General features: G+C 45.2%; 2 protein-coding genes and 1 long non-coding RNA gene across 5 annotated transcripts in view; 1 reads left to right on the top strand and 2 right to left on the bottom strand.

Annotated features, from left to right (window-relative positions):
• GRP (gastrin releasing peptide) overlaps positions 1-10,320 on the bottom strand; it is an 11,045-nt gene extending 725 nt beyond the window's left edge. The window contains 3 exon segments of the mRNA XM_060310705.1: positions 3,908-3,979; positions 3,982-4,149; positions 10,066-10,320. Of these exon segments, the coding sequence (XP_060166688.1) occupies positions 3,908-3,979; positions 3,982-4,149; positions 10,066-10,204 (379 nt within the window). The 5' untranslated portion in view covers positions 10,205-10,320.
• A 22,457-nt stretch (positions 10,321-32,777) lies between these two features.
• Positions 32,778-59,088, bottom strand: SEC11C (SEC11 homolog C, signal peptidase complex subunit). 3 transcript variants are annotated; one of them, XR_009566378.2, is made up of 7 exons: positions 58,605-59,088; positions 51,378-51,487; positions 49,210-49,359; positions 46,919-47,038; positions 44,896-44,953; positions 38,958-39,082; positions 32,778-32,794 (listed from the first exon to the last, which is right to left on the bottom strand). XR_009566378.2 is itself a non-coding variant. In XM_060310378.2 (6 exons), exons 1-6 carry the CDS (start codon positions 58,689-58,691, stop codon positions 39,065-39,067), a joined length of 543 nt encoding a protein of 180 aa, XP_060166361.1. In that variant the 5' UTR covers positions 58,692-59,088; the 3' UTR covers positions 38,939-39,064. The 3 variants fall into 3 exon arrangements, 2 of the variants coding, with proteins under 2 accessions (XP_060166361.1, XP_030723935.1); XM_060310378.2 differs by lacking the exon at positions 32,778-32,794 and having other exon boundaries at positions 38,939-39,082; XM_030868075.3 differs by lacking the exons at positions 32,778-32,794; positions 38,958-39,082 and adding an exon at positions 43,853-44,053 and having other exon boundaries at positions 58,605-58,929.
• LOC132598337 (uncharacterized) lies at positions 59,008-68,849 on the top strand. Its single transcript, XR_009566379.1, has 3 exons — positions 59,008-59,107; positions 60,290-60,442; positions 67,665-68,849. It is a non-coding gene; the product is annotated as an uncharacterized lncRNA (long non-coding RNA).
• The last annotated feature ends 2,532 nt before the right edge of the window (positions 68,850-71,381 follow it).

The raw sequence follows: 71,381 nt of genomic DNA, 5'->3' as shown, positions 1-71,381 counted from the left end.
GAAAACCTTATTTTTTTAAATTTCTTTTATTGAAGCATAGTTGATTTACAATGTTGTGTTAATTTCTGCTGTATAGCAAAGCGATTCAATTATACATGTACATACATTCTTTTTCATATTCTTTTCCTCTATAGTTTATCACAGGTTATTGAATATAGTTCCCTGTGCTGTACAGTAGGACCTATTCTATGTATAATAGTTTGCATCTGCTAATCCCAAACTCCCAATTCATCCCTCCCCCACCCCCTCCCCACCTTGGCAACCACAAGTCTGCTCTCTATGTCTGTGAGTCTGTTTCTGTTTCGTAAGTTCATTTACACAGGTGTAGTTTGACCAAAGTTGGAAATTACATGTATTATCCCCAGGAATTTGTTACTAAAGTAGCAGCCGGGTAGGGAGACTGCTAAGGAATGTGGGATCTTAATTGTTACTTTGCTTCTTTGGCAATGCCTCATTCCCCAAATCAAAGCTAGTTTATGAACTACACAATTCAGTATTATAAACCCATGACTGTAAATGGTAGTCGTGTGGGCAACTTGGGAGGAGGAGGCAATCGGGGTTTCTGCCAGTTCTAAATGCATTGTGGTCGGCTTGTTGTGGCTTCTGTTCAAATTAACTAAGACTGAAGGAAGAATGAGTAGCTCTACTTTTTTTTTTTTTGCGGTACGTGGGCCTCTCACTGTTGTGGCCTCTCCCGTTGCGGAGCACAGGCTCGGGACGCGCAGGCTCGGCGGCCATGGCTCACGGGCCCAGCCGCTCCGCGGCATGTGGGATCTTCCCGGACCGGGTCACGAACCCGTGTCCCCTGCATCGGCAGGCGGACTCTCAACCACTGCGCCACCAGGGAAGCCCCATGACTCTTTCTGAATTATGGTTTTCTCAGGTTATATGCCCAGCAGTGGAACTGCTGGGTCATATGGTAGTTCTATTTTTAGTTTTTTCAGGAACCTCCATACTGTTCTCCATAGTGGCTGTATCAAGTTACATTCCCACCGACAGTGCAAGAGGGTTCCCTTTTCTCCACACCCTCTCCAGCATTTATTGTGTGTAGATTGAAGCTGGCCATTGTGACTGGGAGGCACTGTTTCTGAGGTGGGAGCCAGCAGAGTGAAGCTGGCCCCCGCCTTCATAGAAGCAGGGTAATCAGAAGCTTTTTAGTTACTCTTGACCATATGTTGCTTTCCTTATATTTGGAGCTTCCGTTGGAGCATTTCACATATTAATAAATAGAACCTTTCTATTCTCTGTACTGATCTGATGGGACAGTGGGATCTCTCCCTTAAAAGTGAGAGCAAATTTGTACATTTACTTTCTTTCCGTAACACCCCCAGCAATGCATTCCCCAGTTCCCATTCCTCATGCTCGCCAAATAAGAGAAAAAATCCTCGGCTTCAAAAAACAATGAACTGGGTCCCAACTACAAAAGGAACCCAAAGGCTCACCTCAACCTTCATTGAAACTCAGGACAGTCCACAGCCGCATCCAGGATTATGGATCAGGGCCTGGAGCTGAGCTGAGCACTGCTTCATGTTATAGAAACCACAGGGTAAAAGTTCCATTAGCTTTTGTGAGAAGGGTAAAGTTAAAAGATTTAGGTTCACCTTGAAAATGGTTGGCCATAACTGTTGCTAAAAACTTCCTGTTTGTTGTGATATAGTAGTTTAGATTCAGTGCGCACTTACATGAATCTTTTCTGAATGAAGTAAATATCTTTGTCATCAAAATGTACGAAGATGCTCAGTTTCTAACTACAGCTCTGGGAGATTTGGCCACAGGACTTGATGTTTTGTTACTAAAACGGGAGAGGGGAGTATATGTGGATAGTTTTTTAAGTTTAAGAAAAGTCCTCAGCCTCTGAAAATCCCTGCTGCTAGTTCTTTTTTTTTTTTGCAGTACGCGGGCCTCTCACTGTTGTGGCCTCTCCCGTTGCGGATCACAGGCTCTGGACGTGCAGGCTCAGCGGCCATGGCTCACGGGCCCAGCCGCTCCGCGGCATGTGGGATCTTCCCAGACCGGGGCACGAACCCGTGTCCCCTGCATCGGCAGGCGGATTCTCAACTGCTGCGCCACCAGGGGAGCCCCATTTCAGTGTTTGGCCAAGAATAGGCCGGGCCAGCCGGGGCCCAAGAAGTCAATCACAAGTTCTGAGAGCCTTTAGAACCACGTGATCTATTCACAGACAAGGGTGTGGACAAGAGAATTAGTCATTCAGGGCTCTGTACAAAGTTGATACTTATTTCTGTATTGCTTGATTGAATCCTGATTTTCTCTCTGAATAAAGGCTACCAGAGACTTTCTCTCTAGGTGCTTAATGCAACAAAGAACTTTTTTTTGCTCTGCATTTAGCACAGAGAATCCACAGTAGACCGAAGAGTGGTGACACATAAAGCCTCCCTCTGGAGAAACCATCCGAGGCTTGGCCACGCCAGCCCTGAGCCTCTGTTAAGGGGTCATCAATCAGAGTTACCCACCATGAAAGAGGGACATGGTGAACTCTCCAAGGTCTGTGAGTGAAACACAGTATTATTTATTGGCAGAAACATCGAGAGGGAAAGCTGCACTGTATCCTGCATCCTTCATATTTAAGATCAATGAGAACCATTCCCAGAAGATGCCTCACATGGCAGTGGACTGGCCAAGGCAGACAGCACGGGCTTTTCCCTTGAAAAGCTGCATGACTGGTCTCAGTTTCCTCACCTCTAAAATGGAGAGAATAATAGAATCTTCCTGAATCTTTCTCTTAAGACTGCTGTGAGTATTATCCGAGGAAATGGATGAAGGTAAGGTGTTTCACCCAGTACTTGGATTATAAAAAAATACTCACTAAAACTAGCAGTTGTTATTATTAGGGGTATTGTAATGATTATTTTTGCCTTTTATCATAAATTTCATGGAAACTTCTTAAAAGTTAATGAGAATCACATCATTTTCAGTTGCCTTGCTTTCTTCCTATAAATTTTATTCTCTTCTATCTCATTTACTGTCTTTGTATCTAAACAATGCCAATTTGTTATAATTCTTTTCCCCTATCCTCTATAAAATCATATACTGAACAGATCAGTTGACCTGAGATATTTTCACCAAGTTTTGAAATATTAGGATGAGACCCGAACTAGGTAATCTTGGAACAAATATGAAGGAGTACTATTTTGCATCAAAAGTAGCAAACAGGAATGCTCTCTTCCAAAAGCTTCTGTGAATAGGCCCTTCCACTAGTGTTCATCAAAAATAAACATATCTGGCTTCCTTGGTGGCGCAGTGGTTGAGAATCTGCCTGCCAATGCAGGGCACACGGGTTCGAGCCCTGGTCTGGGAAAATCCCACATGCCGCGGAGCAACTAAGCCCGTGCACCACAGCTACTGAGCCTGCGCGTCTGGAGCCTGTGCTCCGCAACAAGAGAGGCCGCAACAGTGAGAGGCCCGCGCACCGCGATGAAGAGTGGCCCCCCTTCACCGCAACTAGAGAAAGCCCTCGCACAGAAACGAAGACCCAACACAGCCAAAAATAAATAAATGAATAAATAAATTTTAAAAAACCATATCTATAGATCCACAGGGATCAACTCAAATAATCTATGGCCTCACTATCAAAATATTTTGGAAGGGTCTGGTAGGCTAAAAAATCCTATCAATGCACAAGTGCTAACAAAACTCCTAAATTGGAGTTTGATGTGTTAAGAGGAAAAATAATTTATGATGTTGAAAAGAAAAGCTAGCATGAGGATTGGCCACTCATTTTCTGAGTGTGTACTGACGTCAGCCTGATGTAGTTGCTGTGAAGTCTTACCTCCGAACGGTTTTATTCTTCCCTGCTCAAACCTCCCCTCCTTCCAACTCTCCCCAAACACCTCCTACCTCCCCGACCCCTCCTCACCCCACTCCCACTTCCCCAGTATGTTCATTATACCTTTGAGCCTCGATCCCACGTCTTTAAAGTTGCTGCTGCCCTCTGAATCCCAGGTGGACTGGCGAATGCCCAGGGCTCCCGTTGAGGTGGCTGATGGCTTCTGGTTCCCTTTGCTTCTAGGAGGCTCAGCAAATTCCTTGTAGCTTCCTGCCACCGAATGTACTCCCTCAGCTGCTCCTTCAGGCTCCCTCCCTCATAAACATGCAGGGACTCTCCTGTGCTCTTTTTTCCCATTAAATGTCCTGTTCAAAAACAAAAACAATATATAGCCAATATTTTATAATAACTGTAAATGGAGTATAACCTTTTAAAATTATGAATCACCATGTTGTACACCTGTAACTTATATAATTTTGTATGTCAATTATACTTCAATTTAAAAAAAATTCAATGCCACATTCATAAAGAAATAAAACAAGGCATATACTCTGGTTCAAAAAAACCCCAACAAAAACAGAATGCCACAAATTTAACCCAGGGGAATGAATGAACAAGAAATTAAAAGGGGCACCAATTGTGTTTGTGCTGCTTTCTCCTAAATGTGGGATAAATAGCATTTTATTGATATTATTAGGAGATAGTTCATAAACAACTGACAGATTTTGATCTGTGCTCAAAACGCCTAATGAATAGACAGAATTCAGAACTGCAACTCAGAAGCCCTGGGTCTGGTCCCAGCCCCTCTGCTAACTAGCCAGGTGACCTCTCTCAAGTCATTTAGCATCCCGAACCTTCAATTTTATCAACAATAAAATGAACATGTTGGACCAGATGACATCGAAAGAACCTTCCATATCTAAAATTCTATCACCATTTCTGTGTGCACCGAATTCTATTCCCAGCTGAATGATGGTGTTCGAACAACTACCCCAGTCAATCTTGAATTGTTCCTGAAAAGAAAAGTCTCTGTGCTTTTCTTTGTGTGATTAAAAAGGTGTTGCTCAGACTTCCCTGGTAGAGCAGTGGTTAAGAATCCGCCTGCCAATGCAGGGGACACGGGTTCGAGCCCTGGTCCAGGAAGATCCCACATGCCACGGAGCAACTAAGCCTGTGCACCACAACTGCTCTAGAGCCCACGAGCCACAACTACTGAGCCCACATGCCACAACTACTGAAGCCTGAGCGCCTAGAGCCTGTGCTCCACAGCAAGAGAAGCCACCGCAGTGAGAAGCCCGAGCAACACAACGAAGAGTAGCCCCCGCTCGCGGCAGCCAGAGAAAGCCCGTGCGCAGCAACAAAGACCCAACGCAGCCAAAAATAAATTAATTAATTAAAATAAATAAATTAAAAGGTGTTGCTTTCCTCTTACCTGTAATACAAACGTAGCAAAGGAATTTTTCATTTAAACTTTCTTAGAATTTTAGCTGAGACTGAACCTAGAAATTGCACCTAGAAATTGTACCTAGAAATTACAGTTTGTAATGAAATACAGGTTGAAGACAAGTTTTGGCCAACACTTTTCAGCCATATAAATGCAGAATTTTCTCTTGGAGGTCTAAAATGGTCACCAAAGTTTATCATTAGCTCCAGAGATGAGCTTTTGCCATATAAACAAATAAAAGTTGCTGTGCAGGAGGCCAAACCACTAAAAACATGGAAATTCATGTATGCAAATGGGGATAGCCTTAGGGTCAGAAGGGTATGGTATTGAAGGTCTGTATTCTTTACATTTTAGCCCATTGCTTGAATATACTCACATTATCTTATTTACTTTCTTCAGTTGATTTTCTCCATTTCTCTGTAATTGGGTTTTATAGCACTTTCAAATTTCTAACACTAGTAAAACTATGGTGCTTTTGATTTAAAGCTCACAAGGAAAGAGCTCTCTGTGGCTCCAGTGTTGACTGGCATTAGAAGTATGTAAGGCAAGCATCATGAAAATAGTACGTGGCAGACCTCAGTCACTGCAAATGGAAGGAGGCCCCTTACCAGCTGTTCTGTCCACCAAGAGAGAAGCCCTCACAGTAACTCTATTGCTTGTGTGTGTATTTACAGTTCACAGGATGTTTAAATGCAGATTATTTCATTTGATCCACACTGTACTAACTTCGATGAAAATGAGACTGGCCAAAAGTCACATACATGCAAGTGAAGATTCTGGGATTAAAATCAGCTCACAGTCCAGACTCTACGATATTATACTGCTTTGAAGTGTCTTTGAACTTCCCAAGGATATAAGGCAGTTAGAAATCATTCTGGGGTCTGGAAATAAGGATAAGGTCTGCCAAAGCTTTCTAATATTATCAAAAGGAATGGAGATCATATATCACTAGGTCATGACTCAGTTATGCAACTCAGGAAAATTAATTCTGTGTGTACTGGGGAGCCTGAAAATGAGGTTTTCCTGCATTGCAGTGTGAGCTTTGCCAAGTCACTTAGGACCTGACACTGCACACAATTTTAAGAGTCTATTAAGGACACTGTCCCAACTGAAGCATTGGAATCTTGAAAAACTGGCTCCTCACTTATCTACTTGGTAAACTTGGTACCCAGATATCTACTAAATAACTCTGCATTTAGCCATCACAATGATTATGTTCCACAACCTCCCAGGAAGTAGCAAATCATTTGGCTTAGAAATATGGAGGAAATCAAATCATGATAATGGGAAAGTGGGATTAGAATCTGATGCTCCCAGTAATAACCTCAGTTGCTCTTGTCCTCGGTCATTGTCTATCATCTGGTTAGGATGCTGGAAATGAGAAAGGCGTTATTGGCAATGAAGCAGAGGGATGATGGAGATGTTTTTACAAATAACTTCATTTTTGTCATGCTTGAAGAATTCTGTGACTTTTCTACAATGGAAGGCTAAAATGGGCCTCCATTCTGTGGGTGATTTAACATAGATCTTTGGGACCTTGTACTGAATTTCAGTATTTGCATATTTGGTGGATGGGTGTTCAGACTCCCTCCCCTAGACCACAGATGTTTTTCTTTTTTCTAAGGAAAGTGCGCCATCTAGAACGTCCCAGGGAAGCACACGTTCCCTGGGTCCTAATGCACTTCTTAGCTAGCTAACGTCAACCAAATAATCGTCTCCATGGCAACGTGGACGCTATGCCCACTTCCATCTCTTCTCCCATCATCATTTGTTATGTATCCATATAATAATAATGGAGATCAAAAGATAAGCACTTGAAAAAATAAAACCTTGCCAGGCGTAGGGGGGAAGCTTTTGTCCTCTTTAATCACGTAAAAATACCACTAAAATGGCAGGTTTGCAACAGAAAAGAATTTTCTTGAGCTCCATACTTGAAGATTATCCTAACTTCAGAAAATATCCATTAAGACAGAAAGCGTTGAGTATTAAGAGCTAGTTTTTCTGGAGTGATACTTCAGCTGTATTTCACAGTAGCTCGGATAGCACAATCATGTAACACCATTCTGCAGCTGAACACTGGTGCTCAGCATTCAACCCTCCACGGCACGCTCCACATCAGAGTTAGAACCACGAGCAGAAACATTTCATGGGTGCACAGGGGATAGTTACCAGTGTTAGTGTTGACCTATATTTTCACGGCACACAAAACATCTCCATGAACATCGAGACAGATAAGAATTGGTTACGTTTTCAGTCTAACTTGTTTTTCCATGGCCACATCACGTTTCTCTCAGCTGGAAGAAGCAATTCACTTAACAAACCTGCAAGTTTGGGCTAACAGCTTCTTCACAGACAGCAATATGTAGCTTTCGTTTGCATTAATTAAAACTAACCTTAATTAAAACTAACCTCCATGTCTTCAGTGACTGAGGAGGACAGGAATTTACTTAGGGCAGAAACCTCAATTTAAAATCTAACATGGCATTCATGCTTATGAATGCTCGCATTCCAACAGAGGGCATGTCCACCCAAAGCAAACTTGTGCCACTGCAATGTCATCTTAAATCTAAATGCAATTTTCTATGTCACCTCCCTCTTTCCCTTGTTCTTCATCAAATCTGCACAGTCAAGGGAGAAAAAGGAAAAAGAGTGTGTTCGAGAACAAATAAGAGAATAAGACAATTTGGGGGTGTCACTGGTCAGTACACTTTGGGGCTGGGAATGCCCAAGTACCACCATGAAGGGTGATGAAATGGCCGACACCCGAAAGACCTGGGGACTGATATGCTCTGGAATCACGTTGGCTTGCATCAGAAATACCATGATTATAGCTTCCCAGCTAACTCTCTTGTCCTGCGTTTAGCCTGCAAGGGTTACATTAACAATAAGTCTTTTTAGGGCTTCCCTGGTGGCGCAGTGGTTGAGAGTCCGCCGGCCGATGCAGGGGACACGGGTTCGTGCCCCGGTTCCGGAGGATCCCACGTGCCGCGGAGCGGCTGGGCCCGTGAGCCATGGCCGCTGAGCCTGTGCGTCCGGAGCCTGTGCTCCGCAAGGGAAGAGGCCACAGCAGTGAGAGGCCCGCGTACCGCAAATAAATAAATAAATAATTTAAATATATATATATATATATATATATATATTTAGTACAAAAACATGGATGAGCAAAAGAAGCTGGAAATCTGGAAGTTTCTTTCCACCTTCCCAGCCCACTGGCCGCTGGCCGCAGTGAACAATGGCCACTTGATCTAAACTCCCAGGAGCCCTTTTTAAGCATCGATTCGATTCTAGGTTTGGCTTCTTTAACATCTTCTAAGTATCCTTCTCTCTGGAAGTGCAAGGGTTTTCACCCATCCCAACCCTTCCTCTCTATACCAGGCTCCTGGGTTCCGGGTGTCCCTCAAAGATGACAAATACTTTCATCCCTGGGGTTGCCAAGACTTGGCAAATGATTCTTTCAGTAATAATGAAAACTACTCTGTCGCAACCCAGAGCGCTCCATTTCTCTGAGGGAAACCTACACAGCGCACAGGAGCTGAGGACGCGCAGTTCTAGCTTCACCCCATCTTCTAAATTCATCCTAGTCTTCACCCCGAGAGCCTGTAAATCCTCTGAGAGTTGAATTAGCAAGTATCTTTCCAACACACCCTCCCCTACTTCTAAGTAGATGACTAAGGAAATCGTGAAACGCACACGTACACACACACACACACACACACACACACACACACACACACACACACACACACACACACACACACACACCGCCTTAAATCTCTCTAGGGACCGACCGGCTTCCCGGGAAAGGCTAGGGCTGCTGTAGATGGCTGTGTGGGGAGCTGTCTGAGGAAGTCGAACGCTTGGCAACATTTGCTAGAGGCTCTGCTCGGCGCGGCCGAGAGCCCCGGGGTGACGCTGGAGCAGCGAGAAGCAGCGGGGCCGCTACCTGCCTCCCAGCTGCGGGGAAGCAAGCGGGTGCGCGCTCCGCGGCCCGAGACCCGGTCCAAGCCGCTGCGGTTCCGGGGGGCCGGGACGAGAGAACCTCCAAGCCCGTGCCTGGAAAGCAGGACTTGTAGGCAGGGGAAAGAGGGAAGGAGCTAGGGGAGAGCGTGAGGTTTCGGGTCAAGAGAGGCGGAGAAAAGCGAGGACTTCGGGGACAGAGACCCGGGATCAGCGTGGAGACCACGTGTGATTCCCGGAGCACCGAGCCTGCCGGATGGAAGGAGGGAGGGTTGGGCAAAAGGGCAGGGAAAAGAAAATCGCTGCAAGGCAAAGAAGGACTGAGGAAATTCAGGCGAGCCCCAAATAGAGGTGGGATTCAGGCGCTGATTGCCAAACAGATTTGAAACCCAGGGTGGGCGCTGCGCCCTATGTCCCACACCTGTGGCTTTGTCGGGGGTAAAGGCGCAGCCGCCAGGCTGGACCAGGGCTCCGAGACGCGCTCGGGGACCCAGCTCCCCAAAATTGTTCAGGGAGAGAACCGTGCCAGACAGGGTTGTGATTAGACGGATAAAAGGAGGTGCTGGGAGATGCGGAGGGAGGGTGATCTCCGCGTACGGCTGGGATTTTGGAGAGCTGCGCGCTGGCTCGGTTGTCCTGCGGGGGAGGGAAGAGAGCGGGAAAGGACCGAGGGACCAGCCGGAGGCTGCCGAGGGACCGACGGCTTCCCGGGATACTGAAGGGCAGGGTGGAGTTTTGGGAGAACGGGGTTGGCGTCTGAGTGGAAAGGTCGGAGCAAAACCCAGCCCCCAACGCAGAGCCGCAGAAAAGCTGAGAGATGGGGAGACTGGCCCCCTCGGCTGGCTGGTCCCGCCAGGACTAGAGCGCGCCGGACACTCACCCACCGCCCAGTGGTTGCCGCGCGGGTACATCTTGGCCAGCAGGGTCCCTCCGCCCGCCGACACCGGGGCGGCCGGTCCCCGGGGCGCCTGGCAGAGGACCAGAGCCAGCAGGACGAGCGGGAAGTCGCGGCCGCGCATGGTCCCGGCGGGAAGCCCTCGGAGCGCCGCGGCGAGACTGGGCGGAGAGTGCGTTTCCACTGCAGAGGAGAGACGGGAGGACCGGGACCTCAGAGGAGCGCCGCCGCCGCCGCCGCCAGCGCCGCTGCTGCAGCCTCCACGACGCCCCGACTTTATATGCAAGCCCGGGCGGGGGCGCAGGGGGATCCTCCACCGCCGACCCCAGCGCTCTGACGTCTCCCTGGAGCGAGCCGGAGCGCGGGGACAACGGTCTCCGAAAATCATCCATCTTCCTGCCGAGCGATGAACAGGCTGAGCGTACATTGTCCCCTCTCTCTCTCCCTCGTAGCCCCGTCCGCCTTCCCCAGCCTGGGTCAGTTCTTCCTATCCTCGACGCCTTCGCTCCAGCACAATTTAGGGAACTCTTCCCTCCCCAGCCTCACCGGGGCGCCTCCCGCGTTAGCTGCCTTCGGATCCTTCGAGGAGGAGCAGTGACCCCGCGGCCTGACCCCAGGGGCGAGGGGCGCAGCTGGGGTGGGGGAGATAGAGAGGGATGTGCGCCAAGGATGGATGTTTTTAGGCTGGGCTTTGCTAGAGGGGACCGGAGCCCGGAATGCAAAGCACCTCTGATTCTCAGACTTTCCCCCTTTGTGGATCACCTCCCTCCTCGCGGTCCCTGCCCATGAACCTCGCGACCTTTGCTCCCTCCCACAGAGCGCCGCCGCTTCACCGCCGCAAGACCCTCACCCCACCTGGGGTTTCGGAGGCGTCCCTGCCCGCTTGTAGGGTGCGATGGAGGCTGGAGCAGGAAAGACATGTAACGTGATCGGAGCTACAATACTAACAATAGTTTTACTATACTCCTGGTTCCCTGCACCAGCATACGGCATCCACGTAACAGAAGAAGCTTCTGCGGCGATTTCCCTAGGCCGCCTCTACCAGAAAGCTCAAACTGTCCCTAAGCTGCCATTTACACACTTCTCTAGAGCTGCCCAACCTTCCCCTTCTCCTTCTGTTCTCAGATACGAGGAATGGTCACCGGCCCAACTCCCGAGGCTGTCAATGCCATGGATACAAAGGGGGTGGGCACCATAGCAATGCAACAGTGAATAGAAGCGGGTAGGATGCGGTTGCCCACGATTCGGCTGTCAGAGCCGGGGGTGTGTTGGTGTGTTCCCGCATGCCAATTCCTCACCGAGTGCTGGTGAATTGCCTTGCTGGTTGGTTCCCGCTGGTGTTCCATGTCAATACTGGGCGTTGATACCAATTAGGTTGAAATCATACGTCTTTTGGGATATCTGGTGATTCAATACATCTGTGCCGTTCTTAGAGGATATGTGCCTATTGCATGACTGAGCATCCTTGGGCTTGGAAGAGTATTTCCATGCATGTGTCTGGCTAGAAGGTTAAATGCTAATTTCAAGATCACTATTATTAGCCAAGCAATAGAGTAATACTATCCTGAGGGAATACCCCAAGTGAAAATCAAGGGGGAAAAAAGCCTACAATGGGCTTGGACTCCATCCTTCTGGGTTCCCAGGCTCTGCTCATTAGTAAGCACATGTTCCACAGTCAGGTGATCATACGTAGGCTTCCCACTTCCCACTTGGCCATGAGCTTGCAGGAGCACAGGGACTCGGTCTTGTTCCCCTGTGTGTCTTCAAAGAGCCTGGATCACAGTGGCGTTCAACGATTTGATGAATGAACAACTAACCTAAGAAATGCTTGGGTCTAAATGGCTTTTGCAACCTTGGGCCTTTGGAAAACCTTTCTCTCTCCAGACTAAGTTATAGAAAAATGTCCTTTCCCCTTAGTTTAATCAAGATTATTTTAGAATCTTTTAATGACGTTTTTCCCACTATGAGACCAAGGGAAAACTACTGTAAATACAATGAAGTGTGGGAACAGCTCTACAGAAAGTGCAACTCTTCTGCAAATTCAGGCAACACACTCTGGGGTCTATAGCAGACCAGGAGCTACCCAGGTTCCTCCATTCACTTCAGCTCTTGCTCTAAGCACCCTAGTCTACAGGCTTTCTGCAGCCGGTCTCGGGCTTAGACGTGTCATTTGCTTTGGCATCCCACAAGGGCAGAGAGTGTGTCAGTCTTTGCTCAGGGCTGAATCCACAGTGTCTGACCCAGTCCAAGGTACAGAACAGGGACTCAAGAGATGTGAATGCTGCATTGTCCTCCAGGTATAGCAGCCTGAGTCCAGTCCTCTAACCAGAAAAGACAATGGATTGTGACAAGTTAGAGAAAGAAACCATTGCAGGTTTCATTCAGCCAGTACTGAATGAGCCCCAGTAGATCCTGGCTGGGTATCTTTTCATATCGCTTTTAAAATCTTAACCACAGCCCTGCCAGATAGGGATGACTTGTTCCCCTTCTTTGTTATAGCTCAGCGCTCTGTTCCACGTAGATATTCAGGAACCCAGGTTCATTCCATCCTGTGCCTCTACCCCTCCCTAGCGCTCTGCTCCTCAAAGGGATGTTCTGTAAGGAGATAAGGAGCTTGTGTCAGGATGTAAATCAATGCATTGCTTCCTTCATCGAGAATATCTTGCTTTGTCAGCTGAACACTGTGTTTAATGATTTGCATTTAGTGCTGTTGATTTGCATTCTGGCATAAGCTCTTTATCTTGCTGTGGATGGGTTACAAACGGTTCAAGGATGAGCAGCTGATGCATGGACCACACTTAATTAGCACTAAGTGTACTGTCCCTGCCTGCATGGCCTAGATAGCAGCTGGCACGACAGGGCAAATGGGGAGGCGCGCCACTCTCTTAATATACCAGCCCACACGTACCACTCATCTTTTCTGCTCATATTTTAATCGGTAAAAACTCAGCCACAGGGAGCTGCAAGAGAGGCTGGGAGCTGTAGCCCTGATAATCAGTCAGGCGCCTGGCTCTGACTGCACCGCTGCGGAAGAAGGAGTAAGTGGAGTTTGATGGACGGCTGATAAACAGACAGAACCAGCCTAGGGTTCCTCAGGCACGTGAAGGTCTTACAAATTTTATTTAATAAAGTAAAACCTCCCCTCATGGAGAGGAAAGACTGGGTCTCCGGCCCGTCTCCTCTGCCCCAGAGTTCTACGTCCCTTAGAGAATCTCTTGCTAACTACCATACCAGTACCCCTTAGGCTCAGGGGGGCATTGCACCCTCTTATCACTGTGGCACAAATTAGGGTACCCCTTCGTTGGATTCCCCATTTGGGAATGTTTAGTCTAGTCTTTCTATAATAAATGGATCTTAGCCCTTTAGCTGTTTCCACAAAAGATCTATGTAGCCAGCAGCCGTGATATTTCACTGACATTTTTTGCACCTGTGTGGGGTGGGCTGGGGTCCTGGCCTCCTGTCTTGCACCTCTGCTGGAAACTGCCTCCATCTCTCAGTTCCCCAACTCCTGGTTTCCAGGAGAGAAACCCGAGAGACCCAGCTCATTATTGTGACCCAGCTATACGTGTTCTAGATTGCCCAACAGCTTAGAGATGAGTGACTCCACGTGTCCAGTCCACTCTTATAGAGGCTAGGACACATGGTGGCAGATGTGGCAGCGTCCACTCCACAGGGCTCTGGGCAGGACAGTGTTCCCTGAAAAGAAGGTGTGGGTATCATACACAACGGCCCTGCTCCCCAGATCCTCAGGCACATGCAGTCTTGTGCCTGATATTTCATGACGTCTGTTGTTTCTTTTTAGCTCAGTGACTCCGAGACATTGGAAAGGGCTTTTTTTTTTTAACATCTTTATTGGAGTATAATTGCTTTACAATAATATGTTAGTTTCTGCTTTATAACAAAGTGAATCAACTATACATATACACATATCCCATATCCCCTCCCTCTTGCATCTCCCTCCCACCCTCCCTATCCCACCCCTCTAGGCGGTCACAAAGCACCGAGCTGATCTCCCTGTGCTATGCAGCTGCTTCCCACTAGCTATCTATTTTACATTTGGTAGTGTATATACGTCCAAGTAAGGGCATTTTTTTTATTATTCTCTTCCACGTAGTTTAGGTTTTGATGGACTTTTTACTGTGAAACAAGCCATATTGCTTAGATTTCTCATTTTTACTCATCAAAGACATAGGAACTGTCTGTCCATCAGAATTTCTAATCAGGTTGAAGTCACCAGTATTACCTAGAGAGTAGATGTCATTCCAGCTTAAATCAGTGAAACATTGCATCTTAATTCATCTTTTCAGCTTCATCAGGGGTAAATGTATGGCTTTTTTTTTTTTTTTTTTGCCACACCACGTGACTTATGGGATTTTAGTTCCCCGACCAGGGATGGAACCCAGGGCCCCAGCAGTGAGAGCACCAAGTCCTAACCACTGGACTGCCAGGAAATTCCCCCAATGTATGGCTTTTTGAAATATTGAAAATAGCACATGCGTCTCTATCTTTGCCCTAAGTGGAGTCTAGGTTAGGAGTCTTAAGGTTTAGGGGGCTGTTTTTGCTGTCACTGGTCATTTATACCTTGGTGCCTATGAAGGCTTTGAGGACAGGTCTTGCTGCAGTGAGATGCTCCAAGATCCCCAGATCCAGTCCAAAGCCAAGGAAGCAGGCTGTGAAGGCAAATGGAAAGGAACAAGGAGGCATTGGCGTCCTGCAAGCACGTGGGATCTAATTCTGCCTCTGCCACTTAGGAGCAACTATGTTACCAGGCCAGTGACTTAGCATCTGCATCTCAGTTTCTTCATCTATAAATTGGTAATATCTCCCTCCCTAGGGTGTGTATCTGTTGACTGACAGCTACTTATTTGTTTTAATTAATAATTATGGAGAACTATAATTAGGGCAAGCTAATTTTTTTTTTTTTTTTCCGGTACGCGGGCCTCTCACTGTTGCGGCCTCTCCCGTTGCGGAGCACAGGCTCCGGATGCACAGCCTCAGCGGCCATGGCTCACGGGCCCAGCCGCTCTGCAGCCTGTGGGATCTTGCCGGACCGGGGCATGAACCCGTGTCCCCTGCATCGGCAGGCGGACTCTCAACCGCTGCGCCACCAGGGAAGCCCAGGGCAAGCTAATTTTTATCTCAGGTGTGAGTGTCAAGACGGCATAATTTTCTTGCTCAATGCCTAACCCCAATGTCACATGCTATTTAGATCTCCCAGAGATAATCACACGAATAACAGCTGCTGCTCAGTGAGCATCTGGCACGTACCCGGCATTGTGCACTTACTCGTGTAACCCTCACAGCTGTCCTATGACATAGATGTTATTTGTCCTGTTTTATAGATGAGGAAACTGAGGCACAGGAGGGTTAACTAACTTGCCCAATGACCCAATGGTAACTGACAGAGTCAACCTCAGAGCCATCTGATTTTCAAGCTCTGAGTGTGATAAGTCTGGCAAAAATGAGTTTCTTTGTAGTTACAGGACTTTTCTGGGGGTCGATAAATTTCATCACCCAGAAGGATAAAAAGTATATTAAAATAATTTTAGAGGAGATATTGGGAATAATTTTTAGAGGTATTTGGGTGAAACCTCATTGCAGATTCCTCCCTTTGCTTGTTTTCAGCTATTCCCCACCCCACGCCCACCCACCTCTAGATCTGTGGACATCGTTTTGCAACTTGTACGTGGAAGTGGGTGGAAGTGGTGGGAACATATAAATTTGCTTTTTGGAGAATAACATGCTCATAGTTTGGGCTACAGCAGGGATGGCCAGAGTCCCAAAATGTAGCCCTCAGTGTCTGAAACTGCAAATATATTTCTGATGTCAACGTGAACATCCTACTTTGCAATCTTCCTTGAAATCCAGTTATTTCTGGCATTTCACTATTACCTTCCATGGTCTTCTGAGCTCCTGGACAGATTGCAGGGGCGATTACCCTAGACTCCAGCCTTGGGGGCTTCCCTGGTGGTGCAGTGGTTAAGAATCTGCCTGCCAATGCAGGGGACACAGGTTCGAGCCCTGGTCCGGGAAGATCCCACATGACACAGAGCAACTAAGCCCGAGCGCCACAACTACTGAGCCTGCACTCTAGAGCCCGCGAGCCACAACTACTGAGCCCACATGCCTAGATCCCGTGCTCCGCAACAAGAGAAGCCACCGCAATGAGAAGCCTGCGCACCTCAACGAAGAGTAGCCCCCGCTTGCCGCAACTAGAGAAAGCCCGCGTGTGGCAAAGACCCAACGGAGCCAAAAATAAAATAAGTAAATAAATTTATTTTAAAAATATTAAATTAGGCTCCAGACTTCCAGTTTATCTACTCCAGGGTTTCTCAGCGCTGTTCAGATTTGGGGACAGATAGTTCTTTGTTGTGGGGTCTGTCCTGGACATTGTAAGGTATTTAGCAGCACCCCCGGCCTCTACTCAGTAGATGTTAGTAGCATGTCTCAGTGTGACAACCTAAAAGTCTGCAGACATTGCAGGATTTCCTTGGTGGGGGAAAATCACCCCCTGCTGGGGGGCTGACCTAGCCCAACTTCTCATCCTTAACTCCTTCCTTGCCAGGTGCTCCTGTGCTCTCACTTGAACGTCTCCAGTGCTGGAGAACTCACTTCTTCTCATCTTTGGAGACTACTGATGTTGGAAAACTCTTCCTTAGAGTGAACTTACTTCCTCATAGTGTCTCTCTAGCTTCCCTCATTGTGTGGATCACGTGGTCCTCTTCTGCCCTGCCCGGTCCTCCTGACACCCCCGCATATTTACAGACCCCATCGTGCCTGCTGCATTCTTCTCTTCGTTCTGTATTGTCAATGCTCACTCAGATGCAAGGACTGCACCTCCTCTCCCATCCTGACTGATCTAAACATCCTCCAGTGTTCCCTTTATTTATTTATTACTTTTTTTTTTTTTTTTTTTTTTTTGCGGTACGCGAGTCTCTCACTGTTGTGGCCTCTCCCGTTGCAGAGCACAGGCTCCGGACGCACAGGCTCAGCGGCCATGGCTCACGGGCCCAGCCGCTTCGCGACATGTGGGATCTTCCCGGACCGGGGCACGAACCCGTGTCCCCTGCATCGGCAGGCGGAGTCTCAACCACTGCGCCACCAGGGAAGCCCTATTTATTACTTTTTATTGAAGCATAGTTGATTTACAGTGTTTCAGGTGTACAGCAACGTGATTCAGTTTTATATATATATACAGATAGATATTGAATATAGTTCCCTGTGCTATAGAGTACGTCCTTGTTTTTCTATTTTATATATAGTAATGTGTATCTGTTAATCCTAAATTCCAAATTTATCCCTCTCCCCACCTTTCCCCTTTGGTAACCATAAGTTTGTTTTCTATGTCTGTGAGTCTATTTCTGTTTTGTAAGTCCATTTGTATCACCTTTTTTTTTTTTTTTTTTGGTTTCCACATATAAGTGATATATATTTGTCTCTCTGTCTGACTTACTTCACTTAGTGTAATAATCTCTAGGTCTGGGACTTCCCTGGTGGCGCAGTTGTCAAGAATCTGCCTGTCAGTGCAGGGGACAAGGGTTTGATCCCTGGTCTGGGAAGATCCCACATGCTGTGGGGCAACTAATCCCATGAGCCACAACTACTGGGCCCACGTGCTACAACAACTGAAGCTCACACACCTAGAGCCCGTGCTCCACAACAAGTGAAGCCACTGCAGTGAGAAGCCCATTTACCGCAATGAAGAGTACCCCTGCTCACCACAACTAGAGAAAGTCCACGCGCAGCAACAAAGACCCAATGCGGCCAAAAATATATAATAAATAAATAAATCTCTAGGTCCATCCAGCTTGCTACAAATGGCATTATTTCATTCTTTTTTATGGCTGAGTAGTATTCCATTGTATATATGTACTACACCTTCTTTTTTTTTTTTTGCGGTACGTGGGCCTCTCACTGCTGTGGCCTCTCCCGTTGCGGAGCACAGGCTCCGGACGCGCAGGCTCAGCAGCCATGGCTCACGGGCCCAGCAGCTCTGCGGCACATGGGATCTTCCCGGACCGGGGCACGAACCCATGTCCCCTGCATCGACAGGCGGACTCTCAACCACTGCGCCACCAGGGAAGCCCCGTACTACATCTTCTTTACCCATTCATCTTTTGATGGACTTTGAAGTTGCTTCCATATCTTGGCCATTGTAAATAGTGTGACTATGAACATAAGGGTGCATGTATCTTTTTGTGTTCCCTTTAAAGTTGAGAAAGTGAGAGACACGGGTGCTGAGCATTGATCAGAGGATCCAGTGAGCAAGGGGCACTATTTTCCAGAACTTTCCACAGGTATATGCCTATGTCACTTGGCTTCCTGGGGAAATGAAAGCTACTGTACAAGCAGCCGCCTGTGCCAGGTCAAATGTGCCTGGAAGGCTGGAAGGCTTCAGATGTTGCCCCTACCCCTCAGGTAGTAGAGAGTTGAGCACCAAGGCAGCAGGAGGCCGAGGGCAGAGCTGGTGATGGTACAAAGGGCAGGGCAGTTCTGGGCTTGAGCGACTCTGGTTCTTTCTTCTAAGGACCTATCCACAGAGGCTGTGTTCCTCATCCTGCCACTCCCCTGGGATATTTGTAAGGACAAGAATAAAAAAGATCATGAATGTGAACCATTTTATAAACTCTGTGTGAAGAGCCAACTGCACACATGGGACATGGGGTTATCTCCAAATCACCGTCCCCCCAGCCTGCCAACTTCTCCGGACCAGAGTCTCTCAACTCCAGGCAGGCCAAGCTGCAACCGAGTTTAGTAGCAAGTTCATAAGGAAAATATTATTCAGGAAAATCTCTGAAATTCCATTAGTTTAATCTGATTTGACTTATCGAATCAACATACATTTGTCTCTCTCTCGTACTCCTCTTGATGGCATCTAGCGCTGTGGCACCCAGGTATTCAGACCAGCACATTACATTACCGCAGAAACGAGGGTGTCTGGTGAGCCATGTACACACGTGGAGCCTCCCGGCACAGCCCCCTGGGAACACGGGGGAAGAGGTGGGTCCTGATGGTAGAGCAGTGTCATGGGGCATGAGTGCCCGCTGCCAACAGTGATGACAGTAATAGGTCAGCTCAAATGAACTATCTGGAAGTTGCTTAAGACCACTTATCATAGCACCAATATTATAACAGTAAAAAATACAGGAAATATTTATAACAGTAACTTACAGATACAAACTAATGATAAACTACAGTTTCACAAAGGATTGTATACATTTTGCACACTTGTCAGTTCTTTCTTTTAGGCAAAGTGCTCTTTTGATGACCAATAAATAACAGATACACACTCGAGTGAACTATTTTCATACAATACGAAGAAGTTTTAATTTGATAAGTTAAATACTCCTTTCTACCAAAATTGGAATTTGAATCCAAGTTTAGTGTTGGTCCTCTTAAAGTTCAAAGTAGTGTGGACAGTTTGGTTGTCATTTAAGACAAAGGAGGGGATACTATATAGGTATCCAAGTACAGGCAAAGAGCAGTGCTCCAGAAGTCGAGAAGCTTAACTGTGCAACCCTCTTGTAGTCAATATCGTCTATGCTAAAGTGAGAATTGCTTTGTATCAATATCTCATTTAATGCTTATTAATGAAGAGATGATTTTATTTTTCCCTTTTGCGGGGAGGAAGAGTCTTAGAGAATGTAAGCGCTTGTCCATGGTCAAGGAGCTGGCATTAGAAGCCTGGGAGTGTGGTGCACACAACTCTTCATTGCTAGCCCTTGTGCAGCAACTTGTATTTTGAGAGCCTAGAGCTTTACCTAATTTCACAGCTCTGTCTGTCTTACCTGTCTGCTTTAGTCACGGTTCTCCAGAGAGACAGAACCAACAGGATGTGTGTATGTGTTTATATACGCAGATACAAACACACAGATATCCATATCTATAACTATATCAATTGATCGATTGATCAATAGATAGAGGTTTTAAAGAATTAATGGCGAAGGCTTGGCAAGACCAAATCTGATGGGGTAGACCAGCAGGCTGAAGACCCAGGGAAGAGCTGCAGTGTCCAAAGGCAGACTGTGGGCAGTATTCCTTTTTGCTTGGGGGAGTTCGGTCTTTTTCTCGTAAAGCCTTCAACTGATTGGATGAGGCCCACCCATATAATGGAAGGCAATCTGCTTTACTCAAAGTATACTGATTTCAATGTTAATCTCATCTAAAAAATACCTTCACAGAAACACCTAGAATAATGTTTTATCAAATATCTGGGTACTGGGACCTAGCCAAGTTGACACATAAAATTAACCATCATCCTGTCTCTCCCTGTTGTCAAATGTGGGTAACTGCCATGAATGCCCTCTAATCTTTAAGGCATTCTGCATTTCTTGTAAGTATTGGGCAAATACCACTTTTCTTGAAGTTCTGCCCAATAAAGTTGGAATTTTCCAAAAGGAACTTGGCTAGGAACAAAGGAAACAAAAGGAAGAAGAAAAAGAAGAAGGAGGAGGAAGAAGAGGAGGGGTAGAAGGAAGAGGAAAAGATGAAAATGCAGACATAGATAGGATTTTAAAAACAAAAATCAACTTTACTGAGGTACCATTTACATATTAAAGTGCCCCATTTTAAGAGTATACTTTTTTGAGTTTTGACAAATATATGCAACCACCACAATCAAGATCTGAACATTTCCATCACCCCCCAAAATTCCAGTAAATCACTGATAAACTTTCTGTTCATACATATCAGTTTTGTCTTTTCTAGAATTTCATATAAATGGCATTGTACAGTATGTTGTCTTTTGCATCTGGTGTCTTTCATTTACCATAAAGCTTTTGAGATTCAGGCACATCATTGCATGTACTCGATGTTGGTTCCTTTCTACTAATAAATAGTATTCCACTGTGTGGCTGTTTCTCAATTTGTTTCCTCATTCACCGGTATCCAGTTGATGGGTACTTGGGTTGTTCCCAATGGAGGGGGGGGGTTGGTTCTCTTGGTTTTTGTCTGTTTGTGTTTTGGCTATTATGAATAAAGCTGTATGAACATTCATGTCTTTGTGTAGACATATGTAACATCATTTCTCCTGAGTAAATACCGGGGAGTGAATTCCTTGGTGGTATAGTAATCATATGTTTCACTTTCTGAAAAGCTGCCCAGCATCCGCTCCTGGTACAGAAGCCAGTTCTCCCTGTTTGAATGATCCAGTTATTACTGTATGTTTGGGATGTCTCTAATTCTGACTTTGTTTACTGGCCAAAAATGCCTGGTAGATATTTACCCTGGTGAACATTCAAATCCCTCCATGAATGCTGGCCCCTGCAAAGGGATGGCTTTCCAGACCCATTCCTACAGATTTGTGATTTAAGGTCCTTGGGAAACACTCTACTGAAAATCAACACTAGAAATCGGCACATCTTAGCTCTTTGCTGGCTTACACTTTAGCCAGAACATGTCAGCTGCTCAGACCAAGGCACTGCCGGAATCAGGTTGCTTGGCTGAGGGGAAAGGAAGAGAGAAGGAGGTCATTGTAGATACATATAGTTGCCTACCCAATGGCTGCTTCAACTCAGTCATAACAATCCTGTTTCCTGCTTTCCAAATCGCTTCCCAGGCAGGTGTGCTCATGTGACCCATTTTGGCCAAGGGGACCTTAGTGGAAGTCAGCTTGTGGTGGCTTCTGGGAAAGCTTCTGCCTTCATGGTGAAGGAACCTCCCACCTCCTTCCTGCCTTGAACGTAGACACTCCACCCAGCTCTGGCACCATCTTGCAACCATGAGAGAAAGACCAAGAAACACACAGAGACGTCAGCCCAGGCATTGCTGAAATGGGAAATCATCACCAGTATCTACTTCTGTCTTCTTGTTATTTGTGGCAGATCAACCCCTATTTGTTTAAGCCACTGTGAATAAGGTTTTTCTTACAGCCAAATAAATCCCTAACCAATATAGGGAGGTTCTGAAAAAGGAGACAGGAGCATATTGAAGGCAAATGTCATGTTTTTTTTGTTTGTTCTTTTTTTTCCTGCAGTACGCGGGCCTCTCACTGCTGCGGCCTCTCCCATTGCGGAGCACAGGCTCCGGACGCGCAGGCTCAGCGGCCACGGCTCACGGGCCCAGCTGCTCCGCGGCATGTGGGATCCTCGCATACCGGGACACGAACCCGCGTCCCCTGCATTGGCAGGCGGACCCTCAACCACTGCGCCACCAGGGAAGCCCTGTCATGTTTCTTTCACTAGAGCCAACAAACAGAATTTGCCTTCAAATAGAATTTACCACTTCTCTCAGATTTGCCAGGAATCTTCTAGGTTTTCTCACAGATTCCCCGTTACAGGTTGTTCCTCAAGGAATATGGGTTGATAATCCCCTCTCTGCCAGTTCCTGCCTGGCCCTGGGCAAAACACTTAACCTCTCTGTGCCTCAGTTTCCTCACTTGTAAAACATGGAAATCGTAAGGATATTTTTTATTTTCTTTATTTTTATTTTTTAAATAAATTTATTTATTTTTGTTTGCATTGGGTCTTCGTTGCTGCGTGCGGGCTTTCTCTAGTTGTGGTGAGCGGGGGCTACTCTTCCTTGTGGTGCGCAGGCTTCTCATTGTGGTGGCTTCTCTTTGTTGCAGAGCACGGGCTCTAGGTACGCAGACTTCAGTAGTTGTGACACGGGGGCTCAGTAGTTGTGGCACACGGGCTTAGTTGCTCCGCGGCATGTGGGATCTTCCCGGAACAGGGCTCAAACCCATGTCTCCTGCATTGGTGGGCAGATTCTCAACCACTGCGCCACCAGGGAAGCCCAGGATATTTTTTAAAAGCTAGAAAAAAAACTGAAGCATTTTAAAGTGCTTTTATATTATTCTCTGTTATCAGGGAAAGAAGTCTTCTCCATTACACTGGTCTTTATCTTCCTCTTATATATTTTGTTAGGAGTGCTCTGTTCTTCGATATACATGTATATACATATATATGTATATGTTTAAGTAACAAAGTCATGTTCACCAGCCTTTGTTTTAAATTTTTTTTAACAAAATAAAGTCCTTATGACGGAATCTGGGCTATCTGTAGGAACTCAATAGGCGATGATGATGCAAAGCACTGAATCACCTTGCAGCCATTACTAGAGTATCAACTTCACCAGATTTCCATTTTCCTATAGCAAAACTCTATACCCCTGAACTAAGATTGCAGGGGCAGCAGATTCATACCTGCCACATCCCACTTCCTCTGCTGCAAAATCTCCTTCAGACACAATATGCTAAGTTATTAAGCCAACCTTCCAAGGTGTGTTAGAGGAATACCAAGTTTCCCTTTAGTTTATCCACAACCATCCCGACCTCTCCCTCCTGTGTGTTATCTGATTACACAGACCGTCAAGTGTGATCAAACCTGACCATGTAATGGCCTCCCTTTTCTCATTAAATTCCATCTTATTCAGTTCTGATCAAGATTCTCTAACGTCCAGGTCTTTGGTAATTTTAACTTTATCTTCTGCATTTGCTATTTGTCACTCATTTTGTATTATCTGCAAATTTAATCTAGGTCAAATTTACTTTCCCCTCTAGGTTGTTAATGAGCACTGTCTATTGGATAATACAGTTTCCTGTACTGAGCCCTCTGGGATCCTTGATTCTTATTCACATTCAGATCTAATTTAAGATGCCACTAATTTTTACTTCTACTGATCATTTGTCAACAAAACCCAAAACTATGTTACCGTCAAATCTCCCAGACCCTACTTCTTTAATTGCTCTATGAATTGCTTGGGTCAGATATTTCACATCAAATAAATGTTTAAATGATTTCCACTGAATTCCCCTGTGGGGTTTCAAGTCCATAATTGCGTTCAAAAATGGCTGTGCTGCTATTAGGGAGAATAATTTGAGGCTTTTGAATTTGCCTGGGTTGTTGTTCATTAGATTCTCTTCCACCATGCACACACAGATCAATTTTCTTATTAAATTTCTTGAATTCTTACCTGGAATGGCAGGCAGACCATGAGAATACTCATTTCCTGAGTCATCATGTTGATGAATATTCCTCTGCTTCTGGAGTTTGGAACCTTCCCAGATCCCAAGATTCTGGTTCTCTCCACAGTATATGCGATGGTTTTGAGTACCCCCGAAAGCCTGAGATGTCCCCCAGTTCTGTTTAAGCACTGGAGTTTAATTACTCCTTATCCAGTTAGTAACTCATCGTTACATTATCTTCTAATCCAGTGGTTCTTGACCTTGGCCAGTTTTGCCCTGTTCCCCACCGCCATCCCTCTGTCCCCAGACACTGGCAATGCCTAGAGACATTTTCAGTTGTCACAACTCAGAGGTGGGTGGTGGAGGCAGAGCTACTGACATTGAGGGGGTAGAAGCCAGGAATGTGGTTAATCATCTTAGAGTGGCTCTAAGTGTTTTCTGGCCCAAAATGTCAATAGTGCTGAGATTGAGAAACCTCATAAAATCTAAGCTATTCTCAAATCTGCCCCTCTCCTCCCCCCTCACCACCACCCAAGAAGGATGGAGTAGTTAACCTAGTTGAAGAGTGAAGAGACCTGTTCCCTCTGGCTGGTCACTTACTTCTCTGGACGGCCGCGTTAAGTTTGGTTGGGAGGGGGATTGAATTAGAGATAGCATATTTCTAAATCTCACTTCAGTTCTCTCCCTCCCTCCCTCCCTTCCTCCCATCCTCCTTTCTTCCTTCCTTCAACAAGTGCTTATTGGATGCCAGCCATGGGCCATGCACTTCCACAGACACTGTGGATACAGATGTTAACAAAACAGTTGAAATCCCTACCCAGTGTGAGCTGATGTTCTAGCTGGGGAGTGAGACAATACTCAAGAGAAGGCATTTCAAAGACCATTAAGAAAGAGAATGAAGAAAAAAGGGCAGGGTTCTGAGATCTGTACCATGACCACCCTATTTCACTGGCCTGAAAGCCAGTTTTTTTTTTTTTTATATTCAATTATAGTTGATTTACAATGTTGTGTTAATTTCTGCTGTACAGCAAAGTGACTCCGTTATACATATATATACATTCTTCTTTTTATTTTATCCGGTTTTGAGGAAAAAGGCTAAGTGTTTTATTACAGAGGTGTCTGTTGTTGTTATTGCTAGAGTACAGCTATTTTTTGATTACATGCGCTAAGACATAGTTATTTTCCATGGAAAAGAAACCTTCCAGCCTAAACATGAATTTAAGCTATACTTCATCTGCAGAGCTACCATGATTTTTTTTAACATCCTTATTGGCGTATAATTGCTTTCCAATGGTGTGTTAGTTTCTGCTTTATAACAAAGTGAATCAGCTATACATATACATATATCCCCGTATCTCCTCCCTCTTGCGTCTCCCTCCCACCCTCCCTATCCCACCCCTCTAGGTGGTCACAAAGCACCGAGGCGATCTCCCTGTGCTATGCGGCTGCTTCCCACTAGCTATCGGTTTTACATTTGGCTGTGTATATATGTCCGTGCCACTCTCTTACTTTGTCGCAGCTTACCCTTCCCCCTCCCCGTGTCCTCAAGTCCATTCTCTACGTCTGTACCATGATTTTTATCTAGGCCATGCAAAAGCTTATGGAGACAGACACTAGGATTTGACACCTGGCTTTGCTACTTATGAGCTATGTGACCTTGAGCAAATTTCTTAATCTTTCTGATGCTTAGAGTTTAAGAAAATAACAACACCTATCTCATACAGTTACTGTAAGGACTTAATGAGCTGCTGTATATTGAGAGTTTAGCACATTTCTCAGTACTTTGTAAAGCACTCACTTAAGGGCTTATGTTCATATGGGGGAGAAATCCTCACTCACATTTCAGCTGTCTTTGGCGTAGTGAACAACAACTACCCAGTTTTCCCTCTGGTAGTTACTGGGGGGCAGAGATTAAGTAATTACCACGAGGGTAAATGCCAAAGCCTCCCTTCCCCATGGTCATGGCTTTCCCTTTGATGAAGTCCTCCCTCAACAGTGGTGTCAAAGAGAAACAGAGGTGTATAGCAATTAAAGGTGACAAGACAGATTTTATTGAGACTACTGCAGTAGGGGAGAGACTTCAGTATAACATTGAGCCCAACACCACTAAAATAAGAGGTGGGAGACTTTCTAAACACTGGATTGTGCTAAAAGAAAAGTACTAGAGGATATATAAGGGGGGAGGTGGTCAATGTGATTAGGCCATCTGTGTTTGCTTATTGGCACTTATCCAGAGGAGAAACAGACTTCTCACATCTTTATGACAGGAGGTAGTTTGCAAATTGGAGCAAGGCACCCACCAAGTGAGGCCCCTCCCCTCCCACAAGACCAGGAGACATGGGTACTTCTCTCCCTGGATGTTTGCATTTCAAAGAGATGGCTCCCAGATCCTTGAGGAGACATTTCTGGGTGGTAGAAGGTTTACATCTCAAAGGAGCAGAGAAAGGATTTATAATTGTAAGTTTTCTAAAGTGACTGCTCTAAGAAAAAAGCTGTCAGGAACCTATAGTCAGGTTTTAGCCTGAAAAAACAATAAATCCCTTTGACAGTGTTGTTTCTTAGACAGGCATTTTAAGGGGCTGGGGTCATCCAAGCCACGTGGTCTTGAGCTGATAGAAGACCAAGCTCACTTAGTGTGGGGAGCTGGACAGAGTCATTTGTGGTAAGATTTTTGTGGTTCTCAGTGGACCTGTTGGGTCCTGTGGACCAAGAGCTTTCTCTCCTAGGAGGAGAGTCTCAGGGTGTCTTGGGGTCCTGATTGAACTGATAAATATCTTCACCTTTCACTAATCCTCAGTCAACCAAGGGTGCAACCAGAGTCATCATCTGTTGATAGATAGCTTCTAGTTCAGAGAGAACATTTTTTAAAAAAATCAGTTTAAACATTCGTGCAAAGAAAAACAATTTGGAAGTGAATGCGGTTTAAAAACAAAAGAAAGTTCTCCTCTCCCCCAAGTCTAGCTCCCTAGAATTGATCATTATTAATAGTTTGTCTGATACTTTATCTGAAAGCCTATCGTGTGTCTACAAGGCAGGTAGTCTTACCGTTTCCAGTTTACAGATGAGAAAACCGAGGCCTCCTCCACGTGCTCATGCTGACCAGCTGGTGCGCAGTAGAGCAGGAGTTAGAGCCCAGGCAATCTGACCACAGGGTGTATGCTCTTCCACACAACAGCATGCGTTGATGCTTTTCTTTTTTCTGATTTTCCACTGGAATCACACTCTAGTCTGAAGCTTGCTTTATTCACTAAAAAGTATGCCAGGAATGTTTTCCTGTCACTACCTAGAAATCAACCTTCTCCTGAAGAAATATTATCCCTTTGTGTGAAGGTACTGTCATTGATTGTTATTGAAGTCACTGCCCGCTTCTTGTTATTGCAAATGACATGGTGATAAACATCCTTGTGCGTGATCTTTGTACAGATTTGTATCTCTAAGGTAGAGCCCTAGGAATGGAATTTCTGTGTCTAAAGACACGCACATTTAGAATTTCCTGATCATTTCCAAATTGCCCAGAGGACACCTTTAAAATAGTGCTGTGTCACTGGGACCTGATGAGGCCTCACTTGTTTCACTTTTGTCTGAAATATTTGGCCTTTCACCAGGGACTTCACAGGTAAAGCAGTTGGTTTGCTGTCAGTAAATTGGTGTGCCAGGCCCAGTGTACCCGGGCAGACTCTCTAGAGTGCCTGTTTATATTGATTTTGAATTAAGATGAACAGTTAATCCTTCTGAATGGAGTGGGGATTACAAACCTGGCTTCAGCTTGCCTAGAGGGGATCCAATCACCTTCCATAATTACTGAATAGTGGCATAAATTTAATTGCAACTCAGACTCTATTTCTCCCTTGGTGTTGAGTTTTACTTTTGATCTGAGGCTTAAATATCCTAAGAAAACAGGTTGAATTAACAGCAGAGCTGGCCATGAGGAAATTCTTTAATTCAAGCCCCAAATCCACGACCGTTTGAGTTTCCTGTGTATTCTAAAGAAGACGGATGAACCAATTTTAATTTACTTTAAGAATATGAATACCAAGGAATATCCTCCTAATTTAAAGCAGATGCTTTACTGTTTGGGTTTTTTTTTTTTTTCAACCTCAGGCAAAATTATCCAGGAATGAGCTTGGGGATAGGAAGACGGTGGTGGCTTAATGCCGGTAATCTCATTGCTTTGCCATTAAAGTAGTAGGTATGGAAATGACAAAAAATGAAAGATGGAAACTGTCACATATTTGTCATCATTCAGCTCTCAACATGGTGGCTACCGTGACTTCCAAAGGACAGGGCTGATAAGATCTGAATATACTAGGATCTGACACCAAAGGACATGACTGTCCACACATGCTTGATGCAATGAAGGGAAATAGATAGAAAATGGAGTCAGAAAGCACACCAGCTCAAAGTCTTTTTTTTTTTTTAATATGTGGATTTATTACCTGATTTCTCAAAAGTTTGTAACCTTTTTTTTTTTAAATTTATTTATTTTTGGCTGAGTTGGGTCTTTGTTGCTGCGCCTGGGCTTCCTCTACTTGTGGCGAGCTGGGGCTACTCTTTGTTGTGGTGTGTGGGCTTCTCATTGCGGTGGCTTCTCATTGCAGAGCACGGGCTCTAGGCACACAGGCTTCAGTAGTTGTGGCTCATGGGCTCTAGAACGCAGGAGGCTCCGTAGCTGTGGTGCACGGGCTTCATTGCTCCGTGGCATGTGGGATCTTCCCAGCCCCCGGCTCGAACCCGTGTCCGTTGCATTGGCAGGAGGATTCTTAACCACTGCGCCACCATGGAAGCCCAAAAGTTTGTAATCTTTATGGAGAGCTAGGTTAAGTTATATTTTTATTAGCAGTAGAATTCTTTAGCCCTTTAAACAAGGAATGACCAAGCAGGAAAACTCCTATCCACTTGGTGAGACCCCAGTTTTCCTAACTCAGGTGTGGGCTTTGACCTGACAAGACCCCACCCAAGTATGTCCTGCCTATCCTTTCTGAGGTGTCGCCCTCCTCCTGGACAAGCTGCCTTGACATTCCTGCCCTTCCATGCCCTTCATTCCTTCCCCACCCCCTGAGAAATCAACATGTCTTTCACCACTCCTGGGAGCCCGACTCTGAATTTCGCCCTGTGAGGACCTTCCCAAGGTATGGCCTTGGCTGGGAATGACTCATCCCACGCCACACACAAGCACCTAATTCAGGGGAACAGGTCTCCCCCACTGAGTGATCCAGGGTCCCCGTTTTATTCCTGCTGTTCTGCTGTCAGGAATGCCCTCTCCGCTTGCTCTGGCTGCCCCAGCCCTGGAGTCCCTGCTACCAAAGCACCGTTAGTCCACAGGACCTGCCAGTTCAACCTGTCACCATCTTCTCATTGTTTGCTGGTACTTAATCTCCCCATCCCCATATACAGTATATGGCTTGAGGGCAGAGACCAGTCTCAACCTGGAATCTATTTAATTGGTATTTGGCCTGGAAATGAGGTTCCTTTCCTCAAGACAAAAATCCACAGATATGATTGGAAGCCGAGCCACCTGCTTCCGTAACTGGCAGCAGGATCATCCTTCACTGAGGTTGGTCGCCGTCCTGGACCCGCTCATGGGACCCGGAAGTGCCTCTGGGCAGGGCCCTGAGCCTGCGCATCCCTGTGTGTTCATTTGCCAGCCTTGGCTGCTGTGTTCCTTTCCTTTTCCCCTCTTTCTCCTTCTCTGCCTCTAAGCCCCTCAATCTCCTCTGAGTTCTCTTTTCATGTTCTCTTATATAAATTCTGCCATTTATGTGTTGAATGAATCTTTTACACTCATTTGCATGGGTGGACTCGTACCAGTTGCTATTTGTTGATGGTTTACAAACGTGACTGCACAAAAAATGCATTGGCTCCTTTGATCCCTACAAGGAAGGTGTAAACTGTAGTCCTCAATTTAAAGATTAAGAAGATGAGGCTCAAAAAGTGATAGAAATCACCTCAGAAGCAAATGTCAGAGCTGGGATGGATCCCAGGCCTCACAGAATCCAAAGCCTGTACTTCCATCTCTGTGTGGTGTCACCTCCCTTTGTGGGCCCTGCTGCGTTTTAAGCCTTATCTCAAATTGCCGTATAAAAGCATTTCTCTGCTACAGACATTTTAGGCATTGACCAAAAGAGAAATTACCTTTTTATGGGGAAGCAGAGGGGGACACAGAGAGGTCCCTGAAATGGGAATTGGCTAAGATTTGGAGGCTGCCCCTGAATCCCATGCTTTGCCAGACCCTTTTACACACAGGGCCCTGACCCACTAGGAAACCTGTCTGTCCTAGCAACCCGCCATCCTGGGGTTATAGGGGAACCTATGTCCTTTTCCATGATCTCCCTCAGCACCTGGGGCCCCCATGCCACCCCACACTCCCTAAGCACTGCTGGTTCCCTCCATTCCAACCCTCCTGGCAGCTGGTTCAAAATCAGTGCCCTCTTTCATCTTAAACCCAAACCCCCCTTTCATCTGAACCCAAGATTCCTGGCATCAAATATACGTGTGTGTGTGTGTGTGTGTGTGTGTGAGATTCCACATGTAACGATATTCCGTAGTTCCCATATATCAACACTAATATACTGCCCGCCTCACTCCCTCTCTGCCTCTCGTCTTATTTCTACCTTTGCCTGGGACAGTTCTCAGAGGGCCGCTGTCCTGACAGCACAGCCTCCTCTCAGCAACTGAAGAGCAGCTGAGGATTTTTCTTGAGTCTCCACAACAACACGTGAGAAGCAGAGTACAATCACGCAGGAGTTCAACAAACAGCCCCTAGTGGGGTGATTGCCCACCAGCTCAGGAAGAGGCGGGTCTCTGCCTCTGGCTTCACGAACATAAAACTTTCACACACACAGCCATAAAGTCCAGGGAGAAATAGGGAAAAGCCAGCAGGAAACACATATGTTTATCCCACTTAACTGGCTACAAGAACAAGAGGCTGTCATCCTATCCCTGGGACACAGCCCAGGCCAGGCTCATCGGTCTCTGCTCTGAGCTGTTTTAGTGGCTGCGTCCATGAGGACCCTCCTCTGACTGTCATCTTCAGAGGGTCGGTTTCTGGGTATCGATTACCAGTCTTGCAGCTGAATAACTTCCGCTTCTTTCCTGTCTATAAACACCATCTGTTTGGGAGAGCGTGGTGACAGGAAAAGGAAAGAGTGCTAAGCAATTAGAGAGAGGCAAGCTGAGTGTGGGGTGGGGCTGGAAAAGGGGGTCTCCTTCAGTTGAGAGCAAGCTCCAAAGGCAGGCAGCTGCGATGGGATATTTCCAAGCAACTTGAATTCCCCCGATGAGGCAAAGGCGGGGGAAAAACACTGGTATTGAATGACCTTCACTGTGACCTTGAGCACAGTCTGTAATTATCTAGGGGAAAGATTTTATGTTAGGAGGATATGGGGGAATGTCTCCACGTGTGTCTCATTCCCCCCAAATCCATCAACCTGCCCCCACTGTAGAGAGAGAATATATCTCCGGGGGGCTGCTCCCCCCAGCACACACCCACAGTTATCCCAGTCATGGTGCAGTGGTGGCATCTGAATACACACCGATTTCCCTTCTCTGCAACTGTGTTTCCTCAGGACCCTGAGCTTTTGGAACTCACACCCTCAGGCTCAGTCCTCAGTGGTGTGCTTTCCCCAGTGTCATCAACAGATCCACCGTGAGAGCAAACAGAGGCGTGTCAAGGGTGCCCGTTACCCAGTTCTAACTACATTGGATCTACTGCATTGGAAGACACAGGGGTAATCTAAAATACTCTTCTGGGCAGGAGCTGGGAATAGAGTCCACTGGAATGGAGGAAAGAAGCAGTTTCACAAAGATCAATGTAAACTCGGTGGCACAAAGAGAAGCTGTGATGTCACAGCAGTTTTTGTAAAACGAGATTTGGGGGACTACTCCTAACAGAATCTGCATAAGGCAGTAGTGTCCTATAGGCTGCTAAAGGAGCTAAGGCCATTTGGGGCCATGTATTAACAATTATGGTACTTAGGTCCAGATTAACTAGGGTGGACCAGTTCTTAATGCTGGTGAGATTCTGGATCATGGGTGGGCATCTTGAGCAACGGGAAAGACACGCTGAATGTGAAGATTTGGGTTTGCATCCCAATTCTTCCACTTAAAGATTGGTTGATCTGGAGGGAGGGGGGGCATCCATTGTACTGAGCCTCAGTTTCCTGATCTGTAATATGTGAGAGCTAATGCCTTTCTTACATATTCGGTGGTTTGGAGAGAGGATCGAGTAAGGTAAAATATTCTAACGGGCTATTGGAAGTCATGATGTCATGTCCAGTTCTCAGTAGCACATCCTGGGTGCATGTTTGAGCACGCAGGGAGCATAAGGCAGGGTGGGCTGCAGGGTCCCCCGAAGACCACACACCTCGCGAACAGCATGGAGGAGCAGAAAGCCCAGGGGCTTAGTCAAACTTGCTTTATTAACCTTAGGATCTTAGGCTAAGTTATTTCAATTCCCTGAGCCACAGTTTCCCTATCTGCGATGCAGATACTCACAGGGAATTTGAAGATGATCACACCCTCCATCTAAGCCACTTGGCATGTATAACAGGTAGTCAAGAATTGCTCGATTCTTTCCATTCTGAAGGAACTGAGGACATGCTGCCAGGAGGAGGGAAGTCTGAAGAGGGACCAGATTGTTGTTTTCCAACACTTGAAGGGTTGTCATTTGGAAGTGAGTAAACTTTTGATGTGTTGCTTTAGAAGCTAAAAGCAGTGGGTGAGAGTCCCAGGGACTTCTGTTCAATAAGCGTTGAGCTTTCTCCGTTGTTCCACAGAACACACTGCTCCTTGACACTGTAAAAGGCCTCCCTGCCATGGGAGAGAGGACAGACAGGAGGTCCCTTTCCACCTTAAAATCCTAACATCATTTTCCTTTAATTCCCTCGTATGTTTTCACGCACAGAGATAAAACCCGTGAAGGCAATCCCGTAGAGGCTTATGACAGCTACTTCAGTGTACATATGGCTTTAGCAAAGAAACTCCCTCAGCTCTACTTACAGGAGGATGGGTGCAGTAATTTAGGGATATTCTTCTGCCACATTCTCTGTAATAAAAACAGCAACCTGATGTCTTCGCCAAAAAGCTAAAGCCCAGGCAGGTCAAGTGAAGAGCCAATGGCCAAAATCAGACTCTGCCCCTGAGAATCTGGAGTAAACTTGACGTTGGCAAAATTGTGATCTAGGCAAAAGCGTTCCAGCCCCCTCGTGCCCAGTATTTTACTTTACTCTTTCAATCACATAGAAAAGTACAGAATAATATAATATATACTTCATGTATATACCAGACAGATTTAACAAATCTTCACTTGTGTCATATTTGCCTTAGACCTTTAAACAAAACTACTATTTCTTCGTTTTCTATTTTATTAATTTTCCCTTGATTTTATGATTTTCTTCTCTGTTCTTTGGGTTTTCTCTGTCTTTTAAGAATCTTAAATTTGAAAATTCATTAATTTTTATATCATCAGTGTATGATTCTATTATTGAGATCCAATTCTAACTATCCTACCACTTCCATCATGGAATTATCTTTAAACCATGAGTTCTTTAAGAGTGCCTGCTTTAGTTTCCAAGTATGTTAAATTTTTCAGTTGATTTTTCATTTAATTGCTTTTAAAAATTGAAATTTGTTTGAAAACTGGGTCCTTATGTGTGATTCCTTTCTTAATTTTTCATGTGTTCTTTAAAGGATACATATTATCTATTTTTACTGGAAGCAGACCTCTATATCTGTATTTCTTATGTCAAAATTTTTTTCATCATGTTGAACAAATCTTCCATACACTATCTAATCATTGTTTACTTGATCTGGCACTTTCTAATAAAGATGTGTTAAAAATCTTCCATGCTGGGCTTCCCTGGTGGCGCAGTGGTTGAGAGTCCGCCTGCCGATGCAGGGGACACGGGTTCGTGCCCCGGTCCGGGAAGATCCCACATGCCGCGGAGCGGCTGGGCCCGTGAGCCATGGCCGCTGAGCCTGCGCTTCCGGAGCCTGTGCTCCGCAACGGGAGGGGCCACAACAGTGAGAGGCCCGCGTACCGCAAAAAAAAAAAAAAATCTTCCATGCTGACTGTGCTTTAGTTAATTTCTGATTCTTTTAATTTTTACTTTATATATGCGAGGGTTTTATGTTATGTGCATACAAGATTATGCTTACTGTACCTTGTGGATTGATTTTTAGCATGATGCAATGTCTTTCTTTATCCTGAGTAACTTTTTAAAAAATTAAATTCTATTTTATTTGTCATTAATACTGTAAAAGCTCCATCCAATTAATATCTGCCTTGAATATCATTTCCCAGACTTTTCTTCTTAACCTTTCACTGTTCTAGAAAATTTCTGGCTTTGGTTTGTTGTTCATTTGGTTTAATCCATTTTGATGGTCTCTGTCCTTTAACAGGTAGGTTGGTTCAATTTATAGTTATTGTGATTAGTGCTAATACATTTGAACTTATTTCTACTTTCTGGTTTCTCTTTATCAGCTTTTACTTTTCTTCTCTTTCTTCTCCTCTACCTTCTGTTGGGCTAATATAGTTTTCTATATTCTCTTTGTTTTCTTCTCTTTTTTCTGATACTCTTGATGGCATCTCTATCCTTTTAGCATTCACCTTATTTTTATCAGTATCTCTTGTCCCCTCGAGAACAAGGCAAAAACCTGAGTAGACTTGCCCATTGAATGTCTGCTTCTACCCTACCTCATTCATTCATTCAGTCAGTCAGTCAACAAACACTTACTGAACACCTCCTGTGTGACAGGCACTGTGCTAATGTTTGGAGGTACAGCAGGAGGCAAAGCAAAATCCTGTCTCTTGGGTGTTGATATTCTAGTGGGAAACTGATATATACTCATGCCTATTTCCTCTTATTATTATCCAGAACTTCATCTTTAAAAGAATAAAATGCACAAAAGTTTGCTTATTTTTCTTCTTCTGGTCATCAGTAATTAATTGAGTTAGCCGATTTCTACCAATTGCTTGTTTATTTCTGTGTTTGCTGCTGTTTCTTGATTCCATTTGTTTTTCTGTCTGGATTTCTTCTTGCTCAGTGGCTATTCTGTGAGGCTCGACGGGTAGTGAGCTTAGTCTTTGTCTACAAAGGTCAGGCATCTGTCTCCACACTTGTACGACACTAAAGCTGAGCAGAATTCCAGGCTAAGAGATATTTCCCCAGCACGTTGCCCATTAACTGCTAAAATCAACTGCTGCTCAGGAGAAGCAGGCTTTCGACCTAAGTGTTCCTTTATAGGTAATAGGTCATTTCTCTCTGATAAGGCCAAAGATTTTCTGTTTATCATTGATGTTCTTCAGTTTCACCAAAATGTGTGTATGTGTGGATTGAATCTTATTTATTTTTCCCAGTACACAGAGAATACCTTTAATATGAAGTCCACAGCTTTATTCAGTCCTAGAATACTCTTCTTTTATTCTTCTTACCTATTCGTTCTTCAAATAATGCTGCTCTGGAATTTCCTCTTTCATGCTTTCTTGGATTTCTGTTGGTGCATGTTAGAGCCTCTCCACCTAGCTTCTGTTTCTTTCCCAGTCTCTGTCTCTCTGGCCTTCATTCTGTTGTACAGTATTATCTTCATTTACTCTGCCTGTTTCTAGTCTAGGTTTTACCTATCCATTGAGTTTTTCAATTATAATCACCACGTAGTTTTTATTTTTCAGATTTCCAATTGCTTATTTTTCATATACTCCTGTTCATTCATTTATGGTTGGTTATTGTTTTGTCATATTTTGTTAATGTCTATGAATGATTTTTCTTCCTGGGCCTTTAAAGATCCTCAACATAATGAGCTTAAAAATTCTTTTATTTAGTTATATTATTTTAATTTCAAATTGAATGAATGATGAAATTGATCTTCCTGATAAAATTTGCACAAAATTTTATTTTTCTGCCTAGAGTTCAAGTTTCCAATTTCGTTTTCTAGGCTCTTGTTTTGTGGGACGTTTCTCTCTGCCTCTCCTAGTTCTGCTACTGTCTCTCCTGGCTCCCCACATCTCCATAGCAAACAATTCAGAACCAGGTCCTACAAAGACCTCAGGGATATTTCAGAATCAGGCCACAGCTCAGCTCAGGTCCTCTTAAAAGGATGTGTCTATGTCTTCCCACCTTCCTCCCCGGACATCAGCTATGAGAAAACAGAAACCTTGTCACCTGTTGTGGCAGCTTTTTCCAGCCTTTCGTTTTTCACACGGGGGAAACGCTGCTTTTAGGCAGAGACCCTGTTTCCATTTCCCTACCATATAGCACTCTCGATCCCTGTGGTCCCTGGGGAACTGTACCCCAGACCAGCACTGCCTACTTATGGCCAAGAGCCCAGCAGGCCAGCACGACTTGGTAATGAGGGGAAAGTCTTCAAATCCTGAACAATCAGTGCCACCAAAGTCCAACCCTCTTCCCATTTTGGCAGATTCTCCCCAGGCTCTCAGATCGCATCAGCAGTTCCCAAAGGGTACTTCATTACGGGTCTGCCCTTCCCGCCAACAAAATACGCCCTTCTTCAATATCACTCTGCTGGAACCCTGATCTTCTCTATGCAAAAGTTAACTCGACTTCCCTAATTCCACTCACACGGCAGCTGCGAAAAATTATATGTAAGGGAAGGAGGAGTCACAAGTGTGATTTCATATTTGTAGCTGTCTCTGGTTCCAAGATGGTGGAAACCGTTCTTAAGGACCAAATCCAAGGTCAGTGAGACAGAGAATCTCTGATGTCTTCATTGTAATACTCCACAGATATCTGAGTTGCTATTTTGTTGTATTTATTTTTTTATTTTATGTCTATATTTGATTTTAGCCACTGAAACTTGTCAGAGCTAACAACATTAGCCTTTGTTCAACACTGGGAAATTAAAGGAGTACATTTATTAATGTCCTATTTAGACTTTTTTCTTTTTTTTGTTGTTGTTTTGGCTGCGTTGGATCTTCGTTGCTGCACGCCGGCTTTCTCTATTTGCAGAGCAGGGGCTACTCTTTACTGCGGTGCATGGGCTTCTCATTGCGGTGGCTTCTCTTGTTGCAGAGCACAGGCTCTAGGCGCGCAGGCTTCAATAGTTGTGGCTCGCGGGCTCTAGAGCGCAGGCTCAGTAGTTGTGGCGCTTGGGCTTAGTTGCTCCATGGCATGTGGGATCTTCCCAGACCAGGGCTCAAACCCGTGTCCCCTGCATTGGCAGGTGGGCTCTTAACCACTGAGCCACCAGGGAAGCCCCTATTTAGACATTTTGACAAGGATATTCATTTTTTCTCAAGAAAGCAAGAGCTTTGGTGTTTACTACAAGTCATTTAATAAACCCCTCAGCAAGTGAAAATATATTTAAATTCCGCAAAGGGGTCTCACTTTCATATACTGCAGGGCCCAGCATTGAATCCTGTTGAGTGCTGACCCTTTATTAATTCCCAAGGTCCCACTAAAACCACCAAGGGAACTTTGTATTATACTTGACACTAAAAACAGGACATGGCCGAAGGATTTATTTTTTAATTTAAAATAATAGTATTTAGATTCCACATGTAAATGATATCATACAGTATTTGTCTTTCTCTGTCTGACATTTCACTTAGCATAATGCCCTCCAAGTAAAGGATGCCAGGCCCCCTCATTCCTGGTCCCCTAACTTATGAAGCCACCTACCCCAGTTGGTCCAAACCCCAAAAACTTCCAAGAAAGGGGTGGAGGGAAGTAGCATCCTAGAGCCTTGCTATTCCAACTGGCAGCATCAGCACCACCTAGGAGCTTGTTAGAAATGCAGTTTCAGACCCTACCCTCCGCCTCCTGAATCAGAATCTGCATTCTAACAAGATGCCCAGGCGATTCCTATGCAGAGTCAAGGTTGGGAAGCACTGACTTAGAGACACCTATACAGGTAGGGAACAAAGTGCCCGCCCCCCACCCCGGCCCCCAGTTTCTCCATTCACTGCCCCAAGTACCTCTCCCAGATGTTGACTGCTGTAGGCAGGGAGGAATTTGGTGAGATTGCTCCAAGGGGGAGGTGGGTGAAGAAGGCTGCTCTCCGGGAAAGGCATTCGCCCCATGGTAAAGGCCAGGTGGGTAAATCAGGTTCCAGACGTTCTGGCAGCTGAGAGGGCTGGGATGCGGGGATCTCCTGCCCTAGAAGTCTCCTCCGCAAGAGGAACTCTTGACTGGCTTCGTGGACACCCTGTGCCATGCAGGGTAAGGAAGCTGCTCTCAAGCCAGCGAGGCCCCGGCTGCCCACTGGAGTCACCTGGGAGCTTTAGAACTGCAGCATCGGGTCCCACCTGCAAGGACTCTCTTTCAAACGGTGTGGGACAGGACCTGGAAACCCTGATGCTTCAAAGTGCCCATGTGGTTCTAATGGGTGGCCAGGACCGAAAACCACTGAGGAAGGCAAACTCGGAAGAATTAATATAGAAACTCAAGTTAGAAATGCAAACGCCTGGGCCTACTCTAGCTGCTTCATTTGCACTGCTGGCCTCTCCCTCCTCCTCTTCCTAACTCCCCACTTGGCAAAAACTGGAAATAGTGACGGAGGGAAGGAGAATGTGGCTCCGAAGTGCAGCGGAGGCTCCAAGCGCTTAGCTCCTGGTGGCAGACATCCTGTCACATCTGTCGTGGCCACAGGGCCTGGGTTCAAGTGAGAGGCCTTTCTGATGGGAAAACCAAGCAGGGCCCTGGAGGGGACCTGGCGCGGCTCCTGCGGACCCAGGGCGCCCAGCTTAGAGCAGGGAAGAACTATAGCAGCTGTGTGGCACTCCACTCCCACACCGAGTCTCCTGGATCGTTCTATCTTCGGCTATTTGTTTTTCAAGTTTCCTCTTAAAGCCCTTAACCTCCCTTTTACATTTTAGCTGTCACAGTCCCGCTGGGATTCCCATTTTGTAAGTTCGTATCACTTGCCTGAGTGATACAAACTCGTTATTTTGATTTTTTTTATTTAACCAATTTCAGACCGAAATTTTAAACTAGCTAATCCATCAAAAGCCACTTACCTGCACACGTGGGCGTGTGTGTGGCAGCAGGGTGGGTTGGTGGCAGGCGTTTTGCATAAATCCGTTTTCAGCAGGTCGTGGTTATGAGCAGCTGTGCAAGGGCTGCATCAGCTCAGACATAATCCCTGCCATGTAACCAAAGCAAAAGCGTGATTCCAGAGACTTGGGGAACTCCCACTCCTCCAAACCTCTGATTTTTCTATCTCAGCTACTCGGGCATCCGTAATGACCCCACATGTAAGGCCTTGAGCTTTTTCACAAATTCATGACTAAAATGTAAATACTCCTGAGAGGTAGACAATATGCCCCTATTAGTTACTACTGTTTGCATATTCGTTTAGGAGCTATGTCCTCAAGGCATGAGGTCCCAGAGAGGCCACCTGGGGCCCCAGAGCACCTGAGAGAACCAAAGAACGCTGAGTGGAGTAGACAGGGTGTCCAGAGGATTTTCTTTTCTGTTTTGCGGTGTTGCTTGTTTTATATTCTGTAAAAGGCAAAACTATGGAGACAGGACCAAGATCAGTTGTTGCTAGAGGTGGGGGGAGGGATGGATGAATAGGCAGAAGGTTTTTAGGGCAGTAAAACTATTCTGTATGACACCACAATGGTGAATACATGTCATGACACATTTGTCAACACTCATAAGATGTACAACTCCAAGAGTGAGCCCTGTAGCGACACAGATGTGGAGAACAAACGTATGGACACCAAAGGGGGAAAGTGGAGGGCGGGAGGTGGTGGTGGGATGAACTGGGAGATTGGGATTGACATGTATACACTAATATGTATAAAATGGATAACTAGTAAGAACCTGCTGTATAAAAAAATAAATAAAATTCAAAAAAACCCAGAACAGTGAGCCCTGATGTAAACTATGGAATTTGGGTGATAGCTTCGTGTAATGTAGGTTCATAAATGTAACAAATATACTACCATGCTGGCTTTGAGAGTAGGGGCTTTGATAGTAGGGGAGGTTGTGCGTTTGTGGGGCAGGGAGAACGTCTGGTACTTTCTATTCAATTTTGCTGTGGACCTAAAACTGCTCTAAATTGTTCCCCAAAATTCCTGCCATATGGCAAAAGCTAAACACCTGCAGGGAGACGATTACACCTGACAGCAGGCATGTAGTGGACAGTGTTTGGGTGAGGACTGAAGGGGAAGAAGCCCAGAGAAAACTACAACAGAAGGCTTCGCCCCCAAGGTCACGTGGCAAAGGGCCTTCCCCTCTGCTACATCTTCCTGAAGCTTCATGTGGCTAAAAGCAAAGGCTCTGGGGGCAAATGTCCATTGATACGTCTGCAACAATGCAGGGAAGCAGATTTAAAATCCAGAGAAAACGTAGTAGAATTCACGGCCAAAAACGATAGGGAAGAATGTTCACGAGGACATGGGGGCTTAAAAAATAAACAAATTCTAAGTGGTCAAACTCCAGTGACCTTGAGGAAGAAAGCGTAAAGCCCTGTTTGATGAACACCAAGCATCTAACAAATCCTTCGCCCACCTGGACACTCATTCTGGACATAAGGAAACTGAGTCTCATCAGTTACAAGCTACATATCTAGTAGGTGGAGGCAAGGCTTAAACCACGGTGACTCCAGAGCCTCTTTCCACTGCACCCCCCCCCCCGTCCCCATGCCTCTCACTGGAAACTAAGCGAACTGCTGAACCCACAGAGTGGGGATGGATGGATCTCCGCCTGGATTTTCAGGTTGAGACTAAACAGACCGACCCGTGTGCCGGGCCAAAGGCTACTTAGTAAGACGAGGTACTGAAGCAGAAACCAGGAGACAGTTAATCAAGATGGCTAGCATCAGCTGGGTGTGGGAAAGGGAGGGGAGAGGGTAGCACATAGAAACGGTGCATGTCTGGCTTTTTCCTACCATGCAATCTGCAAATGACTTCATGAAGACGAAATGGAAGATGTGAACAATCAAGCATCCTAATCACATTTGCTCCTGACTAATCTGTGCGGACGTTTCTCAGTGGTCTTCAACCCTGGCCGCATGAGCCACCTGGGCAGTTTTCAATAGAGCAGACGCCAGGCTTGCTTCTTTATTTAAAGATTCTTCTACCTGGCTTACTTAAAAGTCAGACCTCTTCCACTTCGCAAGAATGTTTCATCTGCCCAGGCTTGCTTGCTTGGGACAGTGGCAAAAATTTTATAGAGGAGTTTAGAGCCCACTATCTGGTCGTTTCAGGGTGTGTGTGTGTCTAGCATCTGCATAGGACTGACACATTCATTGTCAAAGGGAAAAAGGCAGGACTGAGACCTGTGGGTTGGGAAATCAGAGGTTCCACCACTAACCTTTTTAAAAAACTGAAGCTTAATTCCACAGTAGAAAATTTCCAGTTTCTGATAGAAACCTAAATCAATCTTAAAATACAGAATAGCAAACACCATTTAGCTTCTGTGTAAGTGTCCTTGTGTATCAGAGTCCTTTGTGAGCTGAGCATGAGCTGTCTGTCCCTCCACTAGGTGGTGTCTTGAAATCCTTCCACTGTTTTTTTTTTTTTTTTTTGCGGTACGCGGGCCTCTCACTGCTGTGGCCTCTCCCGTTGTGGAGCACAGGCTCCGGACGCGCAGGCTCAGCGGCCATGGCTCACGGGCCCAGCCGCTCTGCGGCATATGGGATCTTCCCGGACGGGGACACGAACCTGTGTCTCCTGCATCGGCAGGCGGACTCTCAACCACTGCGCCACCAGGGAAGTCCCTTCCACTGTTTTTTATACTTGGTCTTCTCCCTTCTCGGTGGGTATCCTTGCTTGGCCAGTGTCCACCAGACACCTTCACCTTGAGGTTTCTAAGCTGTCGTGAAATGGAAAAGCAGTTGCTCAACCACGTGAGAAATGTGTGTCCCAGAAGCATACAGAAGCTCCCAGCAAGAGGTTCTACTCAGTGAATCCACTGCCACACCGCAGTGCTAGTTTTGTCTGCCCAGATACAGGCCTGGTTCTCGTTCCAGACATCGAGGCTGCAACTGAGACTCCAGATAAAAGAACATCGATCCAGCATTAACTTCCATCATTTCCATTTGATAAAGACCAGTGGCCTCTAAAAGGCCAAAAGAGATCATACTTTCTAACAAGCCACAACCAAATGGCACTGGCTGAACTGTGTCTGGGTTCTTACCTGTCTTTGTAAAGTTTATTTCAGAATGTCAGGCATGTTCAAAGGATTACCGAAAAGCTTAGCCACATTACGGAGCTTTTTAAAGTTTATATTAACCAACTACAGAACCCCAGAAAGATGATAAAATAATAAAGTTTTGACCCAACATTTGAAATTCCACCTTTAGTTCAGGGATGAAAAACCTACTTTTCTTAAAAAAGAGTTTATTAAAGGGCACCAGAGAATAATGTTTTTAGAAAGCATCCTGTAAATTTTTCTTTCACTTCACTGATTTCAACAGGATGAGGTCCATTATTGCAATAGCCTATTTTAGCAGCGATTAAGGATTAAAGGGCAGGCTGCCCGCCACGGATCACACCTGCTGGTCGTCCCCAAATCACAGCTCAGTCACAAAGTGACTGTACAGGTGTGTGAAGGCACAGGTTATGCCGAAGAGGAAAACACACGTAACCACGGGTGACATGTACTGAGTGCAAACTGCGTACGTGGGCAGCATTGGGCTAAGGAATCATCTACTAGTTCCTGGGGACATGCAGGGAGGTGAGAGCAGTTCTCATCTTCCAGTTGAGGTTGAGGGAAGTTATGCTCAAGGCCCATGGGTGGTTAAGCTACCAGGCAGGATTCTAAATTGTTAGATCAGAAATGAACAAACCTGAAAGAATGAGGTAGATTTCTAAGTTCTGACTGAAAAGGATGTCAACATCGTATTGTTCGGTGAAGAGAGAACGTTTTGGCAAAACTGAAGAGAGTATCTGAAAATACCACTGGCCTCCTTTTTATTCCCTTAACACTTTGCAGTGTGGTCCGGGCACCAGCAGCACCAGTGTTCCCTGGGAGTGTTTCTATTTTTTTCTTTTTTCTTTGGCCCTTAGTTCCCCAACCAGGGATTGAACCCTTGCCAAACCCTTGCCCCACCCTTGCCCCCTGTAGTGGAAGCACAGAGTCTTAACCACTGGACCACCAGGAAAGCCCCCTCCTCTCGTTTCTTTTAACTCTGCTCTACGTCCCCTCCTCAGAGGTCTCCCCTGACCCATGTGAAAAGCACCCTCTATATGCTTCTTTCCCACAGCAACTGTCTCTCCTGAAATCACACGTCAGTTTATCACCTGTTCCTTCTACTACACTGGAACCTCCATCCAGGCTGGGACTCAGTATCCCTAGCACCTAAGGCAGCAGCTGGGACACGAGGGTCTGAAAGAGGTTTAACGAGGGACTATTTTATATTCAGGACTGTGTACAGTGCAAAGATAACGAAACTGAACTGTAACAGTGGAGATCCCTGGGAAGTGGAGAGGGAGACTGAGGGGACAAAGGACACAGCCCTTCTACCCTTCTGTGCTTCGAGCAGTTTGTCAAAGGAGTACGCACTGTTGTCATAATTTATCAGACACTTTTCAAATAATTTATCCAACCATCTCAAGATACACCAGGCCACAAGAACAAAGCAGATTACACCTTTCCTTCTAAAAAGGTTTTAGGTTTTATTCGTTTATCAGACTACACTTCAATAAATAAGAAATCATTTTCTTTTAAGGGCCTGTCTGTTTCTCGTGGAAATGCTATGAGAAGAATTTTATTTTTGAAACTCAGGTGTTACAACTATATCACGTTTGGACTATACATTATCCCACTAGCAGGCCGGGCCCAGAGACGGCCTGCCTGATTCTTGAAGTGCTGCAGACCCTCAAGCTTGGTTTAGAATGATCACCACGAGAAGCAGAGAGACTGAGCACACTGAAATCAGAGTCCACAAAAGAAAACAATCTTCACTGATGAATCGTTTATTCAAACAAGACAAAAATGTCTCCACATTGTTTCCTCTTATACAGAAAGTGGAACATTGCAAATATATTAGCTTTTCTCTTTTTCAACAGAATTTATTTCTGTCTGGTCCCAGGAATTGCCCTTCATTTTAGGATTCACGTTTTAGTAACACATATGCACCCATTACAGCCAAAAGAGCGTACTGCAAAGAAAACACAGCGGAAAATTACCGTGAGGACTACAAACAAATTTGGTCTATAAATGTATTCAGATAAAGTCTGGTCAATACTGGACTGAGGACAGGATCAAAAGATGACCTCTTCCACATGCTTTGTTCTCGAAATGAGCTGTTCAATAACACGTAACAGTTAAAACCCCCAAATATATTGATGGACCAAGGATCACACACCCAACAAACACTGCTAATGTGCTACTCATTCATGTGTAGGTTTCCCACTGTGCTTCAAGTGATTAAAAAAACATATGGGGGCTTCCCTGGTGGCGCAGCGGTTGAGAGTCCGCCTGCCGATGCAGGGGACACGGGTTCATGCCCCGGTCCGGGAGGATCCCACATGCCATGGAGCGGCTGGGCCTGTGAGCCATGGCCGCTGAGCCTGCGCGTCCAGAGCCTGTGCTCCACAACAGGAGAGGCCACAACAGTGAGAGGCCCGCGTACCGCAAAAAATATATATATATATACTTATGGATACTATTTTTGTTGAAGTTGGGAGATAAGCATTACTGGGCTTATTGTACAACTTTTTTCATATGTTTAAAGATTTCCATAATAAAAAGCAAAAACTATATAGGTGCCATTTTAGAACACACTATATAAACATAAAAGGTGGAAGTACTTACTTTCAATAATTAATTTCAATAATTTAAAACATAATTAAAATGAGTATATTAATTTGTCATTAACTACAAATACTCTGCAGAAGAATTAGCTAGCAGAACATTCTTAACAGACTGCATCTTTACAGTTGCATGTATAAAAGCGCCAGTATTTTCTTAAAAAATAAAGACGTACACATAAATTCCTACCTTGAATTTTGGATAGTCGTTCATTATTATGGTGACCATACCAACATATGGTAAAAACCTAAATTGTGGGATAAAAAGCCAGAAGTGTAAAAAGTGTTTGTAATATAATGATAGCAATACTTGAAAACACTATAAATCAGCATAGGAAAACGTCTTCCTTGGGAACAACACTGATTGGGGCCATAAAACAATATTCACTCCTGTCTCAGAAGGTTTTATTAGTAAAAAGCATTAGCGCTAACAGCCAGGACAACTTTTTAAGAAGGCAAATTAGGATCTAGAGATGCTACTTGTCTTCACTTGCTGCATTTCACCCTAACAGAATGAAAATAATTAGTTGAGCCACTTGTACAACAGAAAGGGCAAATCGAGTTCTTAATTTTTCTTAGTAGAGATGTAAGATTCAGATAGCCTATATATAAACTGCTGTGCGAGAGAGCTTTGAAAGCACATGAATAATTACTGGATTGGCCAAAAAGTTCGTTCGGGTTTAAATCTTACGGGAAAACCTGAACAAACTTTTTGGCAACCCAATAGTTTGTAACTGAAGGAATCCTCATCATTTTCATTGCACAGCACTTTTCAGATGTAACAAAGAAGTCGGTTGGGCAGTGGACACAAATGTGAATCCCGTAATTTATACCCAAACATGATTATGATCCCAGAGCGGATAAGCCAGGATAAACCAGCCAATGATCATGCTGACAAAATTAATGTCAATATGGAATCAGTTTGACCCAAGTGTCCATCATGTCACTGATAGGAAACAAGGTAACACTCCCTTAGTACCCTCCAGTCTGCTTGAAAATCAGTGGCATCAACCTCTCACTTATACACAGCCTCTCACCAGAGTGTCTAGAAATACAGGACTGACCAGCTGCAGGTCCCTGTCATCTCCCTGCAGATATCCAGGTGGGATTATTGCAACAGAGGAGAAATGGTTAAAAGGTGAGCAGAGGGAGGAAAGGGGTTGAAAGAGGCCTTAAACTACGAGCTGATGAATAAAGCTGCATCTTAGAAAATGGTCACCGGTGTTCTCCAGCCTTACACAGCTGGTAGGATTTCAATAAAAGGAGACATTTCTAGAAAGGGTTAAATATAAAAAGGGTCACCAAGAGATGGGGAGAATCTCCTTTGGTATTTAATAACAGGACAGACTCTCTGCTGTGTCAATCAGAAGCAGAACTCATGGCTGGAACAATTATGCAAAGGTGTGTATTAAAAATTTTATCACAGAACTTTTCTTAGTAGTAAAAACCAGGACATAATCTAAATGTTGACCAAAAGAGGACTAGTGAAATCAGTTATGATTCTCAGAGGAACATTATGCAGTCGTTTAAAAAGATATAGGTGTAGGGCTTCCCTGGTGGCGCAGTGGTTGAGAGTCCGCCTGCCAAGGCAGGGGACATGGGTTCGTGCCCCAGTCCGGGAAGATCCCACATGCCGCGGAGCAGCTGGACCCGTGAGCCATGGCCGCTGAGCCTGTGCGCCCGGAGCCTGTGCTCCACAACGGGAGAGGCCACAACAGTGAGAGGCCCGCGTACCGCAAAAAAAAAAAAAAAAAAAGATATAGGTGTAGATTTGACACAGAAAGCTATGTGCAACCTTCTCTTGGGTGAAAAAATAAAACTCTTCTATGTAAAATTATATATGCATACACACATCTATATAGGTACAAGGAATACCTAGAATATTCATCACAGTGTTACACAGTAGTTATTTCTGAAAGGATTTCTTATAATTGTTATTTAAAATCTATAAATAATCTCTAGGTGAGGATTTATTTCAAAAATAGAATTAAACCCATGATACAGATAGCATACTTGCATTCAGCGTTAGATTTCAGGTCCTTAGGAAGTTCTGAATTTTGTTTAGTCTTTACAGTACAAAGAATAACTGCTTACAACTCTCCTGACGTATAATCTTTGTAATGTATCATTCTATTAACCTTGGTTTCTTTGTTTCTAAATATTTTTCTGGTTTCTGAATCTTCTGTATAACTTAAAAGTTAATCCTCACTCACCCTCTGGCTCTCCCCACCACATCCTTCTTTTCGAGCCAGTTCTGGCCTTCTTTGTACAAGCCTCTATCGTCAACTTCATTATTATCTCCTTTAGTCAGAAATTTGATGTCTCCATTATCTCTGGAAAGCAAAACAATGTCCTTTCAAAAATTATTTTCAGCACAGCATCGTTAGAAAAGTATTAGCTTGGGCAACACTTCACAGGCAGATTTGGGCACTGAGAAAAGCAGTCAAAGATAACTTGATCTTTCTTGGTCTAAGATGCTTGCTGGCAGACAACCATTCAACTAAAGCACAAATCTAATGACAATTTTGTAGACTTAAATTCTAAAACACTTAAGTTACCCTGATAACCAAAAAGCATGGCGAAGCACAAGGGCACCAGGAAGGCAATGCTTAGCTCCAGCATCTGTTTCCATCCATTCTTCATCCCCACAGACCAACTGGTTAACACAGATTATATTCCTCTTCACTCGACACATGAACTTGGTCCCAGATTACACAGATTTGAGCACAAGGTAATTCAAACACAAATGTGCTCTTAGCTCTCCTCAAGCTTATTTTTCCTTACCAAATGTGGGATGTGTTAATGCCTTATTTCCTTCACCACTGTGCAAAGTGGATTACAATCCAGTTTGCAAACAAACAGGAATTACAAACGGCATAAAACCACTGTGTTAAAGAGACAGGGGGGATTCATTTTAAACATTGTAAACTGGTGCTTACACAGCCTTGATACTAGAAACACAATATTATAGCCTTACAGAGCTATAAAGAGGGTCTTTTTTCAATAAGACAAATGAGAAAATGCACTAAATAATCTGATAAAATATTAAAAGCCCACAAAGATTTGAAACCACGCCCAAAAGAGCGAGCGGATTTGTAGCCATGGTTATAAAATAAATTAAGAGTAGAAAAACCCGGGCCATCTCTCACAATTCACGAAAGCAAAGCATCATTATTTCCTTAACTTTGAACAATTTCTCATCTTTGTTTTTTTTTATTTTAATAATATATTTTATTTAACTCAATATATCAAAAGTATTCCTTCAACATATAATCAATCTAAAATTATTATTGAGATAGTCTCTGTCTTTTTTGGTACTAAGTCTTTGAAACCTGGTGTATATTTCACACTAGCTACATTTCAAGTGCTCAGTAACCATATATTGCGGGTGGCGAACTCACTGGCTAGTGCAGCTCTGCAGGAAATGCACAATTTCCCATCTTTGGACATTGTTTTAAAATCACGTGAGAGTTCTGTCGCATCATGACTGAGCGTATTTCTTCATCAGTAAGTTAACAAGTACTACTAACAAGGTAATGTTAGTGCAATACCAGTGTTTTAACACAAACTGAAACATCATTCTAATGTTTAGAGTAAAATGAAGTGAATATTTTTAGTATCAAACATCTTTGGGGAATACCTGGAAGCAGTGAATGGAATAAGAATCTCATACCAGAAATGTACAAATAGTTAGACACACAAACACAAACACACACACACACACACACAGAGAGAATGAGCAATGCTCCATTATTTAAAAAATACAAATATATATACCTAACTTTAATCCCATAACTCATGCAGGTAAAATGCTATACTAAGCTGCATAAAGGTAAATGAATAACCACGTATGTAACGTTTTCGCTAATCACGTGACTGTACTCTCTCATGGAAACTTAATACGTTTGAGCTAGAAGTCATTGTTTCTGGTTCCCAAGAAGTGTTTTAATAAGTCATCACTGGCATTTAAGGAAAAGGCAAAGCCATCTGTGGTGGGGAGAATTAATGCAGGATATGCAATGATCAAATCATGGGAAGAGATGGGGAAAGGAATTTTTATTCATCCAGGGCTAATATTACTGCTGAGAATGCCAGTTTGTCCAAAGTGACACTGAGAAACAGGTAGCTTTCTGCATTTCAGAAGATAATTCTCTTACGAAAATTATCCTCAATTACCATGAGATTTGATTTTCTTTGAGACTCCTTCAAATAGCTAATATTCTGCAAGAATACATTCCAGTGTACATTGTGCAGCAATTCGTTTTTCAAGTGCTTTAGTAAACATCAGTTCATTTCATTCACATAATCACCCTGTGGGTTACTGTGGGTAAAGTATTATTCCCATCTCACAGACTCAGTTAAGTAGCAGGTTCAAAGTCACCCAATTACTAAATGGCAAAACTAGGAACATAATCCAGTGTTTCTGCTACTTTCTAATCAACCATTCAAACTGTCCACAGTTGTGTCTACAAAACAAAACCAAAGAGAAGTAAAGCCTCTTTACTTTTCATGAACTTTGATTACTCTGTGAACTATTGGAATGTCTCGGCCTTCGACTTTAAAAACAACGATTTCACCAGCTCTAATCGGGTCTTCTCGGAAATTTGTTAGGAACAGAAGGTCGCCCCTGTGAAAGGCGGGCTCCATGCTGCCACTGGAAAGAAACACAAAGTCACATCAGAATTATGTTCACACCAGGTGAATATTTCAACCCATAAAGAATACAACAAACATACCACTTAGAATATCCGCTTTCATCAACGTCAAGCAGGTCTCTGATATAAAACAAACCACAGCAATTTCCTTCTGATGGCTCAAGGTGATAATGGTGAGAAAGGGAGCGATTTCTTCTTGCATTTGAGTATGAAAAGGGCACTAGCGGGTCGCTCTGCAGTTTGCATTAGGTAGAAAAAGAACTAAGAAAAATGTGGACTCTTCGAAGTAAAAGCCAATGATGGCTAAAATGCTTAGGATAATTTCTTCACCTACTGCTTCATCTTTACTCCTTTGACAAAATTCCTGAAGACATGCAGTGGGAAGAAGTTTCTAGAAAACCATCTCAGTCTGTGATAACAAGGACAGCAGTTTTAAAAAAAAAACTCCCTGAACAAGTCTCAGAGGCAGGATGAGTACGCTGAAGTTTGGCAGCAAGAGTCATTATCGTGCCCCATTAGGAAGGCAGTCCTTTGAAATGTTTCACTAATAACAACTTACTCTTGCTTTCCTCAAGGGCCAGGGATTCCCCCAAGGTCAGTGTTCCCCAAGGTCACACATCCCTCATGATGTCAACAGTTTATACTGACAAGCCAAATTGCTTTAGAATTGTAAAGGATGCTTTAAAAAAAAAAAAGTCCCCATGTACTGCAATTTCACAATAATCTCTGCACGCCAGTGTGTCTGTGTGATTGAAGAAGGGCTGGAACACCTCGGACCGAGTTCTGGCTCTGCCGAAAGTAACTGTGAGATGCGGGCGACTTGGCCTTGTTGGACCTCAGCTTCCATATTTGTTGGGCCCATCTCAATTTGAGGGGCTTAACTTTTTCTTTTTTTCAAAAGCCTTAAAATCCTTCCTTCAAATGAAATCTTACCAGGTAAAATATAGTCACATAAAGTACATAAAAGTGGAGCTATCACAACCGAAGCAAGGCTAAGGTGTCTATAGTCCGTGAGCTTGGTCACCTTTTCCCTCCTAACCCATCCACCTGGACCCTAGGGCACCCCTGGAGCACAGTGTAAACACCAGTGAATTAGAGGCCCCCTCAGCTCTGTGTGTGAACCATGCCATCCTCAGGCTCCTAAGTTTATGAAAATGCTGCATCTCTAGAAGCAGGCCCCTTGGCCAGCCACAGAAGGGTGGCCTGGTGAAGCCCGGGCCAGAGCTGTTGCCCCATCACGTGACAGCGGGGCCCAGAGGAGGGAAAGGGCACTGGCTTGGGGGCCAAGAAGCCTGCGTGCTGGTTCTCCCGCTCTGGCCAGCGGTGACCCGGCCCGCGTCACTGCTCCAGCCCGCTGCTCCCCGTGGAACAACAGGGCTCCACTCCCACTGCAGGGAGACTCAGCGATCTAAGGCACCGTGAGCAGAGCATCTCCAAGCACCTAAGGGCTCACAAACACGCTATTTAATTTCAAGTTGATTGTTAAGTTTTTCCCCTTGGATGACTTCATGGCTCTGGGAAGTTAAAGTATAAACTGTTCTAAGATGAATACGCTGTGCTTTCTAAGAGTAAAAGTCTTGAGAGTCTTGAGAAGAGAGGAGTCAGCTACCACAGCGCTGCTGAAGAAACCTAAGCAAACACCAGACACCATGCTGGGCACAGACTCCCTGCCCATGCGGGACAAAGAGAACCAAGTAAGAGTTTTAAATTAGTTATGTTTAAAAATCAATGTGTACACAAATAATGCATTATTACTATCTTATTAAAATATCATTTAACATGGATTAAAACATGAAAGTGAATCACATTGCACTGGACCACAAGCATCAACATGATGAAAGGCCTCAACTGTCTACTGAAAAAGATTTTTCAACAAAAGCCAAAAAAAAAAGAAACCTTCTCAAAACAGGTATCAAGAAAGAAAACTCTAAAACTTTATCCAATTAAAACACCGAGTTTGGATTGTCCACGCTGCTCCTGGGTCCTGGGCAGCAGTAGGACGGCTGGCAGGACCCACCTCAGCACCACCACAATGGGACTCTCGCTGCCAGTGAGGACGATCAGGCCTTTCCAGATCATGAGCGCAGAAGACACAATCATGGCAAAGTTTAAGACCTGGTAATAGAGCTGGAATGAAAAAGGCCAAACCAAAAGTAAGAACCGGTGACAGAATATTCACTAACCCAAAGCTTGTTTTTTTAAAAAAAAGCTGTTATTTTAGGACATGAAACTAGTTCACACAAGCTACAAAATTAGGTAGAATTTCAACTTCTGACCATGGAATGCCCATGTATCTTCTCTCCTTCCATGAGAGAAAAGGAAAAAAATTAAAAACCAGAGTAATCTGTGGGACCTGCTTTGTTAAGGCCTCTGTACGACTCTTACCTCTCCAGAATCCCCCAGAACCTTCAACCCTGAGGGGACCCACCACTCAGGTTCTATGGCTTGGCCTCCCGCTCTAGTGCAGAGGGCGGAGGTCTAACCTGAGAGCCCCGACACGCCCACAGCTCACCCAGAATACTCCTCAGCCCCACGGCCAGAAGGGTCCCGAATGAGGGTGCAGAATCCTAGTCTTCTAGCACTCTGTCCTACACAAGGTTATTCTGCATCGGAAATTACAATTCAAAAGTGAACAGAAACTGGAAACACCTAGATGTTTAGGGTTTTCATAAATGTTTTAAATGATGAGCATCAAACATTTGGTTAAGAACACGGCAGGAAGGCCACCGAGTCCGCATCTAGTTCTAAGCCGCCCTCGCTCCACCGGAGACCACAGAGGGCCCACAGGGCTGCCCGCCCTCACTGTGCCCCAGGACGGCTCCGACTGTGGCACCTGCCTCGGCCTGCCTCCTGCACTTGCTCTGGGTGATCTGAAGAGCGTGGATGGCCCACCCAACACTCTGGTGTCTCAATTCCTGGGCCTCCTCGCCTCCAATGACCCTCTCCCTCCACCTGAACCGTCCACTCTCAGCAGCATACCTGGCCCTGAAACTTCTCAATCCCCCACCACGTCTCTAGCTCAAGTAGCCCCTCCCCCCGGGCGCGTGAGCCTGCTCTTCTGGCCTGTGTGTTCACCTACACGGCCGGACTCCGGCCCTCCAGGGGCCTCCACCACCCACTTCCGTCTCTCCACCCTCAGCATGCAGCGTGCAGCCCCCATGAGGCCTGGCAGCCGCCTTACTCCAAGACCTTCTGTCTACCCCTCCAGAGAAGAAGCTTCCAGACCTCTACCCGCGAGGGGAAACCTCTGAGTAGAGTCGGAGAGGGCAGCCTGGGCTCTAACTGCGTCTCAGCATTTCTGCCCAGCTCATTCATTTGAGCCCCACCTCCCCTCACCCCTCCCGCGCATTCTGGAGACACCTGGGACTGCCAGCCCTTGAGTCTTGGCGGCATCTGCAGCGTAAGCAGTGGAGACTTATTCCTCCACGTCCCCCCACTGCTGGTTCCAGCTGTCAGTTGCCACTCTTCTGTTTTCCAGCTTCTAGTATTTGATTGCTCTTGTTTCCCTTTCTGGGCTTCCTATCTTGGAGTAACTGATGACTTTTTAAAATCTCTTTACTATATACAGTTTTAGTGGTGTTTCAGAGGAAGTGAGATTAGGTAGGTTAGGTCCCGTCTTAACTACCTGCTAGCTTTCCAGCTAGGACTCAGATCACATGGCTCCGGACAGTACTGTTTTCCTCAAATATCCAAATATAATTTTAACTGAGACAGAATGCAGGGTTATGGACTCTTTTTGAGGATCGAATACAGTTTAAAATGCAGTTTTAAGCACAGTTTAAATATAGTTTTAAATAGTCTTAAAAATGCACAAGGCCTGGAGAAATGGGGGCTGAAGACACTCAGGAAGGCCCAGGAGGCATGTGGCAGGTGGATTTACACGCTTCTGACTTTGAAAGTGTAGACCAGCCTTTACAGCAGCGGTTCTCAAACTTCAGTGTGCACTAGCATCCCCACGTGGGGCCTGAGAATTTGCATTTCAAACAAGTTCCCAGGTGACCCTGAAGCTGCTGGTCCAGGGGCCACAGTGTGAGAACCGCTGTTCTCTACCATTGGTTCGCAACCTTGGCTGCACGTTAGAATCACCTGGAGAGCCTTTGGAACACGGTACACCTGGTCCCATCCAAGACCGATGGAACCAATGGGAGGGGAGGGGTGCTGGCATCCCTGTTTCTCAAACGGCTCGCAGGTGGTCCTGATGCACAGAGGCTGGACCACTGTTCTACACCTTCCCTCTCCCCTGGGCTTCAGTCTCTCCCACCTTCAGTCCTCCTTCCACCTCACATCCTCCGTAAGGCTTCTACACTCTCTCTTCACAGCCAAACCTCAGGAGCTTCTACCCCAGGTTTCTCCTCTTCCTCTCCATCTACAGTCACCCCTCAGCCTACACACCCAGTCACATGCTCACTAAATCCAACGGACAACTGTCAGTCCTCACCTTGCTGACCTTTTGGCAGCTGTCAACACAGATGATCACTTCTACAAGCTCTCCGCCCCTGGCTTCCAGGATAGCACACTGTCCACCCTCCGACCACTTTCTTTCTAATCTTCCTGCCAGTTCCTCCTCCTCTAACTGGACCTTCAAATGCCGGCACTGGCACCATCAAGCTAACTGCTCCCAATACTGAGATTTCCAACTGCCTCCCTGACAGTCTCACTCGGATGTCTGTAAAGGCAGCACCAACCCAACACGGTCAAAATTGAACTTAGCTTCTGCAAAAAGGCTTCAGTGCTCGTGATCTCATCTCAATACATGGCATTCCCATCCACCCAGCTGTCTGCAGTCACCCCCCCACCCATTCGTTCTATCCTCTCTATCTTCTAAATATGTCTGGCATTTGTTCAGTTCCTTCTATTCCCATTGCCACCACGCTCATCTAAGTCACCAGCACAGCCCGTCGGACACTGCGAGCGCCTCCTAAGCAGGCTCCGATGTCCACGCGTGCATCTTCCGACGCATGCTCCACGCTACACTCAGCACTGGTTTTCAAATGCACCTCTGGTCATCGGCTCATCTCTATGCCCTGCATAAGGCTCTTTGATTGCATCCCACACTCCATGCGTGAATATGATCTCTAAGTCCCTGTCTGATATATGGCCTCTCCTCTCCAGTGTCAGCTAGTAAAGCTCACTGCACTCCAGCTCCACTGGCGGGCTCTGTCAGTGATTCAGAAAGCACACGCTCCTTTCCACTCCAGGACCTTCACCGGCTACTGTCGTGGCCCAGGAGGCTCTCCTTAGCACACCTAACACTCACTCACCTTTAAGTCCTACTTTAAACATCAGTTCCCAAGGGAAGCCCTCCCTGACCTATTAGACCAGGAGTTAGCAAACTTTTTCTGTAAAGGACCAGGTAATACATATTTTAGGTTTATGGGCCTTATCATCTCTGTTGAAATGACTCAACTCTACCATTGTAGTGGGAAGGCAGCTACAGACAATACGTAAAAGAATGAACATGGCCGAATTCCAATAAAACTTTATTTATAAAAACGGGCAGTGGGCTGGAGTTTGCCAACCTCTGCTATAGACCAGCCTGTGTCCTCCTGCTATATATTCTCACTGCATCCTGTATTTCTTTATACCATCCATCACCTTGATAATTATGCATATAATTATTTAATGCATCTTTCACACTAAACTGTAAGTTCCACAAAGGCAAGGATCATTTCAGCCTCGTTCACAGCTGTGTCCCCAATGTTCAACACAGGCCTGGGAAAAAGTAAGTATTCAGTTTGTTGAATAAATAGTGAGAAATACACGGCGGGCACATATAAACTAGTAGTAAGAAAAACACTAAAATCGCAACAACAAAAAAGAAGCACAAGCCTAAAACTATTAATATTCCAAAGAAGAAACATAAGTGGCGAATAAACACAAAGTGTTTAAACCAAATCCTGCCTCCCCCTTGCCCCTTTTCGGCCTAGTAAATGTAAAGGTTTTTTGTTTATTTGTGTGTGTGTGTGTGTGTGTGTGTGTGTGTGCGCGTGTGTGTGTGTTTTAATGCTAATACTCAGAGCATGGCAAGCATATATTCCAGTGGTGGGGATGCAAGTTGATATAACCATTCTGAAAGCAATTTAGTGTCAAGCATTAGTATCAAGAGGTTGCTCTTGGCCCAGTAACCCTACTTCTAGGAATTCAGTTTAAACCAGTTTAAACCTAAAGGCAAATAGGGAATTACGGCCCAAAGATACTTATCACAGTCTTATTTTTAAAGGGAATGGGAAATAAATGAGCAACAACAGAGAAATGACTGAGTAAATAACGGCAAATTACTGCACTATTCGAAACAATGAATAAAGAACTTTAATGGCAGGACGAAACACTCAAGACATATTGAGTGAAAAATGTAGGCTGCAGTAGGATCTCCCCAAACTGTTTAACAGTTTATAAAGCAAACACAAGGAGATCCCCCAAGATGCTAAGAGTCTATCTTAGCATGGTGGAATTATGAATGATGGGACTGTCTTATTTAAACTACTTTAAACTACTCTCTAGTCTTTAAAATTCCTATGATGAGCATAGATTAATTTCAAAATCTGGGAGGGGGTAGGGAAGTATTTAAAGGAAGAGCAATTTGACAAGATAGAGGCCGTTAAAATAATCATTTTGAAGAGTGTGACAAAACATGAAAACATTCTGATATGATAGGAAGGAAAAGAAAAGCAAAGCTCAAAACTGTCTCTTGCTAAAATTACAACTGTGTGCAAGTATGTAATTTGAGGTAATCGTGAAGGTTACAAAAGTGGGGACAAAAGGTGCATTAAAATAACATATTTCGATGTAATAAATGAAAATAGGATAATAAATGTAATTCAAAATTAAAGTTACATACCATTTTTTTAACTCCTTGGCTTAAGTGTCAATAGCAAATTATCAAATTAAATTAAGTTCCCAGGAGAGCAAAAAAGGAAACTGGAGTGCTAAACGGACATTGTTCAAGTGTTGGGCTATAATATGTTAAACGGTTGCTTAAAGTAAAATCAGCCTTGCTAGCCACATCAGCCTGAAGCAGAAGTTGTTCACTGGCGTTCACGTTCAAAAACTTCACCACCTGCTCTGCCTGACCTAAAGGATTTAGTAAAGAACTGCTGTTGCATTATGAACTGCCGCTCTGATTAGGAAAGCCCCAAGGCATGGTTTTCTATAGAGACTGCCATCTTTATACACGTTTTCAAACCATCGGGCTCCACCCTGATAAAAGAAAATTATACAATATTGCCACTTATCTAATAAAGACCACGTACTGAGAATATATTTTCCAGTATGATTTTCTATGCTTGAAAAATTCTTTGAGAGGAAATAAAATCAATTCCTAAAAAAAAAACTTCTCTGAGCAAGACATTTATTTGCTCAAGAGGTAGCCAATTATATAGAAACCTAACAATCAAGCTAACTGCAAAACCACACATCACCCTTCCAGCACCCTATCTTTAAGGGACCTAGTATCTAAGTCTAGGACTGAAATCCTGGAATCTAGAAAATGTAATTTTGATGGAACTACTGACAAGCTGATTGGAAATATACACCCCACATTTCACTGGTGCCTTTTCTTATTGTTCATCTTTGCCTACCAACTCTGTATGCTTGGCACTTAATCATCCCAGCAGAGTTTAGAAGCAAGCTCACAGTCTTTGTCAAGCAAAGATGAAATAGCCAATGTCTACGGGTTTTAAACAAACGTTTCAGACCAGATATTGTGGCTGACAGAGCAGCAGAAATGCCAGTGGCTGTTTTTCTTCCTCTCTTTCTCACTGCAGAAACAAAGAGTCCTTGTTTTTGCATGTGCCTCTTTCCTTAATTAACTGTAAGCAAGGGCAGCAGAAAAAGGAGGTCTCTCTTCCAAGACTGGTGGAGCGAGCATGCCTGACAAGGTGTCACAGGATGCTATTGTGGAGGGAAAAAGAAAAAAGCAAAAGGACAAAGCTTTAAAAAAAAAAAAACAAAAAGGACAAGGAGGCAGCAGATTTGAGCTTCTGAATTTTAATTAGAAGACTAGCAAAATACAGACAATGCAACCAGCTACTAACGGGCCTTATCACTGAGAGTGGGAATATACAGAGCTTTCAAAAGGCAAACTGGCTTAGCGATTGACAGATTCACCAGAAGGCGTTCATTGATAGTCTGCAGTCGGTAATCGGTACCAATTTTAGAGACATTTTTAAAACCTACCCAATTAAGTCTAGATTTTTTTTAAGTAAAGCTCTACTTCCTGGAGGATTTTCTTGTAAACCACATCAATGTTCAGGGCATTAGCTGTTGGTTTTTCCAGATAGTGATAATGTCTGCCACAACTCATCTTAATCACAGAAATTCCCAGGAGCTCAACTGACATGCACACCTAGAAGCAACCAGGTTCTCAACACAGTTCATGAGATTCAAGTCACCAAATTCCCCCACGCTACTGCACTAGTCTGAAATTCTACTCGGAAAAAAGAAAGAGAGAGGGGGACGGGGTCGGGGGTCGGGCTAAGGAGAGGCATAAAGGAAGTCTTCTTCCGAGGCCCTCTCCCAGAGGGGTGAGAAATCAACTCCAGTCGCCCAAAGACCCCACGCTAGCTGCCTCCGATATTCAAGGTGCTGCCAGACCACGGAATCCAAGAATGAAGTTAGAGAAGACATCTGGAATTCCTTTTGGAACACTGATTCAGTCCACAATGATGGAGCACCACCAGTGAGCTCTCCCGCACGAGGAGTTTTATTTAGTCCCAAAGCCTGGCCGGGAAAACACTCCCCGGGATGGGAAGAAACCGCGTCGGGAGGCATTACTGGACAGCTCCCATCGCTAGGAAGTTCTCCCCTTTTGCCTGCTTTTCTGCCACTTCCATCCGCGGGCAGCCTCCTTCAGGACCTCAGGCCTCAGAAACCCCCCCGAGAAATCTGTTCCCTTTTCCACGGGATGGCCCTTCAAATACGTGCAGAAGGCTGTCACTCGCGGTAGAGTCATCTCTCCCCGCTTTCTCAACCACACGACCTCCAAAGGACGGGGTTCCTATTCTCTTCCCCTTCCGGGCTACGCTCCCCTAATTGCGCTTTTGTCAGTGCAATTAAGTGCCCACACGTGGGTCTGTGCGGATTTGAACCCAGGGCCTCCGAGAGCCCAGGGCGGGAGCCTCGGGTCGCCACCGGCCCCAGTCGCGGGGCGCTGTCCTTGCGGGAGCCCCATCCGGGGAGCTCCGACTCCCCGCTGTCTCAGCCGGTCGCGGCTTCCGGACGCGCCCCCCACGCGGGACTCCGTTACCTGGCGCTTGTTCATCTTCCTCAGATCCCCAAAGATGTCCAAGCCGGACGCAGGAAGATGCGACCCCACGGCGCCCGCGCGTACCATGCCGGGCTCTCTGGGGGGCCGAAGCGGCCCGCGGGCTCCGGGTGTCACAGACAGCTGCGGAGCACCGGCCAGGCCCCCGCCCAACGGCCTTGCCGGCCACGTGACCTGAGACTCGCTCGGGCGTCTGGGAATCGTAGTCCTGCGAGTCTTAGCCACCAGTGTACCTGGAAGGAACCAGGAGGAAGAAAACTACCACTCCCAGAATTCCGCGCGCCGAGAGCCTCGTCCAGTGAAGACCCAGGGCTCCCAGAGACTGGGGCGACCGGGCTCGGGAGCCTCGTCTGACCCTTGCGAGGGAAGCTCGGGGAGCTGGTGATGCTGCATATGGCTCGGCCAGCTCGGGGAAGTGACTGCTCAAGAGCAACCGAATTCCCCAAGACTCTGGTCAGGCGCCAGGAGGACACCTAAAGCCCTCGGTATTCACCTAGCCGTGTATCTAGGCCATTGGATGACTGCGACTAGGGAAGGCGGGGCTTCTGCAAGGGGGCAGGCTGTGCGGACTAGGGGAGGAGTCTACACAGGGGCTTGGCGGGTGGGCGGGGCCTGGAAGAGGCGGGAATTTTGAAGCCTCCGAGTTCCGCGCTCTGCAAGAGTAACAGGATTTGAAAGCAAGGAAACAAGAGAATACAATGATGTATCCTCTGATCATAGCTGTGTCGCAACGGATGTTAATTGAATGAAAAAATAGCCAATTAATTTTATGCACGAGGAAACAGAAGCCCAGAAAGGTTAAATGACATGGTCAAGGTAAAGTGGCAGAGTCTGGAATAGAACTCAAATTTTTAAATTTCCAAATACTGGATTATGGTAATCCTGATCCTAGATTATATTTAGTTTATTCACTCACTCATTTATGCATTATTTATTTCATTCATTTATTCGCAAATTTTTTGGAGCATCTACTATGCACCTAGCCCTATTCTAGACACAAGAAACAATGAACATCTAGCAGCGGGAAACATAATAAATAAGTTATACAGTACTTAAGGAGCGGTGGTGCTATGGAAGTAGGAAAAGCAGATAAGAGAGAGGAGAAGCTCTGCGGGAAGGGAGCAGGTGGCAATTTAAAATAACCCACAAGTTGACTTACCAGGAAGCTACTGAAACATACACTTCGGGACACTTCACTTGCAGAGGCCCCTTCTGAAGCCTTGAAGAAAAATGGTCATATGGTTTTGTAAGAGTTTAAAAAGCAAGATATTTGGGACTTCCCCGGTGGTCCAGTGGTTAAGACTCCACGCTCCTAGTGCAGGGGGCCCGGGTTTGATCCCTGATCTGGGAACTAGGTCCCACATGCTGGGAACTAGGTCCCACACGGCAACGAAGATCCCATGTGCCACAACCAAGACCCGGTGCAGCCAAATAAATAAATAAATATTTTTTTAAATATTAAAAAAACAAGATATTTGAATCGCTATTGGTTGATTCCCATTTCTTTGCATTCCAACTTCCCCTCCATCATACTTCCCTTCATGCTGGAGGGACAAGGAACATTTTGAGGATCCAGCTAAGGAGAGGTTGAGTTGGAGATACATTTAGTTTGGGTTTAGTAGATATATTTCTGTGGTTCATGGCTATTTCCTGTCATCCTTTTGTAGGAATGGCTTCTAGGAATATTACCACCCGCTGTACCAATTCACCTGACATCGTGGCAGGAAGTTGCACTAGAGGTGGTATCCTGATATGAGGGTCTCCTACAGCACCTGGCCTTGGAAGTATGTGGATAATAGAAAAGAAACAAGGTTTGAGAGGTATGGAGCCAGAAGCTAATCTGCATAAAAATTTTCCAAACATCAGATGTATAATATACAATTGTCATCAGTCAATCAGGAAGATAGGGTGATCATTAAAACCAGCACTAACAGCTGCTGGAACCAAGATGATAGAAATGAAAGTATTTAGATGTGTTCAGATTCTGGATATATTTTGAAGGTAGAGTCCTCAGGATTTTTTGAAAGAATAGATACAGAGTATGAGAGAAGAAAAGAAGTTAAGGCTGACTCCAGGGTTTTTAGCCTGAGGAACTGGAAGGATAGAGTTGCCCTCAACTGAGGCAAGGAAAGCTATAGGCAGAGCAGGTTTGCGGGAGAAGGGTGAGAATTCACATTCGCTGTGACCAACAAACGTGGTGCCCAGGTTTTACCCATCCAATATCCTTAGGGCACATCCTTCAGACTTTGCCTCCATGCTCCTGCATATGTTGAGCACTGGGTAAGGAGCAAAGCAGAACGACATTGAGTGGAAATCCCCAGGTACCTTCCAATCTTGGACTAGTTGATTAACTTCCATGAACCCTTTTCCTTATCCATAAACTAAAAACTACATTGGTTACAGTCACTTTGGAAGACAGTTTGTTAATTTCTTACATAGTCTTAACTATAAGATCCAGCAATCATGCTCCTTGGTATTTACCCAAAAGAGTTGAAAACCTATGTCCACGCAAAACCTGCCCATGAATGTTTATAGCAGCTTTACTCATAATTGTCAAAACTAAGGAGCAACCAAGATATCCTTCAGTGGTCAAATGGAGAAACAAACTGTGATACATCCAGACAGTGGAATATTATTCAATGCTAAAAAGAGATGAGCTACCAAGACATGAAAAGATATGAAGGAAACTTAAATGCATTCTACTAAGTGAAAGAAGCCAATTTGAAAAGGCTACCTATGATATGATTCCCATTATATGACATTCTGGAAAAGTCAAAACTATGGAGACAGGAAAAAGATCGATGGTTGCCAGGGGTTAGTGGGGACAATGAATAGGCAGAGCACAGAGGGCAGTGAAACTACTTTGTCTGATGCTATACTGATGTATAATGGACACATGCCATTATACATTTGTTCCAGTGGCATGTGAGACACCCAGTGATCCTCAGCCTCCAACAAGTCTCCTCAGCGCCACAAAGGATGGTTCCCTAGCAAGTGTAAGTAGCACTCCAGGGTGTAGCTTCCCAGGGAGTCTCCTCAGTACCAGCTTCCTCCTTCCCAGCCCCAGTCTGTCACACCTCAGAGAACTTCTCCACGATCAGGTGGCATATATCTTAACTCTTTGCCTAGGACCTACGGCTATATACAGGAGTGACTGCACACTGAGGAAGAGGAAATACCCAGGTCTTTGGGAGATCACTCTACATTGTCTCTGAATTGACTTTATATTCCTAGAGACCTAAAATGTGACTGTGCCCACAAGTCAAAGTAGGAGCTTATAGTGATCAGGTGATAGACTAAGTCTTAGCTCAAATTTGACTCACAGTGGAACTTGTTGGTGTATGGACTCACCTGTGGTCCATTTCCTCAGTTCTTGGATGTGTATTTGGAAAAGATATACTTCCCCAATCTAAGAATCCCCACGTTCTCTCTCTGATCCAGTAAGGGCCATTATCGTAGGAAGAGCTAAGTAAAAGCCAAAAGATTGTCCCTTCCCTACCAAGATACTAAGCCAGAAGCAAAATCCCATCCCTGGGGGAGTTACAGTGATCCAGGCCACCATTAAAGGATTACAAGATGCAGGGATGGTGATATCCATCACATCTCCATTAACTCACATGTTCAGCCTGTGCAGAAGTTGCATGCAGAACAAGAAAAAAGTTTAAAAAAAAAAGAAAAAAGAAAAGAAAAGAAAAAAAAAGAAGTTGCATGGATCTTGGAGAATGGCTATGGACTACTGTAAACTTAATCAGGTGGTGACTCCAATTGTAGCCGCTATCCCACACTTTTTCCATGAGCAAATCAACACAGCCCCTGGCACTTGGTATGCAGCTATTGTCCTAAATAAGTCTTTTTTCCATGCCAATTTGTAAGGACCACCATATGCAATTTGCTTTTACGTGGCAAGGCCATCAGTATACCTTCATAGTCTTGCCTTGGATTTATGTCAACTTTCCTGCTCTCTGCCATAATGTTGTTTCCAGAGATCTTGACACTCTTGACACACCATGACACTCTGAAAAACATCACATTGTTCCATTACATTGATCAAATTACACTGGCTGGAGCTGATGAACATGTGGTATAAGTACTTTTTTTTTCGGCTGCACCATGCAGGTTGTGGGATCTCAGTTCCCCCACCAGGGATTGAACCCAGGCCCCAGGCCATGGTAGTGAAAGCTCAGAATCCTAACCACAGGACCACCAGGGAACTCCAAGGAGGTAGTAAGTACTTTTGGTGCCTTGCATGTTGCCCCACTCCCTAGAGGGAATGAGAAAAAAAATGTTCACTTTTGCCATCTTAGTGAAGTTTCTGGAAGTTCAGTAGTCTGGATCGTGTTGAGATATCCCTTTCAAGGTGAAAGACCAGTTGCTGCACATCTAAACAATTACCATGAATAAAGAGAACAACACTGGGGGGTATTTTTAGAATTTGGAGTCAACGCAGACCCCTTTGAGTGTGTTATGTTGCCCCACCTACAAAGTGACCATAAGGCTGCCAGTTTTAAGAGGGAACCATGACAAGAGAAGATTTTGCAGCAACTTCAGCTCCAGTGTAAGCTGCTCTACCACTTAGATTGTATGAGCCAACAGATACAATAATAAAGGGTTATAACACAACATCAAAGTGTTGTGGCAAATAAGAATGCTCTTTGAAAACTCCAGAACGCACCAAAAGAGCATCACAGAGCAGACTTCTAGGATTTTGGAGTTAATGTATGCCCTCCTCTGTAGACACCTATTCTTCTTATTATTATTTTGGCAATGCCCCTCGGCTTGTGCGTTCCCCAACCAGGGACTGAGGCCCAGCCACGTCAGTGAAAGCGTCAAGTCCTAACCACTGGACACTCAGGGAACTCCCATAGATACCTACTCTCCTCTTGAGAAACAACTTCTGTATTGGTCCTCCGAAGATCCTGAAAGCCCAACTGGGGTACATCAGTCGACCATGCAGCCCGAATTTTCCATCACGTCCTAGGTATTTTATGACCCACCCGAACTACAAGGATAGGTAGGTGCAGCAGCAATAGATTCTCAAGTGGGAATGGAAACTAACAAGATGGGAGAAGTTTCCTGCCCTGAGCTTGAAGCGTAGTCTTCCAACCCCAGTCTCTTCTCCCTTGTTCATTTGTTTTTAATTTATGCTGCAGTGAGTGTATATGTATATGTGTGTGTCTTGCTCGTTCTATAAGATAAAATGCCTAGAAACTGAATTACTGAGCCAAAAAGTATGAACATTTAAAATTTTGAATTCATTCCAGAAAGGCTGATTTCTAATTCCATACAATAGAGATTTTAGACAGTCGTGGGCTGTCCAGTTTGGAAGAGACCACAGAAATCACACACTTGAAAGCCTTTTGCCTCTTCGATGGCGAGCATAAGGCTCAGAGAGAGAGATGACTTTTCAGTGTCACACTATTAGCTGAACTTGGAGGGGGCAAAACACTTAGATTGTTGTACTGGGCTTTAAGGAATTATATTTAACATAATGGTCAGATATTGACATCTTGTCAACCCAAAGTAAAGTGGAGCCCCGAGGCAATTCTTGGTGTGACTCTACAGTCACAGAACGGTCCTACGTTTCAAACAAAATACTCTGTGTGCTTCAGCCATGGGTGATTTTGGAGCCTTAATCACCCAGCTATTGACCAACTGCTCCATTTAGAATCACAACCTCTAATACTTCAAAGGGATTCAGAATCCATCTGGGTCAAATTTCAACCCACAGGGGGCATCCCCTCCGAAAGACTGGACAACCATCAAGCCTCTATTGAAACATTATTGAACAGCTCCTAAATTCTCTAGGTCTGACAAATCCAAACAGGTACTCCGGGTGGTGCAGCCTGTCCTCTGCTCTTTTCTGCCCTTTGAAACCCCCCAGGACTGCATGAGCAGACATAGTTCCAGGTGGGAGTTTCAACTTTCAGTTCGTAAGTTCAAGTTGCCACCTACAGACCAATGGTGTTGGAAACCAGCGTCAGCCCTGCACCACGAACACTGAGGAATCTCGGCTCTACTTGTGCTTCACGGAGAGAAATGGGACTCAAATGGAAGACAAACAGGAAGACATCTGACAGATGACTTGGAATCTTGTCAACCCCGGCAGGAACACTGGAGCCTGGCTGGGTAGGAATGAGTCTCATCATCTCAGATCTGAGTCAGCTGCACCTGGTTCATGGTACCAGACACGAGCTTTCTGAGCTGCACTCTGCCTTCACTGCATTCTGCATCTGTGGAAGGATATGGCTCAGAAGGACTGCACTGTTACCCAGGGATGTCATCATCAGAAGGTGGAAATCTGGGCTGCCTCTCCCCCCTCCTCAATCTCTCTCCCCCTCGGATGCCTAAGCGCTCCTGTCAAAATACACCACTTCTCAAACTGCCACCCTCTTGTATCCCAGCTGAGTCTTCTGAAGCCTCCCTGTGATTTCAGGTTGTTACAACCAGCCTTGAGGAATTGTATGCTAAGAAATGTGTCGGGAGTAGGAAGGAGAGAGGGTGGGGAGGGGGAGGGAGAGAGAGAGAGAGCAAGAGGGAGAGAAAGAGGGAGGGAGGGAGGGAGGAAGATGACATTCATTAGCCAAAAATGCTCATTTTGATTTATGTCCCCTGTTACTTGACCATCATGAGACAGTGAAATTTGGCTTCTAAGCTTAACTGTATGTTCTATGTTTTTAAAAAAAAGCTGGAGAGATGTTTTCTTACATTTGCTACATCTGTGAGGCTGATACGTTCTGCAAGAGTTTGATAGACACAGGAAGCAACCCTCTGTGATGCTGGGTACCCTGGAATAAGACTCAGGAGTTCTGGGCTGTCCTCCTGGCTGTGCCCACACATAGCAGTGTCACCATGAATCACCCATCTTTCTCCTTGGGACACAGTTTCCTCATCTATAGAAACAAAGTTGTGACCTCCAATGTTTCATGGCAACTGTTAAGTCTCACAGTCATGGCTGCCGGGGAATAAAAATCTATATTCCTATAACTTAGAAAAGTTATAGTAAAGCCCCTTTCTTCCTGGTTTGCAGAAACTTAATGTAGTCACTTTGAGTTTTAAAACTAGGTCACTTTGAGATTTTTGAAACATTCTCTCCTACCCACTTCATTGCTTCCCCAGATGGCAACTGAGGTAAGGGACGCATACCCTGAGTTTCAGGAGCCGTTGTTTGCATCTGCTTCTCCCTCTTGATCTGTCTCACACCTGTTCTAGCATCTTTGGAAATGTAGTCTGTCTCATCCAGCCCTTAGATGTGACCTCTTCCACTGCTGAGTCATTGGCTTCTGTCCTCACTGCTCCCACTGAAGTGCCCGTCGTGGCCTCCGGGCTTCATATGCATGTGCGTCACCTCAAGCCCCAGGCTTCTTTGGGTCCACAGTTCGCTCTCTTTTGGTCTTTCTTGGCTAACTTCCTGAGTGCTTCTGACGCCCAAATGGGTATCCAGGTGAGGCACTTCTGCTCTGGAATTCTCCATCTTAGAAAAAGCATATATCTAATGTTGCTCCACCTTCAGGACTCAGATGGAAGGGGGTAGATGCAAAGACAGCCCTTTGTAATCTCTACTGATTCTCCTCTAAACTTTCCTCTCCATTCTCTCACTTAGAATTCTGAAGGGGCTTCAAAGAAAAATTGATTACGCTAGATAGCATCCCCCTTCATAACTTTTTGGTTTTACATCGGAATGGTAACTTTGATCTTAGAAGTCAAGAATTCACCACCTTAGTCTCAGATTTTGAAAGTAACTCACCTCAGTCTCTTATCCCCCAAAGTGGGTAACTCATCTTTGGCTGTCTATGATGGGACAAGGACAGACCTTGGGGAACAAAGGAACAGATTTAAAAAGTAGGACATAGGGCTTCCCTGGTGGCACAGTGGTTGAGAGTCCGCCTGCCGATGCAGGGGACACGGGTTCATGCCCCGGTCCGGGAAGATCCCACATGCCGCGGAGCGGCTGGGCCCGTGAGCCATGGCCGCTGAGCCTGCGCGTCCGGAGCCTGTGCTCCACAACGGGAGAGGCCACAACAGTGAGAGGCCCGCGTACCGCAAAAAACAAAACAAAAAACAAAACAAAACAAAACAGCACAGTCTCTCTCACAAAGATGGAAAAGGTGACAAGATCAGTGGGAAGAATGAGGCAGGAATTAGAGTGAGATAGAAATGAGAATGGAGAAAAAGAGGAAATTACAAGTGGAAGAAAAAACTCCATTTGCTGGATCCAGGAGAGAAACTCAAGGAGTAGGGATAGCTGTCAAACAGAAAAGGGCCAGATAGTAATGAGAGGAGAGAAAAGGAATAAAGATGAACAGAAGGGGCACAGTGGCTGTCTGGGGTAGGAACACCCCAAAGTGGTCACTTTCCAGAAAAAGAAACTGAGGCACAAGGCAGCCACACGCCCCTCTGGCAGCGAGAGCCGCAAAGACCTGGAAGGTATCACTTCACGCCGGTGAACGTTCTCATTCCAGGTGCGGGGAGCTGCTGATCGGGAAGCAGCTTCCTTTCGGGAAGCGCTTCGGAATCTTCCCCCTGACTGTCCACAGCGGCAGTCAGCCAGGCCCGGCCAGTGGAGGGAAGAAAGCACACATCACATATCACAGCATGTGCTCCTCTCTTTTGTTTTATTTAAATCCCTGTAGGAACAGGAGGCAGATAACCTTTCAATAATCTGAAATCCCAATAAAAAGCAACTCACCCTGAAAAGCACACAGTGTTTGGGAAGGCTTTGGTGTTTAGTAGACTTTAAAGATTTTCATCAGTTCTCCAATTTCTCTGTGTGCATTGGAGGCCATGAGAGGACTAATGTTAGCTGAATAAAAGGTCACTAACCCAAGAGTTGTTTTTAGCCGGATACATTTGCCATAGCAGGGTGGAAAGCTCTGGATAGATATTCAACTGCTGACATTGTTCTAGAGCAGGTGCAACCTATCGTTTCTCACACACCCAGGCAGGGAGCTCTCTTCCTCTACACTTGCTTGAAAATGTTTCTCTTCTCTGCTTTGATTCTTTTTTTATATTCTCACTTTCGTTTTCTCTGTCATTTACTTCCAGCTTCATCTGGCTTTGCACCCATGAACAAACCATTTAAATATGGCTTTGCTGGTTCTTAAACTTGAGTGCGCATCAGAACTATCCCGAGGGGCTGTGGAAACACTGATTGCTGGGCTCCATCCCCAGAGTTTCTGATGCAGGTGGTCTGGGGTGGAAACTGAGAATTTGCATTTCGAGCATGTTCCCGGGTGCTGCTGCTGCTACAGGGACCAGGCTAGAAAGAAGTACTTGCTTAGACGAAGCTCTGCCTTAGCCAGTGTCACTCTGCACTTTTGTATCATTGTGATACCAAGGACAGCTTCATCGTCAATGTTGCAGGACTCCATCCAAGACCCAAAGGTGTACCAATGAAGATTTTAAGGGGGACTGTGGAAATCAGGCTGAGGGCTGGGCAACACCAGAGGGCACCAAGTCTTGAGCATCTGATCCCAAGTGGTCCCAGAGGCACTTGAACCTTTCCTCACTCCTCAAGTGGGTGTGGGTTCCATGTTTCCCTGGGTATGTGATATCTCTGAGCTGACCCCCATGGTCGGCTTTGATCAGAGGTCCTGGAACACCCAGAGCAGCCTGGAGCTGAGCAGTTCCCCAAGCCGTCCTCTCACCAGGAGCACCAGTGCCCTCCACGACGTCTCCGTCACCAAGAATGGAGGTCCAGCCAGCATCATCCCTCAGCTCGGGTGGGGGTGGAGTTGGGGAGGGCACATCCAGGCATTTGTCTGATGCAATGGGTATTAAAAGATGCAGGAACTTTGAGGTCAAGTCAGACAGGCAGTCCTCATATTAACGATTGAAAACAAAAAATGAAACATTAGTTTCATTTCAACTTCCTCAGGAAGAAGGCAGTGGAAATCACTGAAAAGACATAAGCTGTTTTCAGTTGGAAAATATCGGATATATTAGGTTAGAAATCATAGATATATTTCCAAAAGGATTAAGTAGAAACCTTATTTTGGTCCTCACGACAATCAAAATTTCCCAGTAGCCTGGAAACCATGAATCCTCGGATGCTTCTAATTCACAGTTCAAGTCTGCAGTTTTTCTAGGAAGCTTCTGGTGAGTTTCAAAAGGCAATGGAGCCCGGCCCTGTTCCCTCAGGTGCTGCCCTCTAGTGGCCACCTGAACACCTGCAACTAAGGCTTTCTCTTGGATTCTGCACGTCTATTTCTTCAGATCAAAGCAACCAGAGCCCAGGAATTGACTTCTCCCACCAAAGGGAGGAAAGATGATGAAAGTCTGCCATGACACAGACCCACAGGTCTGAAACTGTTTTGCTTGTTTCATAATTTTTTTTTTTTTTTTTTTTTGCATTACTCGGGCCTCTCACTGTTGTGGCCTCTCCCGTTGCGGATCACAGGCTCCGGACGCGCAGGCCCAGCGGCCATGGCTCACGGGCCCAGCCGCTCCGCGGCACGTGGGATCCTCCCAGACCGGGGCACGAACCCGCGCCCCCCGCATTGGCAGGCGGACTCTCAACCACTGCGCCACCAGGGAAGACCCATCGTTTTATAATGTTTTGCGAGCAGAGGAGGTAAGAGAAATCATCGAGGAAGGTAATAGTGATTTTTCTAGGCTATGTTAAGAGAAAATTTGGAAGGTAAGAAAGAAAACATGTTTTCGTCTATGAATATATATGTCCGTTATATCATATATCTATGTTGTATGTATATGAGTATCTGCATGTATCTTACCATGTCCTTCATTTTTGCAAATTATAAATTCCTGCTCAGTAGCTGTTGTGTTGGGCTTTATCACAGAGACCCTCTGTTAGGCAGGATATATTTATGACCAGAGTCATTTATTGCTTTAATCTGCATATTATTTAGAGCAGTGATTCTCAAAATGTGATCTTGGTACCCACCCATCACCCCACAACCCAGAGTCCCCGAGAGCCTTCCAGGGGATCCACACGGTCAAAACTATTTGCATAATAATACTAAGACATTATGTCCTTTTTTATCCTCCCATTCACTCGTGAGTATACGCTGGAGTTTTCCAGAATCTACACGATGTGTGATATTGCAATAGACTGAAAGTAGTAGACGATAGAAGAAGCAGATATATCTTCCGTTAAACTGGACGTTACAGAGATTTGCAGAACTGTGACACAATGGCATTCTTCTCACTAATTCTTGGTTTTGAAAATATAGGTACTTTTTCATAAAAATATTGCTAATATGTTATGCTAATAACATATGCTAATATGTTATGTTAGCATGTAATAAATTTATTGTTGTATTTAAATAATATTAAAAATTTTCAATTTTAGTTTCTAATACAGTAATATCAATAGGTATAACCCTCATAATAAACAAAGGCTCTATGGGACGCCAGATAATTCTGAAGGTGTTAGGAGGTCACGAGATCAAAAGTTTAAGAACCACTGGCGTAGAGGAGCCGTGGGACTGTGGGGTTATTCCCGAATCTCAGTTTGCACACGTGTCCTGGGCACTGATTTAATATTCGAGGAGAGATTTGGAAGGCAGAAGTGAGATAAACACAAAAACTCTGCTGCTTCTGTAGTATCTGCTGGAAAACCTCTTGGACCTGCTTGGTTCTCTGTGGCAGCTTCCTGGCCATGGCTTTTCATAGGTGGTTCCCCAGGACCAGATAACTAAGAAGAAGAGGTTGATTCTGAAACATGGCAGAAGACTGATGTGGTATTATAGCCCCAGTCAGGGGTAGCCCTGCAGGACAAAGAAATCCTTGCAATGAGCAGAACTTCAACTTCCTTAAAGGAGAGATGGTCAGACATAGGGTTCTTCACTAATTCCTGGGCAGCAACTGACCATCTGGCTGGACGATTGGAAGCTTGGAAGCAGCAAGACTAGAGGAAGTATCGACACCGTGTGCGGGAAAGTTACGTGTAAAATCCTCGCAGAATGAGCCCCACGTGTGACAATAATTGACTGTCACCAAAAAGCACCACTGCATATGAGGTCCTTAGTAATCAGGAGAGCAAAGATGTCTGGTACTTTGGATGTCAGCCAGTCTCTCCCTGTGCAGCCAACAGGTCACCTTGTTGATGAGCTTTTTCAGGAGCAAGCACTGAGTTTCTGGAGATAGAGGCGGAAGCAAGGGAGGCATCGAGATTTTGCAGCTCCTGTTGCTCTGGTAACAGCACCGTAGGGGGAGGTGCCCGGCGGCGGAAGCCTCCTGACGCTAGCGCTTTCCTTCTTCTCATCCCTGTCCATGTGGTGGGCGCTGATTTAACATCCTATACCCCTAGGACCACGTTTTGGAACATCCCGTCCCTTAGTGTCAATATCAGCGTTTCCTGAAGTGTGGTCATCAGAATCACGTGCTTTATGATCACCTGCAAACAAGCAGGAATCAGGAACCTGATTTTTGTCAAAATCCCCAGGTAATTCTTACCTTCACTAAACTTTGTGACAATGTAGCCTTGAACAAAGGAAAGCATTTGAGGTCTCTCTCTCTCTCTCTTAACTATATTCTGCCTTCTTAGTTCTGTTTTCCAGTCTTAGGACTTCCTCTTCCCTAGTAACTGGCCCCAGGAATAATCTCTTCTTAGGGGCAGAAGTCCCCCAGCAGCAAGGTGGAGGCTTACACTTCAGGAGAACCATCTGCCAGGTTGGCGTAGCCTCGATGTTCCCGTGAGAAATATTCCCATCCAGGAGCAGAGTGGGTTGAGCCCTAAAGCACCCTCTTTGCCATCGCAGGAACCAGCATCATGACACGGAAGTCAGGCAGCTGGGGAAA

The sequence above is a fragment of the Globicephala melas genome, chromosome 13 (genome assembly GCF_963455315.2).
Source record: "Globicephala melas chromosome 13, mGloMel1.2, whole genome shotgun sequence".
NCBI lineage: Eukaryota > Metazoa > Chordata > Mammalia > Artiodactyla > Delphinidae > Globicephala > Globicephala melas.
This window is presented reverse-complemented; position numbering and strand designations above follow the sequence as displayed.

Bases quoted from the DNA above. Each gene is read 5' to 3' on its own strand.
- SEC11C (XM_030868075.3), bottom strand. From the start codon at position 58,691: ATGGTACGCGCGGGCGCCGTGGGGTCGCATCTTCCTGCGTCCGGCTTG. The intron at 51,488-58,604 runs GTAACGGAGTCC...TTTTCATTCCAG, and splicing joins GGAAGATGAACAAGCGCCAG to CTCTATTACCAGGTCTTAAA. The intron at 44,054-44,895 runs GTAGGAATTTAT...TTTTCTTTGCAG, and splicing joins ACGACTATCCAAAATTCAAG to TACGCTCTTTTGGCTGTAAT.